Genomic DNA, 68,462 nt, shown 5'->3' with positions numbered 1-68,462 from the left:
GAAGCTTTGATTTACTGTGATAACAAAGAACCCAATTTATCATCAACTATACAAACAAATTTTGTTACTGCTTTCTAAATATGCTACTCCTCAACAACCTGTAATCAAATCAACTATTACACCCACCCATCTATCCATCTGGTTGTTTTGTAAGTATTTATTGAGCCTACTAAGACTATGTATAATGCAAAATTATGGAGTGGAATGGTCACATATGTAGAAACAGATAGGCACTGAAAGGTCTTAAGTTCTATGGGTGTGAAACCCGACAAACTAGCAGTAAAAATACAGTAGGCAAACATTATTATTATTTGTTTGGACCCCTAAAATATGCATATTTATTCATTTGATCCGGTCAAAAAGATTCTTTAACTTATCCTCATTTTTATAAACTCTTTTCTTGGGGTGCCTGGATGGCTTAGTTGGTTAAGCGTCTGCCCTCAGCTCAAGTCATGATCTCTGGGTCCTGAGATGAAGCTCAGTCAGGCTCCCTGCTCAGCTGGGAATCTGCTTCTCCCTCCCTCTCTGCCACTCTACCCCCCCCACCCCCGCCCCCGCCCCTGCTCGAACCAATAAATAAAATCTTTAAAAAACATTCTTTTATTTTTTGCTCTTCAACTTGGGTGCTATTATTACCCTGTCTTGCAGATCTCTATGTTTTTCTGCATCTCCTAATCTATTCTTGATTTCCTCTAGGATATTTTTATTTGTTATTATATTCTTCAACTGTGATTGGTTCTTTTTTTTAGATTTTCTATCTTCTTATTTTGAAATAGCAGCAAATTGAGTCATTCATGAAGCCAGCATTGTCAGAATCACCCTTTGAACATATTCCTATATGGAATGTTTAACATGCAGCACAAACTGTTAAATACAGTGTCTTACTAAAAAATTGATGGTGTGATTTCATTCACTCAGACACCACTTCTACCAACAACTGTGTGCATGCTTCTTTCAGGAGCGTGTAACACAGTGCACATGCTGCTGAGCAATGTGTACACTGAGATAAGAGCTCTATTGATTCTTAGAAGCATCTAGCACTCTGAGAAATATCTTTTGTCCATGTGCTCTTATGGAATGTTACTTATTTACTATTTAAGTATAGTTGACATACCTTGTTACATTTGTTTCAGGTGTACAACATAGGGACAAGTTTATACATTATACATTATGCTGTGACTACTGTAAGTGTCACTACCATCTGTCTCTATACATTGCTCTACAATATCATTGACGATATTTCCTATGCTGTACCTTTCATCCTCTTGACTTATCTACTCCAAACTGGAAGCCTATACCTCCCACTCCTCTTCACCCATTTTGCCCATCAAGTCATTCTTACCCACCGCCCGCCCTCCCAGTTGGTGAGGAGAATACAGTTTTTTTCTGTATTTATGAGTCTGATTCTTCTTTTTGTTTTATATATATATATATTTTTTTTTAAAGATTCCACTTATGAGTAAAGTCACATGGTATTTGTCTTTTTCAGTCTGACTTATTTCACTTAGCATAATACCCTCAAGGGCCATTCATGCTGTCTCAAATGGCATGATCTCATCCTTTTAGTAGCCAAACAGTATTATTAAAGCTCAGGATGCTGTGGGAGTGCATAAGAGGGATGCACAATCCGCTCTCGGACTTTGGAAAGGCAATCTCTGGCAAAGCAAAATTTTCATTAAGCTTTGAAGTATAACTAGTGTTTAGCCAGAGGAAAGAAGGCAATGAAAAATGCATTCTAAGCACATAAGAAATGACATATACAAAGGCTCAGGAGGTGAGAATAATCATGACACATTCAGTGAAACGGACAATACTTGGTATTGAGAAAGTGCCCATGCACTCAGAAACGTGGTGAAACAAACTGGCTTCAAATAAAAAAGGAGCTTGTTGATACTATTAAGGTGCGTGGGGACTTATCAGTGGCGTGACTTCTTCAGATTTGCTTCTTGGAAAGATCACTTTTATTGAAATTTGGAAGACTGACTGGGAGGAGGCAATCCAGGAGTCAGAGAGGCCAATTTGGGAATTGATATAAGGTGAGATGACGGTATTTTGCACTAGCGTGTTCATAATGACATTAGAAAAAGATGGATAGGTTTATATCATATTTAAGAGGTAAAATTACAGTACCCAGTGTATATATGAATGTGATGGCATGTGCTTTTAAATTTTCCTGGCTGATTATGGAGTGAATTGTGTTGCCTTTGACTGGCTGAATGAAATGGAGGAAATACAGAGTGGGAAAGAGGGACAGAAAAGCTGAGGGCTGGGGGGACAAAGAGTCTAGTTTTAGAAAATGCTTGTAGGGGCACCTGGGTGGCTCAGTCAGTTAAGCGTCGACTCCTGATTTCAATTCAGGTCACGATCTCAGGGTCCTTTGATTGAGACCCCAGTCAGTCCTCCCTGAAAGTGGAGTCTCTTCCTCTACCCCTTCCCCTGTTTTCCAATGGGTTCTCTCTCTCTAAAAAAATAAAAAGAAAGAAAAAAAAGGAAGTGCTTGTAGAATATTCAAGTATTAATATTCAAAGGGAGTTTAATGTTTGCATCTAGAATTTAGAGCGGTATGCCTTAATAGAAACATAATGTGAGCCTCCTATGTAATTTTACACTTTCTAGAGACCACATTAAAAAACAAAAATAGGAGATTAAATTAATTTTGATAATATATTTTACTTAAGGTATCCAAAATATTATCATTTCAACATTTAATTAATATAAAAATTGCTAAGATGCTTCATGTTCTTTTTTTGTACTAAGTGTGAAATCTGGTGTGCGATTCTACACTTACAACACATATCAATTTAGACTAGCTGCATTTTGAGTGCTCAATAGCCCATGTGGCTACTGGTTATGTTTGACGCAGTAGGCTTAGAGAAATGTTTTTCAGATTATGGTCATCATTTACAGTGAGCTATGATATGATCAGTGAGTTATGACCAAGATTTAAAAAAATGAGCTAGAATATAATAAAATAGAAATTATAGTATAGTGAACAGAATAAGTAAAAATATTGATTTCAGGAACATCTGTTTGATATCCATGCAGCAGAAACTGTTGGTTGTATCCTATTACTGCTTCTCCAATTCTATCTTTCTATCCTTAATCCTTAATAATAGAACTCCTGAGGGGCACGTGGGTGGCTCTCAGTTGGTTAAGCATCTGCCTTTGGCTCAGGTTATAGTCTTGGGATTGAGTCCTGCATCAGGCTCTCTGCTCTTTGGGGAATCTGCTACTCCCTCTCCCTTTGTTCCCTCCTACCCCAACTCATGCTCTCTCTCTCTCTGTCTCAAATAAATAGATAAATAAGTAAAATCTTAAAAAAAAAAATCCTGAGTTTTAGCTGGGCACAATTTGCCTAGCTAAAAACTTTCATTTTCTAGCCTTCTTCCTTGAAGTTAAGTGTGGCATATGACTATATTCTGGTGATTGGAGTATAAGTGGAGTAGCTTTTCATGACTTCAAAAGGAAGAGTTGTGTTTAGTGTTCCCCCTTCCTTCCTTACCATTGGCTGGAATGTGGGCATGGTGACTATACTCAGACCTTCTATTGTAGGCTCTAAGATAGAAGCCATGTGTCAAAGAAGGCAGAGCAACAAGCAAGATATAGTCTGAATTTCTGAATCATCCAAAGGCCACTCTAGCCTAGACTTTCATGTTATTGAAAAATACATTCTCTCATTGTGTTTTGATATCTCTTTGCTGGGGCAGCAAAGTTTATATCCTAACTAAATTATTTCTTTATCACTATGATTATTATCATGTCTATTCTTAACTGTGAGTGTCTTCATACATTGTGAAAATGTGATTATAGTGTTCCATTGTGAGCTGTCCTATGAAAACGTACAAATTTTGCTAGTGCAGGTTAAAGTTAAAGCAATTGGAACACCACCAGTTTACTGAAAGCTGGCCTACTTAAATAGATTAGAGATTTATCAGTTTGTTGGGAAAGCTGATGCTAGGGAAATGGATGATAATAGCCAAGTAGGATATGTTGGTGATAAGAGAAAAGAGCCTAGGACAGAGCCTCAAGGAACACCAGGGTCTAGATGAAGGGCAGGTGCACCTAATGGAACAAGAAAAGACAGACAGAAAGAGAAACATGGGATGGGATCTCTATCTCCCCATTCCCCCAAGCACATTTTTAAGAAAAGTACAGTCAGGAGAAGATTTTTACTAGTAAGGGTGATTGGTGCTTGATGCCAAGGCATCTATAAATGGCACACAGAATTAGAAAAAAAAATTCAAAAGTTTGCATGATTTTATTCATTTATTTTATTTATTTATTTTTAATTTGCATGATTTTATAATGCACTGATTCAAAATATAACAGAACTCAAGGTGTTTTTAAGAAACTAGAAATAACTAAAAACCTAGTCACAAGATTAGTTACTTAAAGTAGGAGGTATCAATAACATTAAGAGCATTAATTTGTTGTCTTATAACTTACAAAGATGGTCTGTAAACATTGTTATTGTTAAATCCCTGGCTATCCATGTCAAATACCACAGTGAAATCTAATAATATATTAAATTATCATTTTTTTTCCCTTCTCCTAGATTTAGGCAAAAGGAGAACAGGATCCAGCAGTTTCAGTGTCTGTGTTGAGCAGAAGCCCAATGGCAGCTCATGGAGTGAGAGGAAAACAAGCAGCTGGAGCCAATTTCATGGAGTTCATCTGAAGGGAAGGGGGTTGCTAGGGCAGTACTTGGCAGACATGTTGGGTGACGAGTTTCTTTTAGAGGAGAGAGAGAGACTTAAATGAAATGTTGCTTCTCTAAATGCTGAGTGGGAGGGCCAAATGAAAGGGCAGAGGTGGAGTATTGTGGAGAGAGAAGTGATAATTCCAAGAGAGAGGCTGAAGCTGTGTGAGGCAGATGTAACTGAGTAGGTGGAGGAGTTATCCTTAGGAGAAATGGCACCACTTCCATATAATCATAGACAAAGAGGTAAGTTTTATCAAAAAATGCTCCCTTCATCCAAGATAGAGCTTTCTCTTCTTGGGAAGAAGACAAGTGAGCTTAGGGAAAAAGTGACTACATCAGTTGTCAGGACACTGAGTCCTCTTTCTGACCCAGCGGTAAGTAACTCAGTTGACTTCCCTCAGTTGACTTCCCTTTCATTTTCTAGCCTTCAGCTTCCTCGCCAATAAATATGGGGATGGTGATGTATGCACTCTCAGCTTCCTGGGGGTGGTTTTACACATGATGCTGTGTGGAAAAAGAGATTTCAAAACTACAAACCTTAGTGAACCAGTGAAAATGGATATTTATATTTGAATATATTTTTTAAAATTTTATTTATTTATTCATGAGAGACACAGAGAGAGGGAGAGACATAGGCAGAGGGAGAAGCAGGGTCCCTGCAGGAGGCCCACTGTGGGACTCGATCCTAGGACCCCGGGGATCATGACCTGAGCGAAAGGCAGGCGCTCAACCAGTTAGCCACCCAGGCGTCCCTATCTTTTGAATCTTAATGATTGAAGAAGGGCTCTGGGCTTTGGTCTAGGATGGTATCCAAATAAAGAGAGTTAGGGGACCTGAGTAACACATCCTTGATAGAAAAGAGAACAAGTTTTCTAGAATTTTGAAGTAGTTCACAAATATTTAGTGTTAAAAAATTGAGGTAAAAGCATAAGATAGGAAAGAAAGTAGGGGAAAGAAGAAAGGCCGTTTCTCAAAAAGAAAGTAAGGGTGTAAAATGCGGGAAAACTCATGCCCTTAAGAACAAGGGAGGATTATTTGGGAATTGAGAAAAAATAGGATTAGGAGGTAGATGGGTTCCAAAATACAGAAATACATAGGAAAAAAAATGTTTCCATTGTATTGGTATAGTGCTTGCCGGGACTGAATATGGCTTCTCCAGTGGTAACAATTGTTAGACCTGGTTTACTTTGTCTAGGTGAAGAGAATGTTCAGGATAGTGTAGCCCCTGACAATGAAATCAAGAACATTTCAGCCAGTTACATGTTAACCACATTCAGGGTCAGGAAGCTTAATGAATGGCATACTATATTCACTCTATCAGAGGGTGTATTCAGCGCCAGTACCTTGAGGAGAACTTGGGAGTTCAGACCATATGTATCTCCAGAGATGGTCTTAAAGATTTGATTGTTTCTCATTTATGCTACTTCCTTAATTTTTAAAAAGATTTTATTTATTCATGAGAAACACACAGAGTGAGGCAGAGACATAGGCAGAGGGAGAAGCAGGCTCCTTGTGGGGAGCCTGATGTGGTACAGGATCCCTGGATTCTGGGATCGGGACCTGAGCCAAAGGCAGGAGCTCAACCGCTGAGCCACCCAGGTATCCCTCTCTCTTAATTTTTGATGAGAAAAATATTTGAATGTACAAAGATAAAAAGCAAAATGAACTCTCAGATTGTTTCTATTCAAACGATATGCTTGCCCTAGTTTCTCAAAATTATCAAAAAGCTTAATGTTTTATCTTTTAAAGTCCACTTGTTCCTTTCTGCTTCTAAAGAGTACTGACATCACATGTAATTTGTTTTACTAGATTCTACATTGCCATACAGAGGAGTGAGTGCCTGAACTAAAGTGACTTATTACAAACAATGCAACTCAGTGACTGTCTTTACAGTACTTTTGGGCACGTAGAAGTATTTTTTGTATGACGAATCTGTAGTGAATTTGCTAAGTCAATGAGCACATACCTTTAAAACTTTGTAGGGATACTGTCACATTCACCTTCTAAAAAGATTCTGCTAATTATCATCTACCAATAATGCCCAAAACTACCTTTCTACATCTTTGAAAAATTTCCCAATCTGGTAGGGAGTGGTGCATTATAGATTTCTTTTCTTTTATATGTATATGATTGCTAGTGATGTACTGCATCATTGTCCTTCCTAACTTATAGGAAGGCTGTAAGGGCTTGTCTAAGGGTTTTATTTTCTGATTAGGGAGTCTTTTTGCACCCCAAAATTGCAAAAAATCTGCTATATTGTTTTTCTAATTTAAGTATTTGTAGTTGATATTTTATCTTTAACTATATGCAGTTTATTATTATTTTTTTAATTTATTTATGATAGTCACAGAGAGAGAGAGAGAGAGGCAGAGACATAGGCAGAGGGAGAAGCAGGCTCCATGCACCTGGAGCCGGACGTGGGATTCGATCCCAGGTCTCCAGGATCGCGCCCTGGGCCAAAGGCAGGCGCTAAACCGCTGCGCCACCCAGGGATCCCCGCGGTTTATTTTTGAATATGAAGCAAGGTAGGGGATAGGTTGCAGGGTAAATTTTCCTTTGGTGATTGAAAAATTCTGTGCATATGTGAGGGCACCTGTGTACACTGACACACAGGATTATTTCATCGCTTCACCATATGAATCCACTTTGTTCTCTGAGGGTCTCATGTTCACTGTGGAGCTTTTAAGAGTCAGAAACTTCATTTTATTTATTTATTTATTTATTTATTTATTTATTTATTTATTTATTTATTTATTTATGAGAGGGCGGGGGAGGGGCTGAGGAGAGAGAAAATCTTAAGCAGGCTTGGCTCCCAGTGCAGACCCTACGCAGGGCTCAATCTCATGACCTTGAGCTAAAATCAAGAGTCAGATGCTTAACTGACTGAGCCACCCAGACACCCCAGAACTTTTATTTTATTTTATTTTATTTTATTTTATTTTATTTTATTTTATTTTATTTATTTTATTTTATTTTATTTATTTTTTTAAAATTTTTATTTATTCATGATAGTCACATACAGAGAGAGAGAGAGAGAGAGAGAGAGAGAGAGGCAGAGACATAGGCAGAGGGAGAAACAGGCTCCACGCACCGGGAGCCCGACATGGGATTCAATCCTGGGACTCCAGGATCGCACCCTGGGCCAAAGGCAGGCGCCAAACCGCTGCGCCACCCAGGGATCCCATTTTTAGAGAGTTATACCTAGTCTAGGAGAAAACACTGGAGTCAGATTTTAAGAATAGGAAAGGTGAAGTTATTTGTCAAGCTTTAATTACTTAGATGTTAATGACGATACTAACAACAATAGTGATGATAGCTAGAAATTACATAGTACATACTAGATGGATGAGCTGAGTAATGATCTAAGAGCTCTAGATATTCTAATTTATTTGGTTTTCTGTCATGCCAAAAGGTTATTTAACTATTAGTTGAATTGCGGGTTATTTATCCCACAATTTCTAGTAGTACTATAGCAATGTGTAAGAAATAAATAATGAAATATATTTTGTAAGATATTATTAAAAACTGTTAAGTTTTAAAAGTCATTGTTTTTATAATTCATGTGTTTTCATGGCAAGCTACATATATGTAGTTTCCTATTACTTAATTTGAAATAATGCAGTATAATTTGGAGGTAAAGTCATGTTATTTACAAAACAAAGGGCATGAAAAAGATAGTATTCCTTTAATAACTGTGTGTGTATAAAATTCTACTTTTCTAGTTTTCAGCTTTTGGTAAATGCAATATTATGATTTATAAGAGAAATATATATTTGTTCATGCAAATGACCAAATATGTATTTCACATTTATATTTGGTCCATGGCTCCTCCCCAAACCCTTGGAGTTTCCTAAGTGTTGAGAAGAGACAAATGTGTTTCTTATTATGTTTATGAGATTACTTTTAAACCCCAGCTAAGGATAGGGGGCTGGTTGCCAGGAGAACTAACCATGTGATTAGAGCACTGGAACTTTCAGTGCCCTACCCCCATCCCCTGACACTTGGTGAAGAGAGAGGGGCTGAAAGTTGAATCATTCACCAATGGCCAATGAATGGTTTAATCAACTGTGACTATGAAATGAAGCCTCCATAAAAAAGACAACAACCAGGAGGACTGGGTGGGAGAGCTTCTGATTTGTAAACATGTGGAGGTGCCAAGAGGACAGTGCACTCAGAGAGGGCATGGAAACTCCATGTCCCTTGCTACATACCTTGCTCCATGCATCTTTTCCATTTGGCTGTTCCTGAGTTATATCCTTTGATAGTAAACCAGTAATCTAGCAAGTAAAATGTTTTCCTGAATTCTGTGAGCTGCTCTAGTAAATTAATCTAACCCAATGAGGAAGCCATTGGAACCTTCAATGTAGTCAGAAGCTTAGGTAATGGCCTCGGCTTGCAACCAGGCTCTGAAAAGGTGATGATGGAGCAACCTTGCAGGACTGAGCCCTTAACCTGTGGAGCCTGATGCTCTATAATACTACTAGAAATTGTTGAATTGTAGGACACTCAGCTGGTACCTGGACACCTGCTTGTTGTATGTGCTGGACCATGCCCTCCCCATTAAAATTGGGTCCAGGATCCCAAAAAGAGCAGTAATTACAAATAACTCTATTAATTAATTAGATAAAATGATGTAATTTTTCCATGTAATTAAAAAGTATGGTGTAGATTGCTAATGTATTTTAATTTTTGGTAACTATTCTGCGGTCTTATATATATATATATATACACACACACACACACACACACACTCAAAAGTGAGATTGCTGGATCATATAGTAGTTTTTTTTTTTTAAGATTTTATTTATTTATTCATGAGAGACACAGAGAGAGAGGCAGAGACACAGGCAGAAGGAGGAGCAGGCTCCCTGCAAGGAGCCTGATGCGGGATTCGATCCCAAAACGCAGGATCAGGACCTGAGCCGAAGGCAGATGCTCAACCGCTGAGCCACCCAGGCATCCCCATGTAGTAGTTCTATGTTTAAGGAACACCATGCTATGTAGGCTCTTCTCTGTAGCAGTTGCACTTTTTTTTTTTTTTTTTTTTTTTTTTTTATTTGCAGTTGCACTTTTTAACAATGCCACCAATAGTGGACAGAGTTTCAGTTTCTCCACATCCTCATTTTTGTTTGTTTTTGATAGTAGCCATCCTAATGAGTATGAGATAATATATCATTATGGTTTTGATTTGCATTTCTCTGATGGTTAGTGATGCTGACATCTTTTGTGTGTTTATTGGCCATTTGTATATCATCTTTGGAGAAATGTCTATTCAAGCTTTTTTTGCTCATTTAACAAATCTGATTATTTGATTTTTTTAATGTTGAGTTGTAGGATTTCTTTATATATTAATGTAGATATTAACCCCTAATCAAATATATATGATTTAAGTATTTTTTTGCCATTCCACAGATTTTATTTCACTCTGTTGATCATGTCTTTGATGTACAAAAGTTTTTAAGTTTGATGTAGTCTCGATTGTCTATTTTTGCTTTTGTTGCCTGTGCTTTTGGTATCATAGCCAAAAAATCATTGCCATGTACAATGTCATAAAGCTTTTCCTCTCTGTTTTCTTCTTCTGGGAGTTTTATAGTTTTAGGTCCTACATTTATTTTTTTTAACCCAATTTGTGTTAATTTTTGTATATTGTAAAAGGTAAGCATCCGACCTCATTCTTTTGCATTTAGATATTCAGTTTTTAAAACATCAATTGTTGAGGAGATTGTCTTTTTCTTCTTGAGTGGTCTTGGTACTGTTGTTGAAGACCATTTGATCATATATATGAGGATTTGTTTTTGGGTTCTCTATTCTCTTCCATTGATCTATTTGTCTGTCTTTATTCCAGGACCACACTGTTTTGATTACTGTAGTTTTGTAATATTTTTTAAATCAAGAAGTGTGGATCCTCCAAATTTATTCTTTTTTTCAAAACCATTTTAGCTATTCAGGGTCCCTTGAGATTCCACATGAATTTTATTATGGATTTTCTTTCAAAAGTGTGGCTTTACTATTGTATACATTTTACTTTACATTTTTTCCATTAAAATATATATTGAAGATAACTATCCATGTCAGCATAAATGTCTATATTGAGAGAGATATATTGATTTGATATATTTGATTTATTACACTTACATTGTAATTAATCAATGCCATATTGATATTCAATGTTTCTTTCTTGTTACTCTAGTTATTGCATTAATGGGCATCTGCGTTTTTGAAGAGTAGTCTGTAAGGTAAATTACCAGAAGTAGACATACTGGATCAAAAGGTCAATATTAGAAGAGGTTTCACAAGGGGAAGGTTTTTATTCATTGCTATATTGTCAGAGCCTAGAATGCAACAGTACCTGGTATGTACTAGGTGTTTAATAAATATTCATTTAATGATGAATATATATATCTCCTAAATTCCTAAGATATAATTCTTGAGCTCAGTCTCAAAAATTGAGAAGATATTTGCCAAGCAGACTATTGCAGGCACTGCTCATTGGCTATTTATTCATGTAATATCCTTCTCCTTAGCCAGCTTCAAGCTATGAGTCTAGCTTGATCTAGTCTGACCAATGACATATAAGTGGAAAACTTCTGGGGAGTGGGCTATGGAAGACTTTTGCTTTCCTAATAAAAAGAGAAAGTTTCAGTAGTCCCACAGTGAAGGCTTTTCCTCATTCTTCCTGTGTGGAAAATGGATGTGATGCTTGAAGATTCAGTGACCATCTTGAGATGATGAAGCAGCAGGAGGAGGATGAGGAAGGTCTGCTTACTAAGGAAGAACAAAAGATAGAAAGGGCCTTGTTCTCTGCCAGAATTATTGGGCAATTGTATCAACCTTGAAATGTCAACCTATGGACTTTCCTATTTGTTTAAGCAACTACTAGTTGCTTTTCTGTTATTTATTGCCAGAGGGATTCCCAGCTGATACAGACACGTGCAGAATATATTCTAAGTAGATAGTTCAGTGTGGTGAGAAATGGGTTTTGAAACAACATGGGATGTTAGGTAATCTGTAAGTACAAAAAAGGAGTTTAGCTTGGCAGGGGTTTAGGGATAAAACCAGAGAGTGAAGTTAGAGCTTCTAGTGCCATAAGAAAGAATTTGGATTTCATTCCATAGGCAGCTGTGTAGAAATGAGTTAGGCATGGGAGGCACATGAGCACTCTGGTAGGAAGCTGGCACACATACTGGAGGAGAGCAATGTAGACAATGAGAAGACCAATCTGGAGGCTGTTTCAGTGTTGCAGTGAGAGAAAATGAGGGCCTCAAGTAAGGTGGCAACGGTGGGGGGAGGGGTGAAATACGAATTTGAAGTATACAGAGCATGACAATTACTATGTTAATGTCAACAAGCAGAGTGACATTAAATAAAATGCAGTATTACTGCATTTTATCACCTCTGAGACATCATTGATAGGACACCATTCTCTAAGGTACTATTTCAAGAAAAAAAAAACCCTCATCTAATTAAATTCTAATATACTACTGATTGTAAAACACATCTCTGATTTCACAGATGTGAGAAGATGTGTATTTGAGAATCACTGAAAGGTGGTGATAGCAAATATTTGCAAAGTGCTTTGTGCCAGGCATTGTGCTGAGCACTTTGCTTTAATTATTTTACTTAAGATGCTCAAAAAACTTGTGAATTGTTTCTGAGTACAGAAAAACAAGAAACTCAAACTTCCTTTTATGAACTGAGTATAACACTGATACCCAGATCTGGCAAAGATAGCGTAGTGAGGAATCTCATGCAGGAATATTGATAACATGTCTTAAGTGAAAAGTTAGTAAACGTGATCCAACAGCACATCAAACAAGTACTGATTTTATATCATGATCAAGTTGATTTCATTTCCACAGATGTAGGAAGAGAGAGAAAGATATCCATTCTTTGTAAAAACTCAGTAAAAGAGTAATGAATGGTTAATTCCACAACTATATATATATATATATATATATATGTCTTTTCCTGAAAGCAGATATCATGCTTAATAAGAAAACATTAATGTATTTGCAATAAGGAAGAAAGAAGACAAAAAAGCTATCTCTACTACTCTGTTCTACACATTTCAGCAAATACAACAGAGATATTAATTATTAAAGGAAAAGGTGAAATGATTATTTGCATATGAGATAATTTATACCTCAAATATATAAGAGAACCAATTAAGAAACTACATCAAACAATAGAAGAATCAATAAATTATCTGGACATAAAATTAGTATGTGGCAATATTTGTCAATATAGAAAGCATCTATCTATCAAAACTAAATCACAAAAAACCCTATAACTGCACAATTCATTTGAATCAGCAATTCTATTTCTAGGAATTCAGTCTGCTATTTTATTAACACTCTTGCACAATGTTGTATGTTCAATATTATTCATTGCAATACTGTTTGTAGTAGTAAAAGACTGGAAACAGCCCAAATTTACATCAATAAGCAGCAGGTTAATAAGATATGGGACATGCATACAATATAATGCTGTGAAGCTGTGACAAAAATCTCCATTGATATGGAAACATGTTTAAGATATATTGTGTGAAAACAAAAAGTGAGTTTATGCTACCTTTTTATGTTAACAAGGTGGAAAGAAGAATGAATAAGCATATTGGTTTGTGTATTGACCATTTTTTAATGAAGTTGTTTGTTTTCTTGTGAGTTTTAAGAGATTTTTAAGAGAGGAGGCGGGGCAAGATGGCAGAAGAGTAGGGTCCCCAAGTCACCTGTCCCCACCAAATTACCTAGATAACCTTCAAGTCATCCTGAAAATCTACGAATTCGGCCTGAGAATTAAAGAGAGAACAGCTGGAACGCTACAGTGAGAAGAGTTCGCGCTTCTATCAAGGTAGGAAGACGGGGAAAAAGAAGTAAAGAAACAAAGGCCTCCAAGGGGGAGGGGCCCCGGGAGGAGCAGGGCTGAGGCCGGGGCGAGTGTCCCCAGGACAGGAGAGCCCCGTCCCGGAGGAGCAGGAGCTGCACCGACCTTCCCGGGCTGAAAGGGGCTCGCAGGGAGGTGGAGCAGGACCCAGGGGGGCGGGGATGCCCTCGGGCTCCCGGGGACACTAACAGACACCTGCGCCCCGGGAGAGTGCGCCGAGCTCCCTAAGGGCTGCAGCGCGCATGGGGGACCGGAGCAGCTCGGGGGGCTCGGGGGCGGCTCCGCAGAGGGGGCTGCGGGGCGGGAGCGCGAATCCAACAGCTCAGACCCCGGAGCACAGGGCGCCGGGACACAGCCCAGGATCCGGCCTCCCCCGGGACAGGCAGAGGCCGGGAGGGCGCAGGATCGCGAGGACGCTCCTGCCCCGAGCTGAGCAGATCAGCGGCCCCGCCCGGAGCCTCCAGGCCCTGCAGACAGGGTAGTTCCTGTGGGAACTGAATCTAGGTTTCCAGATCTGCAGCAACCACTGGGGTTGTTCCTCCTGCGGCCTCACGGGGTAAACAACCCCCACTGAGCCCTGCACCAGGAGGGGGCAGAGCAGCTCCCCCAAGTGCTAACACCTGAAAATCAGCACAACAGGCCCCTCCCCCAGAAGACCAGCTAGACGGACAAGTGTCAGGGGAAGCCAAGGGACTTAAAGTACACAGAAGCAGAAGATACTCCCCCGTGCCCCCGTGGTTTTTTTTTTTTCTTTTTTTTTTTGGCTTTTTGATTTCTGTTTGCTTCCCCCACCCTTTCTTCCCTTTCTTTCTTTTTCTTTCTCTTTTTTTCTTTTTTTCTTTCTTCCTTTTTTCTTTTTTTCTTTTTCTCTTTTCTTTCCTTCTTTCTCTTCTCTCTTTTTCTCCTTTTCCCAATATAACTTGTTTTTGGCCACTCTGCACTGAGCAAAATGACTAGAAGGAAAACCTCACCTCAAAAGAGAGAATCAGAAACAGTCTTCTCTCCCACAGAGTTACAGAATCTGGATTACAATTCAATGTCAGAAAGCCAATTCAGAAGCACTATTATACAGCTACTGGTGGCTCTAGAAAAAAGCATAAAGGACTCAAGAGACTTCATGACTGCAGAATTTAGATCTAATCAGGCAGAAATTAAAAACCAATTGAATGAGATGCAATCCAAACTACAAGTCCTAACGACGAGGGTTAACGAGGTGGAAGAACGAGTGAGTGACATAGAAGACAAGTTGATGGCAAAGAGGGAAACTGAGGAAAAAAGAGACAAACAATTAAAAGACCATGAGGATAGATTAAGGGAAATAAACGACAGCCTGAGGAAGAAAAACCTACGTTTAATTGGGGTTTCGAGGGTGCCGAAAGGGCCAGAGGGCCAGAATATGTATTTGAACAAATCATAGGTGAAAACTGTCCTAATCTGGGAAGGGAAACAGGCATTCAGATCCAGGAAATAGAGAGATCCCCCCCTAAAATCAATAAAAACTGCTCAACACCTCCCATTTAATAGTGAAGCTTGCAAATTCCAAAGATAAAGAGAAGATCCTTAAAGCAGCAAGAGACAAGAAATCCCTGACTTTTATGGGGAGGAGTATTAGGGTAACAGCAGACCTCTCCACAGAGACCTGGCAGGCCACAAAGGGCTGGCAGGATATATTCAGGGTCCTAAATGAGATAAACATGCAACCAAGAATCCTTTATCCAGCAAGGCTCTCATTCAGAATGGAAGGAGAGATAAAGAGCTTCCAAGACAGGCAGGAACTGAAAGAATATGTGACCTCCAAACCAGCTCTGCAAGAAACTTTAAGGGGGACTCTTAAAATTCCCCTTTAAGAAGAAGTCCAGTGGAACAATCCACAAAAACAAGGACAGAATAGACATCATGATGACACTAAACTCATATCTGTCAATAGTAACTCTGAACTCTGAACGGGCTTAATGACCCCATCAAAAGGCGCAGGGTGTCAGACTGGATAAAAAAGCAGGACCCATGTATTTGCTGTCTACAAGAGACTCATTTTAGACAGAAGGACGCCTACTGCCTGAAAATAAAAGGTTGGAGAACCATTTACCATTCGAATGGCCCTCAAAAGAAAGTAGGGGTAGCCATCCTTATATCAGATAAACTAAAATTTACCCCGAAGACTGTAGTGAGAGATGAAGAGGGACACTATATCATACTTAAAGGATCTATCCAACAAGAGGACTTAACAATCCTCAATATATATGCCCCAAATGTGGGAGCTGCCAAATATATCAATCAATTAATAACCCAAGTTAAGACATACTTAAATAATAATACACTTATACTTGGTGACTTCAATCTAGCTCTTTCTACACTCGATAGATCTTCTAAACACAACATCTCCAAAGAAACGAGAGCTTTAAATGATACACTGGACCAGATAGATTTCACAGATATCTACAGAACTTTACATCCAAACTCAACTGAATACACATTCTTCTCATGTGCACATGGAACTTTCTCCAGAATAGACCCACATACTGGGTCACAAATTGGGTCTGAACCAATACCAAAAGATTGGGATCGTCCCCTGAGTATTCTCGACCATAATGCCTTGAAATTAGAACTAAATCACAACAAGAAGTTTGGAAAGACTTCAAACATGTGGAGGTTAAGGACCATCCTGCTAAAAGATAAAAGGGTCAACCAGGAAATTAAGGAAGAATTTAAAGATTCACGGAAACTAATGAGAATGAAGATACAACCGTTCAAAATCTTTGGGATGCAGCAAAAGCAGTCCTGAGGGGGAAATACATCACAATAGAAGCATCCATCCAAAAACTGGAAAGAACTCAAATACAAAAGCTAACCTTACACCTAAAGGAGCTAGAGAAAAAACTGCAAATAGATCCTACACCCAGCAGAAGAAGAGAGTTAATAAAGATTCGAGCAGAACTCAACGAAATCGAGACCAGAAGAACTGTGGAACAGATCAAGAAAACCAGGAGTTGGTTCTTTGAAAGAATTAATAAGATAGATAAACCGTTAGCCAGCCTTATTAAAAAGAAGAGAGAGAAGACTCAAATTAATAAAATCATGAATGAGAAAGGAGAGATCACTACCAACACCAAGGAAATACAAACGATTTTAAAAACATATTATGAACAGCTATACGCCAGTAAATTAGGCAATCTAGAAGAAATGGATGCATTCCTGGAAAGCCACAAACTACCAAAACTGGAACAGGAAGAAATAGAAATCCTGAACAGGCCAATAACCAGGGAGGAAATTGAAGCAGTCATCAAAAACCTCCCAAGACACAAAAGTCCAGGGCCAGATGGCTTCCCTGGGGAATTCTATCAAATGTTTAAAGAAGAAACCATACCTATTCTACTAAAGCTGTTTGGAAATATAGAAAGAGATGGAGTACTTCCAAATTTGTTCTATGAAGCCAGCATCATCTTAAATCCAAAACCAGACAAAGACCCCACCAACAAGGAGAATTATAGACCAATATCCCTGATGAACATGGATGCAAAAATTCTCAACAAGATACTAGCCAATAGGATACAACAGTACATTAAGAAAATTATTCACCATGACCAAGTAGGATTTATCCCCGGGACACAAGGCTGGTTCAACACTCGTAAGATAATCAATGTGATTCATCATATCAGCAAGAGAAAAACCAAGAAACATGTGATGCTCTCATTAGATGCAGAGAAAGCAATTGACAAAATACAGCATCCATTCCTGATCAAAACTCTTCAGAGTGTAGGGATAGAGGGAACATTCCTCGACATCTTAAAAGCCATCTCCGAAAAGCCCACAGCAAATATCATTCTCAATGGGGAAGTACTGGGAGCCTTTCCCCTAAGAACAGGAACAAGACAGGGATGTCCACTCTCACCACTGCTATTCAACATAGTACTGGAAGTCCTAGCCTCAGCAATCAGACAACAAAAAGACATTAAAGGCATTCGAATTGGCAAAGAAGAAGTCACACTCTCCCTCTTCACCGATGACATGATACTCTACCTAGAAAACCCAAAAGCCTCCACCCCAAGATTGCTAGAACTCATACAGCAATTCGGTAGCGTGGCAGGATACAAAATCAATGCCCAGAAGTCAGTGGCATTTCTATACACTAACAATGAGACTGAAGAAAGAGAAATTAAGGAGTCAATCCCATTTACAATTGCACCCAAAAGCATAAGATACCTAGGAATAAACCTCACCAAAGATGTAAAGGATCTATACCCTCAAAACTATAGAACACTTCTGAAAGAAATTGAGGAAGACACAAAGAGATGGAAAAATATTCCATGCTCATGGATTGGCAGAATTAATATTGTGAAAATGTCAATGTTACCCAGGGCAATATACACGTTTAATGCAATCCCTATCAAAATACCATGGACTTTCTTCAGAGAGTTAGAACAAATTATTTTAAGATTTGTGTGGAATCAGAAAAGACCCCGAATAGCCAGGGGAATTTTAAAAAAGAAAACCATATCTGGGGGCATCACAATGCCAGATTTCAGGTTGTACTACAAAGCTGTGGTCATCAAGACAGTGTGGTACTGGCACAAAAACAGACACATAGATCAGTGGAACAGAATAGAGAATCCAGAAGTGGACCCTGAACTTTATGGGCAACTAATATTCGATAAAGGAGGAAAGACTATCCATTGGAAGAAAGACAGTCTCTTCAATAAATGGTGCTGGGAAAATTGGACATCCACATGCAGAAGAATGAAACTAGACCACTCTCTTTCACCATACACAAAGATAAACTCAAAATGGATGAAAGATCTAAATGTGAGACAAGATTCCATCAAAATCCTAGAGAAGAACACAGGCAACAGCCTTTTTGAACTCGGCCATAGTAACTTCTTGCAAGATACATCCACGAAGGCAAAAGAAACAAAACAAAAATGAACTATTGGGACTTCATCAAGATAAGAAGCTTTTGTACAGCAAAGGATATAGTCAACAAAACTAAAAGACAACCTACAGAGTGGGAGAAGGTATTTGCAAATGACGTATCAGATAAAGGGCTAGTTTCCAAGATTTATAAAGAACTTATTAAACTGAACACAAAGAAACAAACAATCCAATCATGAAATGGGCAAAAGACATGAAGAGAAATCTCACAGAGGAAGACATAGACATGGCCAACAAGCACATGAGAAAATGCTCTGCATCACTTGCCATCAGGGAAATACAAATCAAAACCACAATGAGATACCACCTCACACCAGTGAGAATGGGGAAAATTAACAAGGCAGGAAACCACATATGTTGGAGAGGATGCGGAGAAAAGGGAACCCTCTTGCATTGTTGGTGGGAATGTGAACTGGTGCAGCCACTCTGGAAAACTGTGTGGAGGTTCCTCAAAGAGTTAAAAATAGACCTGCCCTACGACCCAGCAATTGCACTGTTGGGGATTTACCCCAAAGATACAGATGCAATGAAATGCTGGGACACCTGCACCCCGATGCAGCAGCAATGTCCACAATAGCCAAACTGTGGAAGGAACCTCAGTGTCCATCGAAAGATGAGTGGATAAAGAAGATGTGGTCTATGTATACAATGGAATATTACTCAGCCATTAGAAATGACAAATACCTACCATTTGCTTCCACGTGGATGGAGCTGGAGGGTATTATGCTGAGTGAAATGAGTCAATCGGGGAAGGACAAACATTAGATGTTCTCATTCATTAGGGGAATATATAAATAATAGTGAAAGGGAATAGAAGGGAAGGGAGAAGAAATGGTAGGAAATATCAGGAAGGGAGACAGAACATAGACTCCTAACTCTGGGAAACGAACTAGGGGTGGTGGAAGGCGAGGAGGGCGGGGGTGGTGGTGAATGGGTGACGGGCACTGAGGGGGGTACTTGATGGGATGAGCACTGGGTGTTATTCTGTATGTTGGCAAATTGAACACCAAAAAAAAAATAAATTTATTATTTAAAAAAAGAGATTTTTAAGAAAATATTTTGGATAAGTCCTTTTTCAGATACGTCTTTTACACATACTTTCTCCCAGTCTGTAGCTTGTCTTCTCATTCTGTTGACAACATCTTTTACAGAGCAGATTTTTAATTTTAATGAAGTCCAGCTTTTCAATTATTTCTTTCATATATTGTGACTTTGCTGTTGTGTCTTAAGTCACCACCATATGCAAGGTCACCCAGATTTTCTACTGTGTTATCTTCTAGGTTTTTATAGTTTTGTATTTTACATTTAGGTCTATGATACACTTTCAGTTAATTTTCGTGAAGAGTATAAGACCTGTGTCTACATCCTTTCCTTTCTACTCTCCTCCTTTTTCCCTCCCTCTCCTTCCCTCAGATCCATTCTTCTTTCTTTCCTCCCTCCCTCCCTCCCTTCCTTCCTTCTTCCCTCCCTCCTTCCTTCCCTCCTAGCCTTCCTCTTTCTTTCTTTCGTTCGTTCATTCATTCATTCTTTCGTTCGTTCTTTCGATTTTGGATTAATTTTTAGATGTCAGTTATATCCAGTTAACTGATGGTGCTGTTGAGTTGAACTACATCCTAACCAATTTTCTGTCTGCTGTAACTGTCCATTTCTGATAAATGGTTGTTAATGTCTTCAACTATTGTAAAGCCTGAACAGACAGAGCAATCTTAAGCAAGAAGAATAAAGCAGGAGGCATCACCCTTTCTGATTTCAAACTATATTACAGAGCTACAGAGTTTTAGTAGCTCAAAACAGTATAGTACTGGCATAAAAAGAGACACATACGCCAATAGAATGAAATATAGAGGGCCCAGAAATAAACCCACACATTTTATAGTAAATTGATCTTTGACAAGGGGAATAAGAATCACAAGGGGAAAGAATAGTCTCTTCAATACATGTTTTCAGGAAAACTGAATATCTACAGGCAAAAGAAATTTTGCCCTTATCTTACACCATACACAAAAATCAACTCAAAATGGATTAAGACGTAAGCATAATGTTGTAAAACTCCTAGAAGAAAACAGAGAGTATAAATGACTTGGCAATTTTTTTTCTTCAATATGACACTAAAAGCATAGGCAACAAAAGCAAAAATAGACAAATGGACTATACAAACTAAAATGTCTCTGCACAGCAAAGGAAATCACTAGCAAAATGAAAAGGCAACCTGCAGAGTGGGAGAAAATAATTTGAAAATCATGCATCTGATAAAGGGTTAATATCCAAGATGTATAAGGAACCCACATGACTCAATAGCAAAAAAGCAAAAACCCAACTCCTCCCCCACCAAAACAAAACAACAACAACAACAACACACACACACAGATTAAAAATGGGCAAAAGACCATTTCTACAAGTAGATATTTCTCCAAAAAAGACATACAATGGTCTATCAGTTATATGAAAAGGTGTTCAACATCAGTAATCATCAGAGAAATGCAAATCAAAGCCATAATGAGTTAGTACCTCACAAGCGTTAGGATAGCCATTATCAAAACCAAAAGATAGCAAGTGTTTAGAAGGATGTGGAGAAGAGGGACTCCTTGTACACTGTCAGTGGAAATGGAAATTGGTAAAGGCACTATGGAAAACAGTATGGAGGTTCCTCAAACAATTAATAATAGAACTACAGTATAATCCAGCAGTCCCACTTCTGGATGTTTACCCAAAAGAATTGGAATTAGGATCTCAAAGAGATGTGTATGTTTCCATGTTTATTGCAGGGTTATTTATAATAACAGAGACATGGAAACAACCTAAATGTCTATGGACAATAGAATAAAGAAAATGTGGTATATACATGTAGTGGAATATATTCAGCTTTAAAAAAGAAGGAAATTCTGCCATTTGCTACTTCATAGATGGACTTTAAAGACATTATGCTAGGGGCACCTGGGTTCCTCAGTGGTTAAGTGTCTGCCTTTGGCTCAGGTCATGATCTTGGGGTCCTGGGAATCGAGTCCTGCTTCAGGTTCCCCACAGGGAATCTACTCCCTCAGCCTATGTTTCTTCCTCTTTCTGTGTCTCTCTTGAATAAATAAATAAAATCTTTAAAAAAAGACATTCTGCTAAAGGAAATAAGCCAGACACAGAAGAACAAATAATCTATTGTCTTATCAGAAATCAGAAACAGTGAAACTCATAGAGGTAGAGGGTAGAATAGTGCTTACCAAGGGTTAGGGGCACAAAGAATCAGAAAGATGTTGGTTAAAGAGTTTATAGTTTAGGGATGCCTGGGTGGCTCAGTGGTTGAGCATCTGTCTTCGGCTCAGGTCATGATCCTGAGGTCCTGGCATCGAGTCCTGTATCCGGCTCCTTACAGGGAGCCTGCTTCTCCCTCTGCCTATGTCTCTGATTCTCTCTCTGTGTCTCTCATGAATAAATAAATATAATCTTTTAAAAAAGAGTATATAGTTTTACTTACCCAAGGTGAATAAACTTTAGAAATCTGTATAGTATAACACATACAGTTAACAATATTGTATTGTATGTTTAAAGTTTCTTTTTATTTTATTTTAATTCAATCAATTAACTTACAGTGTATTATTAGTTTCAGAGGTAGAGTTCAGTGACTCATCAGTTGCATATAATACCCAGTGCTCACTATATCACATGCCTCCTTAATGCCCATTACCCAGTTACCCCATCCCCCACCCATCTCCACTGCAGCAACCCTGTTCGTTTCCTGTAGTTAAGTGTCTCTTATAGTTTATCTCCCTCTCTGATTTCATCTTATTTTACTTTTTCCTCCCTTCTCCTATGATCCTCTGTTTTATTTCTTAAATTTCACATATGAGTGAAATGATATGATAATTTTCCTTCTCTCATTGACTTATTTTGCTTAGCACAATACACTCTAGTTCCATCCACATCACTGCAAATGGTAAGACTTCATTTTTTGATGGCTGAGTAATATTTCATTGTATGTGTATATACCACACCTTCTTTATATATTCATCTGTTGATGGACATCTGGGCTTTTTCCATAGTTTGGCTATTGTGGACGTTGCCACTGTAAACACTGGGGTGCAGGTGTCCCTTTGGATCACTACATTTGTATCTTTTGGGTAAATACCTAGTAGTGCAATTGCTGGGTTGTAAGGTAGCTCTATTTTTAATTTTTTGAGGAACCTCCATACTGTTGTCATGTCTGCACCAGCTTACATTCCCACCAATAGTGTAAGAGAGTTTCCCTTTCTCCACATCCTTGCTAACATCTGTCATTTCCTGGCTTGTTAATTTTAGCCATTCTGATTGGTGTGAGGTGGTATCTCACTGTGGTTTTGATTTGTAATTTTTAAAAAGATTTTATTTATTTATTCATGAGAGACACACAGAGTGAGAGAGAGAGAGAGAGGCAGAGACACAGGCAGAGGGAAAAGCAGGCTCCCCGCAGGGAGCCCGATGTGGGACTCCATCCCGGGTCCCCAGGATCATGCCCTGGGCTGAAGGCAGCGCTAAACCGCTGAGCCACTGGGGCTGCCCTTGATTTGTATTTCCCTGATGCCCAATGATATTGAGCATTTTTTCGTGTGTCTGTTGGCCATTTGTATATCTTCTATGGAGAAATGTCTATTTATATCTTCTGCTCATTTCTTGTTTGGATTATTTGTTCTTTGGGCATTAAGTTTGAGAAGTTCTTTATAGATTTTGAATACTAGCCCTTTATCAGATATGTCATTTGCAAATATCTTCTCTCATTCTGTCAGTTGTCTTTTGGTTTTGTCGACTGTTTCCTTTGCTGTGCAGAAGCTTTTTATCTTGATGAAGTTCTAATAGTTCATTTTTGTCTTTGTTTCCCTTGCCTTTGGAGAAGTGTCTAGGAAAAAGTTGCTGTGGCTGAGACCACAGAGATTGCTACCTGTGTTCTCCTCTAGGATTTTGATGGATTCCTGTCTCAGATTTAGGTCTTTCATCCATATTGAATTTATCTTTGTGTATGGTGTAAGAAAATGGTCCAGTTTCATTCTTCTACATGTGGCTGTCTGTAAAAAGTTTCTTAAAAGAGTAAATCTTATGTTAAATGTTCTTATCAAAAAAGAGGGAAGGAAGAAACTGATGACAGTTACATTTATAGCATTTATAGCATTGTATATGGCAACTCTTTCCTTCTTGCAAGAGACTTCTTTCTCTTCTTCAGGAGCACCTAGAGTAAGTAATTTGCTCAGTAGTCAGGGCTTTCACAAAGTTATCTTTAAGTAACCTCTGCTTCTGACCCTGACAATTCTTAAGGCAAAGGAACACAAGAGTCTGGCTATACTTTTGAAATAGGGGAGGGGAAAAACAAGGGATTATAATCAGCATAGATCACATTTTTCCTAAATCTTTTTTAGGAGTGAAAACAAAACACCAGTTGATATTTCAGTAAGTTATCTTTCCATGTTATTCAGGGAAGAAAGCAGGGAAACTGAGAAATATTTCACATATTTTGGGAAAAGAGAAATGAGCACGTATAGTTTCAGTTCAGGTATGTGTATATATATATAGTTTTTTTTGGAAAATGATAAAGGAAAAGATAAAGGAAGGGGAGAACAGTCTAGTTATCATTTTGGTAATTTCTATTTTAATATATATACCTCCATAACCTCACATTGTTGGGTAAAAACATGCAAAGACTTCTGGTGCTAAACTCCCATGTATGATTTTCTTATACAGGAGTGGATAATTTTCCCCCCCTCCAATTTCTTCTTTGGCCTATATTTGATAATGCCATTACTGCCCACTCATATATTCTTCTTGCTTGTGTAAGCAGAAATATGATCCTAGAAATATGGAATTTTAATCCCAGGATTTAATAAAGAGCACTAGCATTAAAAGACTTACCTCTTTTTCTGGGAATAGTGAAATGTTGGGAAAATGTGTTAATCTCTTTTTATTACCTCTCCCATTCATTATGTATAAATGGATCAGCAATACTTGGCTTCATAAGAAAGGGATCAAAATTCATAGTGACAAATAGCACTGCCTACATCATTTGAAAGAAGGGACTAATGCAGTATATTCTCTTCTCTTTGGAAAACCTACGGTGAAATAAAAAAGTGGTCTGGATTAAGGAGAGGATTTTTTAGACTCCTAGCTGACCTGCCTTCCTGTCTTCCGTCTTGTTTTCCCTTCTAATCCCTGTGATTGAGAAACCTCCTGTTTCTGACAAAATTCCCACATTCATTTGGGATCAGATCTTTTGGGTCATCTTTAAAGATTTCTTCTAAATTTTCCATTTTGAAATCTGTTTTTGATTCTGAAGAAGACCAAGGAGAATGATTTTCATAGAGCTTCTTAGCTTTTACTCAGGAATAGAGAATTAGATTTGATTTTTTGGGAGTGCTACTTCCTAGGAAATATTATATGCATCCCTCAATATGCACCTAATATCTAATTATTTCTCTCTTTGTGATGTTAGCAATTGTTGGTGTTCAAGACCTAGATAGGTTATTTTATTATGAGTTGCAAACTGGTTTAGATAATATGAGATATATAGAAAAGTCTCTGAGATGTTTAAAATGCTATGCAAATATAGAATTACATCATATTAGATTTTCTTGAGAAAAAGGAGGAGGCAGAAGATGAGTGGAAGAAGAGGGGTAGAAGGGGAGAAGGAGGAGCAGGGGGAGGTGGAGACCCTGGAGAAGGAGGAGCAAGAGGGGAAGAATGCAGGGCAGGGGAGAAAGAGGGGAGAGGTGGGGAAGGGAAGGAGGAAGAGAAGACTCCTATAAGTTAAAAATAAAAAGTAAATAAATTTCCTCCACAAAAATGTTTGTAGATTGAGAATTCTTTCACCAATGGGACAGGAACTGCAAGATAATTTGGCTTCTTTTTTTTTTTTTTTTTTTTTTTTTATAATTTGGCTTCTGAATAAAATGTAGGTCCATTTACCTCCTTTCCTTTTCCCAGTCACCCATTTAAAGGATGTTGAAGACAGCAAGAAACCTGCAGTAGGGCTGAAAATGAGAGGGGACATCATCAGGTAAGAATTCTGCACCATCACCCTCCACAAAAATTGATTTTAGCAGTTATGGATGAGAGTACCCTGGGGAAGTTGGGGAGTCTAGTGGGAAAGTCACAACACACTTGGGGGGATAATTCAAGAATAGATGCATCGAAGAGTGTAAGAGAAATATCTTTACTTTGCTTTCATCACCTTCCCCCAAGGTGGCACAGTTTGATGCCAGGACAGACCCTCATGGCCTGTGATTTTTTTCCCTGAGGGAAAGTGAGAATATACTGAGTGAGTGCCCCGTTAAAGTTTGACTTGGTCATATGACTTGCTTTAACCAGTAGAATGCAAATGGAAGTTATATACTTCTCATTTTAGTCGAAACTAAAAGTCACTCTGTTATTCCCATTTCTTTGTGAGGAATCTGAAGCAGAGAGGTTAACTGTCCTCCTTATTCAGTTGGTGAGACATGGATGGAACTGAATTTGTCTCCAGGCAATCTGGCTTCCGTGTCTAGACTTTAACCATTGCACAATATTACCTTTCTCCAGCACATTTTAGTCTCTTATGAAGGCTGTTTTTGATGTCTTAGCTTAGGGACAAAGAAATGTTTTCAATATTTCAAATAATCAGTACTACTTACTTATCTGTCTCTAAGCAAAGGCTTCCGAGACTAATGGATGAGTTTTTTCCTGAGGCTTCTCAGAATATAAACTATAATCGTTTAATCCCTGTTTGACTTTATATGTAACATCCACAGCTGAGCTATAAGCAGATTTGTTACACATTTGTTCTTCACATTATTTAAAATAATACAACTCTTTATGTGAACATGTAATTAACATTTTATAAGTGAACGACTGGACAAATGATAGCTTGACCAGAAACATATATTTATTCAACAAGCTTCTGTGATGTTTGTTTCACAGAGACAAACAACTCCATTTCTTTTATTTTTTTTTTAAAGATTTTATTTATTTATTCATGAGAGACACACAGAGAGAGGCAGAGACATAGGCAGAGGGAGAAGCAGGCTCCTGTGGGGAGCCTGATGTGGGACTCAATCCCAGAACCCTGGGATTGTGACCTAAGCCAAAGGCAGATAGAAGCTCAACCACTGAGCCACCCAGGTGCCCCCAAGATGGGTTTTAAATACAACCCAAAGTGTTTGGAAACACTTTACCATGAACAAAATTCCCCAGATTTTCTCCTAAACAACTGAGACAATGCATATTCTCTTGTAGTCTTCTGTATGAGATTAACTCTCTGGGTCCATGTGAATATTTTCTAAGATGCAGAGACTTGTCTTTGTACCTTTTGTAATTATCAAACTATTCTTTTTGTGTGCCTCTGTAAAACATTCTCTTTGCTTTCTAGTCAGATATGAAGATATTTATGAGTTCTATATTTTATTTTATCTTATATAGTGATATATTAGAATATTTACACTATCATTAACTAACCACTGTGGTATATTGATTCTTTTGGGGAAGGTCTTTAAAATTAACAGATACAATCAACTTTTTGTTCTATTGTTTTCTACTTGAAATTTATGGAAATACATTCCAATTTCAACATAATTAAAGAGAGCAGAACACTCCATGGATCTAAAATGCAATTTTTATTCTCTTAGAATAAAGGAACTTTCTGGAAGGATGCTATTAGTTACAGCTTTTCTCATATTACTCATTTTCTAGTGAAGAGACCCCATTAAGAGACCACCAATATGTATAGTGTCAGCCAAAATGTCAGAGCTCTTACCTGTTCCACATAAATGAGGACATGGTTGTTGCTTACCTCTGTCCTGCTCATATGGCTAGATCTTTCAAGCTGAGGAAAATCAGAAAATTTGAAAGTTAGAAAATGAGAGCAGATTGTAGTAAGGGTTACAATGATGTCAGAGGTAAGACTCCTATAAATTATTTTCATGATTAAATAACTAGGGTACATTAAAGATATAAAAGATGAGAGAGAGGGAGGAATCATATTTGGATACAGTCTTCAGAATTGTCATGTTTTGACTGTGAAAAAAAATCACCTGACTTTCTATGGAGAGAAGGAAGCCAGGTATTTTCAGATCAGGATTTCTAGCATGCTTCGATATCAGGTAACACACTGCACCCTATGGCATCTGTGATGATTCTAGTTCATATTGACTTTATCATTGTCAAATTTTTTAGGATATATCAGCCAATTTGGTACTTAATCATAGTCTGTCTTTCTAGTATTTTTTAAAAAAGATTTTATTTATTTATTCATGAGAGACACACCGAGAGAGGTAGAGACAGAGAGGCAGAGGGCTCCGCAGGGACCCCAGGATCATGACTCAAGCTGAAGGCAGATGCTCAACCACAGAGCCACGCAGGTGTCCCAGTCTTTCTAGTATTGTTATAGTAAACTAAAGTTACATGCCTATGTGCTTTAAGTCCCCAGCTAGACTGTGAATGTCTCAAGGACAGGGACTCCTCTTGTGTTTCTCTGGTATCACACAAGTCTCTCAGCTTAGAGACAAATAAACAATTATTGAATTTAATTTTCTGGGTTTGGGAAAAATATTTTTTGAGGCAGGCTGATATTGATAAGGCTTTGATATTGGTATGGTCTTAGTTGGAAGACACAGAGCATCCTTTTATATGAGATCTGTTAGGCTTAAAATACACCTACCATTTTTACTGTTGGTTTCAAGGGGATAAAACCAGACAGCATCAACAATCACCATATTGGAAGTGGGACAGCTCCCCGTGTAACTGTAGTGTCAAAGGAAAAGGGAGTAAGGGCTTTGTATGTGAAACTAAGCCAGACCCCTCCTCAAGACCGACCATAAATCTGCCTATCTTCATGAAGTTTTCTGTAACATTATAACTCCTAGAAATCTGTGTTACCTGGACATGTAGGACATTGATGTTTGGAACCCTGAATATATATCAGATCTATGATTTACTACAATCACAGATATTTAAGTCCCAAAAATCAGAATCTTTGGGAATGGAGCTTGGTAATCTGCATTCATTAACACACTCCCAGTTTTGGGACACTCCATTTATACTATACATTTGTTATTTTGTAGGTATTACTTTTCTATTTTGAGTTAACTTGAATGTAGCATGTCTCCAGAGAGTCTCCAAAGTGTTGTGAGATCAGATAGGCTCTTAACGCTTTATACTTTGAATACATTGATGTTTACTAATTTGGTTGGTTGTCTGAAATACCATTTGTTTTACAATATCAATATCATTAGTAGTAGATACATAGTATCATATGCTGCTATGTTTTCTTAGGATTCCTATAAGTGTTTTTTTTAAAAGATTTTTATTTATTTATTTGAGAGACAGAGAGTGCACAAGCAAGGGGGAGGGGTAGAGGGAGAAGCAGACTCCCAGCTGAGCAGGGAGTCACATTTGGGACTCAATCCCAGGACTCTGGAATCATGACCTGAGCTGAAGGCAGACGCTTAACTGACTGAGCCACCCAAGTGCCCTGTGTTTTGTTTTGTTTTGTTTTTATTAAAGATTTTATTTATGTATTTATTTATTTATTATTTATTTTAGAGAGAGAGAGAGCACATGTGTGAGCAGGGGGAGGGGCAGAGGGAGAGAGAATTTGAAATGGTCTCTGTGCTGAGTGCAGAGCCTGACGCAGGGCTGGATCTCACAACTGCAAGATCATGACCTGAACCAAGAGTCTAACGCTCATCTGATTGAGCCACCCAGATGCCCAAAAATCCTATAAGTTTTTGATGGGTTATTATAAGGCAATTTCTATATTTTATATTTAATTTATACTTCTATTTAATATTAACATTTGCTATTTATGTATTTGATTAGAAAAATAATAAAAGAGAATTCTATTATTCAGAAAAGGTAAGGAAGACTTACTTCAACCTAAAGTATAAATCTCTGTGGAAAGTAATTTATTCTTCAGCAGTGAGTTGAACAAAAAGTAGTGTAAAAGTAGGAATTTATTAGAACATTTGAATAGTGTACATTTTTTTTGAATAGTATACATTTTTATTTGACAGTTTGAGACCAGACTTTGCTTTTAAATGCTTCAAAAGTATTACTGAGGGGCACCTGGGTGGCTCAGTGGTTGAGCGTCTGCCTTTGGCTCAGGTCATGATCCCAGGGTCCTGGGATTGAGACCCCACGGGGAGCTTGCTTCTCCCTCTGCCTATGTCTCTGATTTTCTCTGTGTTTCTCATGAATAAATAAACAAAATCTTAAAAAAAAGTATTACTGAAACTTTAAAACAAAAAAAAATTGCTAGAGAAAAGGATCACTTTGTAATGATACAAGGGCCAACTTCATTAGTAGATATATCAATTTTAAATTATATTCGCCAAATAGCATATCTTCCAAATATATTATTAATTACTGAAGGTTCCAGGTAACATTTAAACTGAGGATTAGATGATTCAATCAGAAGTCTTACCTGACATTCAGTGAGATCTGGAAGCTGGTGTGAACTTTGGGTCCATCACAAGTATGGGGTACAGTCTGCATCTTCAAGGCAAATGGGTAGTCCTCCTCTGGAAAAATATTGTATTTCATAGTGTCTGTGGAACACCAAGCACATCATCAGTTTCTCTCTTTACCTGGGACTCTTCACTGTTCCATCATTCAACTTCTCTTGATTTGCCCTTCACTTGTCCAGGAAGGAGAGATCAGAGCTCCCCTTTCATTTGGTGAGGTTAAAATTTCCAACATAACTGGAGTCTCACCTGAAGATACACACATCTGTCTCCAGCCACTGTTGCAACATATTCCCCAGGCAGCTCTGGCAATGAGACCTGATGCAATAACAAGGGGTTGTTGTCATCCACTTGGAAATTTGTAACAAATGCCAGGAATTCTGAATGGTTACCTGTGCAGCTTTCCCAGTCCTGGTGAATGTGGGTGTTCCATATCGGGACAAGGCCTGGAAAGCCACTACTGTGGCTCAGGAAGAGATGAGTGGAGGGCCCACCCACCCCCACAGAGTAAGTTTTGGAAGCAGGGATTTTCCCCCAAAGTCTGTGTTGGTTACCACAAGGGGACACTGGCTTTTTTTCCCCCTGAATTATACCCCTTTCATAGTTTTTCCTTTTTCTCTGCCTTTCAGGCATCATCAAAGTTATGCTATAGTTTCTGAAAATGAAATACAAAATTATTGATGCCAATTAGCCTCACCATTTATTTTCCCTTATATTGGTTTTGTCCTAAGGGACATTTCTACCTATTGAGAAGTTGCAGCTTGATCTTTCTCATCAACAGTCCTCTTCGTTATATCTTTCACAGATTGGGTTGAAAATTAGCAAGTTGGGAAAAAGAGTACTGTTGTTAATGTATACAGAAGAGTGAGATAAACTGGCTATGAGTGGTGATACATCTTAAAGGTCCAGGACAGCCCCACAAGAACAGTAATTATCTGGCTCAAAATGTCAAGAGCACTGATATTCAAAGACCCTAGAGTGTGGCCAATGACCTATGTGTATAAGCTTTATAGAGGAATGATGCTTATGGTAAGTAGCCAAATGTATAGGATGTTAACATAGTGCTTAGGGAAAAATTTTGGGGAATGTCTTAGATCTTTTCATATTCCCATGGTCCTCAAATATCCCTAAATAATTCTCCCAAGATTTAAGGTCTTTTCTCCTTTCCTTGTTAACTATTGTATTTTCAAGATTCCTGTGTGCTAAGTGAATCTGGAGGAGACCTGGGTGAAGGAGAAGCCCTCCTGAGAATTCTGTTGTTTGGTGATCCACTTCATGCTGCGTGAGGCAGAAGTCAGCTCCTCTGAGGTCAGGGCAGGCTGGGCCATGAGGTAAGCCAGGAGCACATAGGACATCATCTCCACCTCAGCTGAGGGAGCCTGGGGTTGGTAAAAATGCTCCACTGGTGCCCTGGGTTTCTGAGGTCACTCCCAGTGGACTGAATTATCTTAAGGGTGAGAAAAATGAGAGAATCCTAATTATAAGTAGATGATACTGAATACACATTTGTATCATATAGAGTTGAATATAATACAGAGATGAAGTAATGTCCTCTCTGTCATAAGCCCTGCAAATTCAGTAACATTTCCATGCTAATGTTGGTTTACTCCAACATGGGGATAAGTTGAAGAATGTTCAATGCTTGGAGGCGGAAGCCTAGAGCATCCTTATCAGTCTCTCAAATTTTATTTTAATTGAATCAGGAAGAGAAAGCAACAGAGAGAGTTCCCTTATTGCTTGAGATATTTCCTGGAAACTGAAGGATAAATTGGAATATAAAATCCATCTATTGATCTCAGAGGACTTTTATGATAATCTCTGGCAAATAGAGATAAAAACACTTTGAGAATGTTATTACACTTCCTTTAGTATGATTTTTGATTGTGCCTCTTTTTATCCAAGTAGGGAGACAGATATGTGAAATATATATATGTAGTAGTTAGGAATATAATTCCATAATTGCAGCATTGTCAATTATGTTACACTCTGTATAACATATGAAATCACACAGAAGATATTTATAAAAAAAGATTTTATTTATTTATTTGAGAGAGTGAGAGCATTGTGGGGGAAGGGGAAAAGGGAGAAGGAGAATCTCAAGCTGACTCGCTGCTGAGTAAAGTATCCAATATGGGGCTTCATTCCACAAACCTGAACTGAAATCAAGAGTTGGAGGCTTAAATGACTAAGCTACCCAGGCACTCAAGGAGACGTTTTTATAAGAGGTGCTCTGATTTCACAATATATGAGCTGGCTAAGGAATTCCGGATGAAGCTTGTTACTTTCAGTAGGAATATAGCTCCTCTCGTTTTGTAGTATCAGTGTAAGTGAAAGGGGAAATTTTTTGACCATTTTCTCTCACCTTCTTTCACAGCTTCCTCATCAAGAGACTTCAGTATTTCTCTTTTCTTACCTTGGTTTCCTACTAGGGCAAAAGCATAGGCCAACAGCGTCTTGGTATAGCTATGGCTTCCATGTGTCCCCTCTTTTGCTGTGTTCTAGGTGGTCTCTAGGCAGAACAGGGCATTGTGGATAACAGTGTGCTGCAAAGACAAAGAGGAAACGATGTCAAACTAGGGTAAGTAGAGGATGGAGCAAACCTTGCGTTGGATATTGCTCGGCAGATGTTATTCATGGTTGCCAACCAGCCAGGGAGACAGCCAGATATCCACAATATTGAAATCGAAAAAATATTTTACAACTCTTAGTTTTATAGTTAAGCCTTAAAAGAATAAGGCTAGTGAGCCTGTGTTTTTAGATTAGTTTTGGTACCTAGTCCAAGGGCATGGCCAGGCAAGTATAAGTTCCCCTTAGTCAATTAACCAAAGAGCTCATCTAGCTGAGAAATGCCTCAGCATTGAGCAAAAGGAAAGTTGAGACTTGACTTTTAGTAGGGTGTGTTCCAGACATCAGGCCTGTGGTTTCCATGGTAGGAAATGGGGCTGAGATGAACCTTACACTGACAGCGAACCTTACAGCGTCCGGAAGAGGAATCTTCGGAAAAGCAATAGGCAGAGAGGACGACTTCGTCTTCTACTTTTCCTTGTGGAGAGAGAGAGAGAAGAAATTTTTATTCACTCTACTCTCAGATTTTAATATATTCTCTTCTGTTGTTTCATGGAGACCCTCCTCAGTATCTGTCCCTATCAAGCAAAATAACATCCTCATGCAAAGCACCATTTCTTTCTCCTCTATAAAAAAATTATAGGTTATGGGTTTAATATTATAGTCTTTCCCTGATGCCCTCTCACACTGCTGGACTTCATCTTTGCAATTTCTCTGTGCCTTCTTTCTCTCCTCACTTTTGGAGGAACGTTAGAATCGGTGTATCATGAGGTCCAGGATAAGTACTCAGAACACCTAAACTTAATGGCATTGTTGAGCAGACACCCAGAACTCCTGAAACAGCCATTGTCCTTCAGCCTTTGGGAGAGCCAGGCAAGGGCTTGGGCGATGTGTGCTTCATTGATAAAGATGCAGGCTCAAGCCTGGGCAAAAGTTTTCAGTACAAAGGCCGTGAGCCTGAAGGGTGAGGAAGCATGGCGTGCTGTTTTCCATGCAGCACTCTAACACTCTGTTTTGCACACGTAGATTCCTTCTCCCCCCAGTGTACCCTCATGAGAGTCAGTGAGCTATTACTAAGAGTTTGGAGACTTTTTCTGTTAACCTGGCAGCTTCCATATCCTTTTTGTTTAGCTACAACATGTTGTTAAATGCATTACCTATGGTAATGCATTCTAAAGCATTTCTGTGTCACTTTAGAGATTCACGTGTCTCCCAGTGTTCTAGGTGGTTATGATATTTGCTCTCACATCCTGCGCCTCCTGTCTTTCTTCTTTTCACAGGTTTCTTATCTTCTCTTTTGCAGCTAATGCTCTAATGAACTAACTCCTTTTAATGTCTTGCTTCAGTAAATATTTACCTCCACATCACCTAGCTCCTCCACCACTTCCTGGGTCACTGATTTCCTCTTTTTTAAAAAGTTTTTAAAAAGATTTTATTTATTTATTCATGACACACACACACACACACACACACACACACACACACACACAGGCAGAGACACAGGCAGAGGGAGAGGCAGGCTCCATGCAGGGAGCCCGATGTGGGACTTGATCCCGGGACTCCAGGATCATGCCCTGAGCTGGAAGGCAGATGCTTAACTGCTGAGCCACCCAGGTGTCCCACTGATTTCCTCTTGTTTTCCTGTGTGGTCGACTTATTCAGACAGATAGATAAACAGAGAGGTAGATGAGCAGATGGGTGGTCAGGCAGATAGATGGGATAGATGGGTGGACAAACAGAAACCAGACGGGTGGACAAACAGAAACCAGGCAGATGGACAGACGGATGGATAAACAGAGAGAGACAGACACACACATTGTCATTTAGTAGAAGGTAATAAAGTACACTCAGTTTTTCTAGCCTGTTTTTAGCACTTTCAAGTGCTTGAGAGGGAAAATCACAAACTTACAATGGTCTCTTAGCAACATGAGAAAGAAAAGATGCTTGGTGTATTAGATATAAAATGAATCAACTTCCAAGTTGATTATTAGTTGTTTATACCAGAGACGTAAATATTAATCCATGCTGAATGTGATTTTCTCCTTTGTAAAATGAAGTGAATAGCTCTCACTTCACAGGATTGTTTAAAGAAGTAAAAAGACTAATATATGTACATGCTGTGAACTCATGGTCAAATCTCAGGATAGATTTTCTTTTCTCACCAAGTGTTACCCTGATTCCTGCCGTATTGCTCCCCAAAGGTGCTATAGGAACTATCTCGGTGTTTGTAGTTCAGCTGTCTCTGGTAACCTGGAATGAAAGATTCAACTAGTCAAGAAATGTTATATAGAAAGGCAGGCCACCCATAGGTGCAGGCTGATGCATCCAGAAGCCACAGACATTGTATGGTCTTCTGTGCATAGGATCTGACATAGTTTGAGGAATATTACAGATATGTCACAATATAACATCTATTAAATGGTTGGAAAATTGTCATTTCCACAAAAATCGCCATTATTAGCTTAATATCTGGTAATACAATTCAAGTTAAACCGGGAAAAGTCTCATTAGAGTAACAAAGTAAACATTTGTCTCACCACTGATAAGATAACCAAGGGCCTTGGACTTGATCTCTGGAGTCAACTGTTGGGTTTCATTCAGATAGTTCAAGACATAGGAGAAAACAGGACCATGTTTTGTTCTCCACAGCCAAAGGGCACCTGGAGGAGATTCTGTATATTTTGCATAGCAGACATATTATGTCACCTGGGAAATATGAAAGATTAGATGTCAGAGTAATTAGATGTCAGGTCCTAAGTAGCCAACATTATTAAAGACAAATTATTTTCACATTTAGAGTCAAAGGCACTATCATTTAGGCAAGAGGAAATTTACATTTAGACAGTGAGACTTCCAGAATCCTGAAAGAAATAGATGCTATTGATAAGTGGAGATTTAAAACACAAGTATTGGGGTGCTTGGGTGGCTCAGTCAGTTGTACGTCTGACTTTTGGTGTCAGCTCAGGTCATAATCTCAGGGTCGTGAAGTGGAGCCCAGAGTCAGGCTCCATGCTCAGTGAGGAGTCTGCTTGAAGATTGTCTCTCTCTGCCCCTCCCCCTACTTGCACACACACACACACAATCTCTCTCTCTCTCTCTCTCTGTCAAATAAATAAATAAATCTTAACCCCCTCAGATATGTAGATATATGTATATAGATATAGATGTATGATGACTGCTCTTTTGTCCCAAGTTTCCTGGTGCAAGATGACTCACCCAAAACTGAGAAAGAGGCTCTGGCAGATTCTTTGACCACATTTGGTGGGAGCTTCAGGGATAATTGGTCAGATATTTCAGTACCTTTGAAAACAGACAACCCATATCAAAGTGCAACATCTCTTATAGCAACGTACTGTAGTGAGCCCTCCTGCCTGGGTCCAGCCCTGCCACTTACTAGCTATGTACTTTGGACACGTTACTTAACTTCCTCATAGTCTAACTTGCTCATGTGATGATTCAGTGGAAGAATGCATGTAAAATACATGTGCATTAGAACAGCCTCTGCAACATCTTAAATCTCAATACATGTGAGCAGTTATTATTGTTGTTATGATTATATTTAGCAATATTATTATGTCCGCTAAATATGAAGGAGTTCAGGAATGCAGGGTCTGAGGAATAAGGACTTTGGCTTATGATGAGATTACTTTTAACTGTCCAGCTCTTCTTGGTACTGTACGGCTTCTAAAGTCCTTTCTCCCCTCTCACTTTATTATGTTCTGTGAAGCTGTACATGGTGGCTTTCTAAAAGAGGCCTGGGAACTGGTGGGGGGCATATAGGTCTTCAATTTGTTTATATAATTCTCCAGTTATTTGTTCTCTGATTTTATACTCTAAATTGGTCCTTCTCAAATGACAAAAACAGTGTCATATACACTATGGAGGTAGAACTAATACTAATGTGGTAATGTAATTTAGAAGCAACAGCTATTTCTTTCTTTCTTTCTTTCTTTTTTTTTTTTTGCAAGAGCTATTTCTTAATGATATGATAAAATCCTAATGTAAAGTGGTAAGTTTTTTTTTTTTTTTGCCATGAAACATTTTTGCAGGAAGATGAGTACAAAATGCCCCATGTTTTATCATTCTTTTAGAGAATATTACGGTCATTCAAACTTATCAATGATTCTGCTCTCTTTCTACCTAAACTATGACACTCTAAGCTACTATGTCCTGACTGATTCATGAGCAGCCACTGGGCTGTGGAGATAAAAGCTAAATGTGAACTGAGCAAGCCCCAGCACTAGTCTTGTCTGCACCCCTAAGCCACATTAATCCACTCTCTTGTGCTCAGTGTCCTCTTCTGTAAAATGCATATAAAGAAATACTTATTTCGATGCCAAATTTAAGGGAACATTCTAAAAATAAGGGAGGCACAATGTATGGACATGTATTGTAACTTGACATATATATCCCTGTGGGGCATTATTCTCACTATGATTATGAAGATGAACTCTTACCTGAAGTGCAGGTCATAGAGTTGAAAGTCTTTTCTTGCTCAATACCTTCAGGCACTGGTGAAAAAAGAAAAAGGAGAAAAGGGATAAATGTCCAGGTTTCTGAAGGACAATCACAGATTCATTTGAAGGGTGGGGTTTACACTAAACGACCTTAACACCCTACTTATTATCAAATTATTATAAATCCATAAAACTCTGAAGAACCATGGAGATCAGCAGAGGAGAAAATGAGGGGTAATAAAGAAAGAGAATCAAAGGTAAACGGTGTAAGTAGTAAATGGATCTTAGAAGAGATGGAGAGGTCAGGAAAAGGGAATAGCTCTGAAATAATTTGTGAGAAAAAGTATTTATGATAAGCTAAAAAGGTTAGCTAAAAACGTTTACTATAATACTTTTAGGACAAGAAATTCCACCTGTCTTATCAGGTGGATTGTGGGAGTATGGTATTAATTATTCTTTTTTTTAATCTCAGGAATATGGCCATACTGCTTTTCATTGTTACTATTCTTAGAGTCTCAGAAAAATAGTGAAGTGGTCTCGACCGACTTACCTCCACCAACAGGGTTTTGATGACCATGTCTTTTCTCCCAATCTCAGGGACCTCAGCAACCTCATTTCTACACAGTGCTAGGAACTGCACTGCCTCTGCACTTACTGAGAAGTTCACATTCCCTAAAACAGAGAACGTAGAAAAAAATGAGCATCCATGTTGATAGCAATCTAAGCCATCCCTAATAGTTGAAAATGGCTTTGTGCTCTGTAATCATCCGAAGGGCTGCACTTTAACCTTGTTGCTGGATAGAATAGGAAATAAAGCTGAAAAAGACCCTCAAGGCTAATGTACACTGAGTAATCAGTGTCCAAGCACAGTGATTGTGGGGCCCAGGTGCAGTGGGAGTAGTGGGAGGAGACCATTGTGCATAGGAATCAAAAGAAGAAAAAAACCTCTCACTTTATGAACTATATTTGTGGGAAGCAAAAAAGTGAATATGATGTAAGTAGTGTTCAGATATCCACCACCCCTGTTGATCTGAGAACCTTTTGCAGGGGATGTCACTCACCCAGAGCTTTAGGAGTTATCGTCCAAGACAGGGTTTCCTGCTCATTTGCACAGATGCAAAAGGACTCTCTTCTTTTTTCATTTTGGGATTGTGGGAAGGCTAAAGAAGCTTTCAGTTCCACTGACCTATCATTCGCAAGTGAGGCATGGGGAGAGAGATTATCAGGATAGGGAGAGACAATGCATGCGCAGAATTGGGGCCACATATGAGATGCTACACTAAATTGGAATTTGGAAAATGATGTCACCTTAAGTTCATGCATGCTTTGGGGAAGTATGAGTATGGCGATTATACAAATCAAAGATGATTAACTTACTGGGAGGATCTGGTCTTTTCTTCAGGATAAATTGGAGAAACCTGCACATGAGGCAGCAGTGGGTAGGAGAGAAAAGCAGCAATGGTATATTGCCCTTGGGGGCACTAGCTACTGGTTTCTGCTTGTTGGCTCCTACCTTTCTTGTGGATTTTCTTCCTTCTTACCTTTTCCCACTTCCTGCAACATTTATCACATGTCTACTATGTACAAGGCATAGCAAATTATGAAGAGTATGTGAGAATTTCCTGACCTCGAGGATATTGTGTTACAAAGGGGATAATCTATATACAAAACTCTGGGGCACCTGGGTAGCTCAGCGGTTGAGCGTCTGCCTTTGCCTCAGGTTGTGATCCTGGGATCCCGAGATCAAGTCCCATATCGGGCTCCCTGCAGGGAGCCTGCTTCTCCCTCCGTCTATGTCTCTGTCTCTCTCTCTCTCTGTGTCTCTCATGAATAAATAAAATCTTTAAAAAAAAAAAACCCAAAATCCCTCTGCCACTATTTACAAAAAAATAGAGAAGTTATAAGCATATTGTGGGAGTTTAAAGATGGGAGAACTTTAAGAATGGCACTCATGGAATTAAGAAAACTTAGTTTGAGTCGGCATCCTGGTAAAAAGCCTATCCCTTGCTAGAGGATTCAGGAAATTTTTTTTAAAAAAGCATGTGATTTGGAGATCCATGATTTCAGTACCTGCGGCTTAAATGTCATTGTGTGATCTTTCTGATCCTGTCCTGCCTTGCTTAGCACAAACAGGGCTAACGCAGAATTCCCAGAATTATCCACAGTCTTGAAAACAATCAGGAGCTGCCTGAGCAAAGAAGTCTTGATTCTATCCACTCTTTCAAACCTCCCTTGTTTTCTTTACCCAGATGCATTTGGAAAGGTAGTGGAAGATGGTGGCCTTAAGTGTGAAGGCTTCTCTGAGGATCGCAGAGTAGGGCATTGTGAGCTCCAAAAGAAGGGCTGGAAGACTCGGAGGGAGGCAGGGAGAGAGAGACCAGTCCAGTGTCATTGGACAGGCAGAGGGCGGCCGCCTTCCACTCCGTGATGGTATCAGGGACTGTCACTTCCACTTCAGCCACCCCTGATGAGCTGGGGAGGATAGAGATGTGAACAGAGAGGAAGCAAATGAAGCATCTTTTCTCCGTCTTTTTTTTTTTTTTTTAAGATTTTATTTATTTATTCATGAGAGGCAGAGAAAGAGAGAGAGAGAGAGAGAGAGAGAGAGAGGCAGAGACACAGGCAGAGGGAGAAGCAGGCTCCATGCAGGGAGCCTGATGTGGGACTCGATCCCGGGTCTCCAGGATCACACCCTGGGTTGAAGGCGGCGCTAAACCGCTGAGCCACCAGGGCTGCCTTTTGTGCACATTCTAATCTTGTTTATGGAAGGTTTCCCCAATGGCGTTAGGCAGTCTATCATTTGGATTTATTTATTTATTTATTTATTTATTTATTTATTTATTTATGTATGTATGTATGTATTTATTTATTTATTTTTTAATTTAGTATATTTTTTTATTGGAGTTCGATTTGCCAACATATAGCGTAACACCCAGTGCTCATCCCGTCAAGTGCCCCCCTCAGTGCCCATCACCCAGTCACCCCCCGCCCACCTCCCCTTCCACCACCCCTTGTTCGTTTCCCAGATTTAGGAGTCTCTCATGTTCTGTCACCCTCTCTGATTTTTCCCACTCATTTTCTCTCCTTTCCCCTTTATTCCCTTTCACTATTTTTTCTATTCCTCATTTGGATAATTTTAGCACCCATATCTGTTTTCTGGCAGTCTCATGAATAATTCTTTTAGAATTGCTCATCTCTGAGACAATTTTACTAATAAGCCTATATAATAAAGGCATTTTCTTAGGCCCATTCTGAAAGGCTGAGAGGTTGAGCTTCTCAGAAAGATTATCTTGGAGTTGAAAATGCTGGAGGATCCGCATTCCCTCACCCAAGGCAAATGGAGGAGAGTGAAGGTACTTACTTCACCACCAACTCCTAGATCCAGGTCTCAGTGTTTCAGAGATTGGCTCTGGACTTTGCATATTATTTTTGGACATTATATTAGATGAGTGAAATTGAGTCCAAAATATGGACTTGCTGCCATTCCTGCTATTAAAATAAGGTAAAATTACAATTTAGTTAAAGAAAAAGCATCCATTCATTTCATGGTGCATGTGCAAGGCTTAGAAGAGCAAATTTTCAGTTTTCCTGCTCAGATAGTCTCTTAAGAGTTGCAGAATTTTGGAAATAACTTGTTAAGCCCTTATTCTTTGAGCAGACAGGAGTCTTTGTTAGAGGTAGAAATTTCATATATCCTAGAGGTAGCATAGTTCTCTGTTGAGTGCGGCTTGTAGGACAAGATAACTTGGGGATGCATTTATGGTTTGTGGGAGAAATAGTGGGTTTTCTAGGTCACAGAGTATTGTTTCCTCCATAAGAAGGATTGAACAGAAAATGTAAAACTCTCTTTAGGCAACATGTGTTCAGTTGTTTGAATTACCAATGTGGTGAACAGAAGTTAATAATATCAACTCTTTGCAGTGTATTGAAGCCTTTAAACTCATTGTTCTCTTGATTACAAGGCTAGAGCATTAGATCTTATTCTCTTTATATCTTGGGAAGGAGGAATGAAAAATTCAAGATGCCAAAGAGAGACATTTCCATTTGGTATAGCTCTATGATGGAGATAGAAATTATTTACAAAAGTGAGGGGGGTAGAGATCTAAACACGAAGCCTTTTTGGTTATATGTTGTGCCTGAAATCATGCTTATAAATTAAGTTTGACTGAGGCTTTCCATCCAAGTACCCCATCTGATATTTCAGAATTGCCTTTGTGACAGTATATTTATAAGGAAAAACATTGCCAGACATTTTCCCTCAATACCTTGCTCAACTGTGAAAAGCATCAGTACTAATCTTTTTAAATAAATATCATACAACTTCTTTCCCTTTTGTCCTTCCAAGTGGTAGCCATCTCTATCTCTGACTTTGGTTTTACAGTGATATTACTCTATTGTCTCTGTCTTTACTCTTGTGTTGAATATGTAAGTGGATTATTACTACTCAAGTTTATCTAATTGATGCATCTAAATAAACCATTTTCTCTTTCCTGCTCCAGATGTCAAAGACCCTTCAACTTCTCTAGCTATTGCAGTTAATTATGGCTTAATGTGTTATTTTTAACTCCATTTATTGGATGATAACTATATTTTCCTTATCATCTCAGTGTCAAGGTCAACTTGACTTTCTACTGATCCTTTCACAATGTTGACATTAAAATTCTATTCTTCCTTATGTCACAACTCATAAACTCTACTGTAAATGCCTTTAGAATAATTTTCCAAGACAAAATGTTACTATAATTTTGCTTCTTTTTCCCATCTGACTTCATCAAAATTGTGTTGATCACTGGACACTCCCATTAATATTTTATTTCCTTGCTGATCACAAAATACTTTCTACTGGACATTCTGTTCATGGCTGTTAAACGGCCACTCAACCCAGCTTTGTAATACTTGTATACATTTTTTTTGGCCATTGCTACTTTCAAGCAAAAAAGTATAAAAACTCAAAGTTTAATTTTCTTCTAAATGCAGTATTTAGTGTGATCCTTATAAGATCCTTAGAGATCACCTCACCACCCCTTCTGAAAGTCTTCCCATCTCACATAGAGTAAAAGTTCAAATTCTTACAATGACCTAGAAAGCCCTCCACAATTTGGCCTCAATTATTCCATTGATCTCTCTCTCCAATTGCTCTCCCTTTATTCACTGTTCCAACCACACTGGTTTCCTTATTCTTAGAACATTCCAGACAAGCTCTCATGTAGAGCCTTTGAGAGACAGAATAGCATAGAGGTTAGAAAACATGGATCTGGAATCAAACAGCCAGGATTGAGTCCATCTCCATTCCATATCTTACTGGCTATGGCATCTTAATGGCCTGAGTTACTTAGCCTTTTTGAGTTCAGTTTTTCCATTTGAAAAGTGGTGATAACCATAAAAAAGAAATGGATTGACTTATTTTGCTTAGCACTTATTCTCTAGCTCCATCCATGTTGTTGCAAATGGCAAGATTTCATTTTTTAATGGATGAATAATATTGCTAAGGCAGTCAGACAAAGATGAATACCATATGATTTCACTCATATGTGGAATTTAAGAAACAGAACAAAAAAGCAAAAGAAAAAAAAGAGAGAGAGAGAGACAAACTAAGAAACAGACTTAACTGTAGGGAACAAACTGATGGTTGCCAGAGGGGAGGTGGTTGGGGGGATGGGTGAAATAAATAATGGGGAGTAAGGAGGGCACTTGTGATGAGTGCAGAGTGATGTATGGAAGTGATGAAATCACTGAATTCTACACCTGAAACTAATATAACTGTATGTTGTATTAGTTAACTGTATGTTAACTAACTGGAATTAAAATAAAAACTTAAATGGAAATTTTGAGGTGATGGAAATTTTAGTTAATGCTGCGGTGATAATCATTTTGCAATATACAAGTGCATCAAGGTGCACCTAGGTGGCTCAGTGGTTAAGTGTCCAACTCTTGGTTTTGGCTCAGATCATTATCTCAGGGTGGGGAGACTGAGCTCTGCATTGGGCTCTGTGCTCAGTGGGGAGTCTGCTTGAAATCCTCTCCCTCTCCCTCTGCCCCGCCTAAAAAATAAGTGTATCAGATAAGCACCTTGTACACCTTAAACTTATATATAAAATGTTATATGTCAGTTACATCTCAATAAGGCCATCTATCATCTATCTACATCTCATTGGTCTCCAAGACAGAGTAAGCACTCCACAGGCATTTTCTGTTATTGGTGTTGCTGTCTAAGACTGAAATACTCTTCTTCCAGAGGAGTCTCTTAGTTCTCTCCCTTAGCTCAAATTTCACTCTCTTCGTGGGATAGTCACTGAGCACTTTATTGAAACTTACAACTACTTTAATCTCAATATTCTATTTTCTCTTTTAACTTTTCCCATAGCCTTTATCATCTTCTACTAGACTATATAATATACTTGCTTATTTTGTTTATATTCCTTCTGTGCCCATTAGGACATAACCTTCAAAAAGGTGAAGATTTTTGTTCTCAATATTTTTTATATGTCCAGAAAGTAGGTCAGTAAGTGTTCAGTGAATATTCATGGAACACATGAATGAATAATAACTCAAATTTTTATAATTTCTTAATTTTTGCAGTTTCAGGCTCAATCATTTCTATCATTGTCTAACATGATTTTAGTGTCTTTTTTAGATGAACCATGCTCTCCCTCTCTCTCTCTCTCTCATGCTAGGGACATTATTAAAGTTTTATTCTCCATGTATATTGTTCTGTGTCATCAAACCCTTTGAGGTTGTATGATGGCTTTCCAAATAGACATGGGAATAGGTTTTGTGTTCTTCAAATTATTTTCAAGAACTTTTACAAAATAGTCTAGTTTTTGTACCTCTTCCATTGCACCATATACTTGATTCATTTATATCTATCCATTTATCATTCACTATATCTACCTGTTTCAATTCTCAGTTATTTATTTATTTTATTTTTATTTTATTTATTTATTTATTTTTAAATTTTCAGTTATTTATATCTATACTTTTTATAAGTTTCTTTTTGAGTTCTATCATATGCCTACAATTCCATCCTTATCAATTTCCAAAAAATCTGCTTCCCCCTCAAACTTTCATGGTTTAAACTTGAACTTATTTTTTTGTAACATTCATGGTTATTTTCCTTTTTCATATTCTCTATCATTTATATAACATAAGTTACCTGACAAAATCATATTTACCATCACTGGAAAACTGTTTGGAATTTACTTGTGTTATTGAGAAAAATAGTCTATGGTCTTTTAAAAGTAAGCCAATAGCTTTGTTTTCTTCATGATAGGGTTGGTTTATGGAGGTGTAATTAGCCTTACACGTAGGCTCAATTTCTCAGAACAGAGGGAACAATTTTTAAGCAGTCTAAATCCTGAAATTGTTTTGGTACTTTACATTTTGTTATTTTATTGGGTATTTTGAAAGGCCTTGAAGAGCCTTCAGGCAAATTCCTTCAAGTTGTTGATGAAGGACTTGACAAGTGTAGAGAAGAGGCATTACATGCCCATTGACACGTAAAACCTGTTTATAGTCCAAAACTCAAATGATGTTAATCTTCAAAAAAATAGACAAGAATATCTTGGAAAAATGGATAGTCAGAATCATGGGAGAAAGGAAGAAAAAAGTATTGGTTAATGGCTGCAAGTATAAATTGACCTTGGGATTGGGACATATGTTTAAATGGGGAATTTAAGGGTGTAGGAAGAAGCTGCATAATTTGATGTTTTATTTTTTTTATTTTTTTTATTTTTTGGCATTGGATTAGGAGGTTTTGCTGCCATTAGTGTGAAGATGGCGCTTTTTTTTTTTTTTTTTTTTAAACCGGGAGGCCTTTTCTCCTCCATTCTACTCTTTAAGATACACCAGCCTTATAAATGTTTCTTGATTCTATAGTTAGAATTATTCTCTCCCTACATTGTAAACTTTTTTCCTTTCATATCATACAGTAGAATCTTGTGTTTCATCTGATTTTGTGCCCTAATGTATCTGACTCATTTTAAAACATTCTGGGCAGTTCTGGCTATGCCATTTACCAGCTAAATAATCACAGCAAAAAAACATTTTATCTGAATATTGGTTTCTCTATGTATAAAATGGAGATAAGGCTACACTACCTCATTTTTTTCTTCAAAGTAATATTGTTGGTTGTAATACAAAATTGAAAGCAATTTGCCATTTTACCTGTGAGCAATGGTGCCTTTCTGTTCCTACAGGTGGATGGATCGTGAATATGACTTTGGTTTTCAGATTTTAGAATTGGTGAACACATTTAACCCCATACTCTGTAAAAGTGATAACTCAATAGGTTTGTAAACTTGATTAGAATATATGAAATATATTTTCCTTAGAGATGTCCCTATGTACATGGCCAACAAGCACATGAGAAAATGCTCCGCATCACTTGCCATCAGGGAAATACAAATCAAAACCACAATGAGATACCACCTCACACCAGTGAGAATGGGGAAAATTAACAAGACAGTAAACAACAAGTGTTGGAGAGGATGTGGAGGAAGGGGAACCCTCTTGCACTGTTGGTGGGAATGTGAACTGGTACAGCCACTCTGGAAAACTGTGTGGAGGTTCCTCAAAGAGTTAAAAATAGACCTGCCCTACGACCCAGCATTTGCACTGCTGGGCATTTACCCCAAAGACACAGATGCAGTGAAACACCAGGACACCTGCACCCCAATGTTTATAGCAGCAATGTCCACAATAGGTAAACTGTGGAAGGAACCTCAGTGTCCATCAAAAGATGAATGGATAAAGAAGATGTGGTCTATATATGTACAATGGAATATTACTCAGCCATTAGAAAGGGTGAATATCCACCATTTGCTTCGACATGGATGGAACTGGAGGGTATTATGCTGAGTGAAGTAAGTCAATCGGAGAAGGACAAACATTATATGATTTCACTCATATGGGGAATATAAAAAATAGTGAAAGGGATTAAAGGGGAAAGGAGAGAAAATGAGTGGGAAAAATCAGAGAGGGTGACAGAACATGAGAGACTCCTAACTCTGGGAAACAAACAAGGGGTAGTGGAAGGGGAGGTGGGCAGGCGGTTGGGGTGACCGGGTGACGGGCACTGAAGGGGGTACTTGACAGGATGAGCACTGGGTGTTACACTATATGTTGGCAAATCGAACTCCAATAAAAAATATACAAAAAAATGTTCTTTAGTAGATAATTCCATTTATTTCCCCTGCAGTGGTTGCTCCTCCCCTGTTTTATGGGTACATTTATTTTCTTTTTCTGAATTTACTAGATGTATTTTGTGGGCCTTTCTTTTTGCTTTCATGATAAAGTTCCTGTTTTTTTTTTTTTTAATTATTGCTCTTAAATATATCATACTAATTTACAGTCCTGTTAACTCTATCATTATAGAGTTTCAAATATAGGGACACTCATCTTTGCAATGCTAGTGAAGAGGAGGTATCTATCACAAAGAAAACATTAAGCATCATTCCATATTTTATTTATTTATTTTTAATTCCATATTTTAAATGGAACTAACATTTAGACTTTGGGAAATGGAAATAATTTAAATGCTATTTATCTAGGCTGGAATCAATAAATCATTGTGTTTTACCACTACTTTGCTTGTGATTAAAAGCATAAAATCTTTTTGGTTGTAGAAATCTTTTGATCATCTTCATTAGGCAATATATTTTAAGTATGTATGTGGGTTCTTAATCACTTTTAAAATTATCTGAGTGCATATAGAGAAAAAACATAAATTTAAAACATAATTCAAATTACATGAATTACTTATCTATTGAAGAACTGATATGGTTTAGGACAAAATCCAATAAGATTTTTTTTGCATAATACATAAAAATTTAAAGATAATGCTAATGAAATGATCAGACACTGACGGTATCTTCTAATGCTTTTGTGTTTTTTAATGAAAATTTTAATCTCCAAGTTTATCTCTAAATTGGGCAGCTTCTTATTTCTCTCTCTTAAGTACAATATGTGTGCTTCTTTACTTCTGAATCAATGATTGGTATACTAAGGTTTCTCTTTGTCCTCAGGTGTTTTTTTTTTCTCTCATACTTACCATGACAGAAATTTTGTTAGCCATGATATTAGTAGTATTGACTGAAAACTGAACAAGACCCTGTTCATTGGTAGTTGTGTTGTAAAGATAATTTGCTTCACTTGTAGAGATAAAGATACGTTTATTGGGGATAGGCACATCTTTCCCATCTATCAGAAGCACCTAAAGAAGAAAAGAATTTGATAAGTTATGTGGATAATACTCAGAGAAGACAGAACTCATGGGAACAAATTCCTTTGCTTCCATAATTGAAGGCAAAAGCAAAAGCAAATGCAAATCCTGAAAACAACACTTCCATGTTTACTACAAAATCGATTTTTTTCCTATTTGTATCCTCATGTCTTTCACCTTTTTTTTTTTTACCTTCTCTTTGGATCCTCAAGTCTTTTTCATCTCCTGAAACAAACCACGTAAGCAACCCCTTAAAAAATGTTTCTTTTTGAGAAAAATTATAAGTAGTTTTAAAGAAATACTTATAAAATGGATAATTAATGATAAGTACTTGTAAAAGGGGTAAAATTATTAGTTAAAATTAAAGTGTATACTGTAAATATGAAAATAATTTAATAATAGCCACAAAGTGTACACTATTATAGTTCTTATGTCTAAGAATAAAACTACACATATCTAGTCTAAACATACGGGAAGGCAAAAAAAAAAGAGAGAGAGAGAAGCAAGCCATAACATAGTCTTAATGACAGAGAACAAACTGAGGGTTGATGGAGGGTGATGGGTAGGGCATGTGCTAGATAGGTGATGGGTTTAAGGACTTGTGATGAGCACTGGGTATTATATTTAAGTGATGAACCACTAAATTCTACTCCTGAAACCAATATTACACTATATGTTAATTAAGTAGAATTTAAATAAAAATTTGAAAAAGAAAAAATTAAAAATAAAACCGCTTATTTATTCATTTCTAAATAGAACAGCAAGTATACAGGAGAATACTGATAGCCATAAATTTAGAATAATTTTTGAGAAATTCTCTTAAAATTCTGAAGCTGGCTGGAGATTGGCAGAAATATCTTTATTGTTAGATACGTGGTAGAAGAGATTTGACACAATAACTAACTCATATCACATTAAGCATTTTCATTAGCTACATGTTCTAAAAAGAAATAATACCTCTGTAATATCAGTGATATTTACAAAGGAAAGTAGTTTTACTGGTTTCATGGTTTGGGTCATAGTAATTAATTGATATCACTAACTAGATGTAGGTTATATCATTGTGCCCTGAAGGTAGGTACAACTGGATACTTCCTTTTTTGTGAATTGCAATATACTCTACCTGTCCAAAGAAGGGAATTCCTCGTCTAAAGTTCGAATCCACTTTCACGAATCTGAGTCTGGTTACAATGTTTGTGATTTCACAGGTCTCATAACCAGTAAATACTGGTTCTAAAAATATGTAGAGAAGAGTAAGTATTCTTGGAAGTTACTTTAGTCTTAAAATTAATTTCCTTCCACCTTCCTATGACCCTTATTTTGTTATGGAAAACAAACAAATGTTTATTGTTTCACTCCCTATATTAATTTAGAGTTCAAACCTGTTCTCTCTTCTCTGGTCTTGGCTTCCACTGTAAGTTGCATTTCATAACCCATATTTTTAATCTGGAGTAAGTTTGATTTTACTTGTTGGATGATGCAGCCATTGCTGTTAAGCTGAGAGAAATTAAAAAAAATTGATAAATACCATACTGATTAAGACAATAGTCACCAAATCTATTATTTTCTTTCCGATGCCGAGATGACTTCTTTGGGTTAAACATGTTAATTTATCTTCAGAAGTTTAATATTCACATCTGTTTTATAATCTCTAAGGGTTAGTCAGCAAAATGAGAATTTTATTGACAAAAAATAGAAATTCTTTTTCTTTTTTGGTGGGAAATATTTTGGGACAAGCTTACTCCAATGTCTTCTTTCCATTTAATAAAATGGGGTAGCTCAATTGTTGTCAACAATGATAGTGCCTAGAGAGAACACTAAACTAACCTGTTGACTGAATTTCTCGCAGAATTCTTGTTTTTGACAGTAAGCAGAATGAAATAATTTTCTGCACATGCTTACAGTCTCAAGTCCTGGGACAGGTTTCCCATAGGTGTATCTGTCACATAAGAAATAAATCAGGAACTGAGGAAAGGTATCTACATTTTCCACCACAGCCCAAACAATTTTTTTCTGCAGTTCCTTGCACTTCTTTATTATTTTGGGTTCATATCAGTTGAAATATATCTGGAAAATATATTTATCAAGAGGTACTACTCATTAAGGCATTTTTGCTTCAATGTACAATCAAATTTCCTTCATGATTAAAAAAATTCTTCCTTTTAAACTATTTATTTTTTATCAGTCTTTTTATTCTGTCATTATAAAACAAAAACTTGTTGTTTATACCAGGTGAGAAAACTTAGGTAATAAATTGAACATAGATAAATAAATAATAGAAATAATAAACCCAACATAATAACATGCACACACAGAAAGAGAGAGAGAGAGAGAGAGAGAGAGTCCTGATAAAACCTAACAACCATAAGGCATATAAAAAATTGTGTGTGTGTATACTCCATATTTCTCTTAGTTCTTTCTCTTAACAGAACAATTAATAATTGGTTTGCTTTGGGCATTACTTTTCTATTTGTAAATGCATCCAATATAACTTCTAATAAAAAACATAATCAGAGCAACTTATTCTGAAACCCTTTTCTAAGATACAGATATCAGTACTCAGATGCCATTAAATTAGACAAATAATTCCTTGGTCATTACTTCAAGACAGAATTGAGGCAAAGGTCCAGATGCTTTGATGCTTTCAGTATATAATATTTAGATGGGCATATTTTTTTGTTTTGTTTTGCTTTGTTTTCTGTTTTTTTATTTTTCCCTGCATGCTCCCTCTGCTACTGATGATTTGTAGGAAATGAGTTTTAATTCTCAAAGCTGAAATGAACATATAAGAGTTATTTGCAATTGCAAAAGGTTAAAGAAGGGAATGCTACAAGACAGAAAACATTTTCAAAACTAGCATTAGTAAGTCTTTCACTATCAATAATTACTTTAAATGTAGCAGATTAAATTATCCAGTAAAAAAATAGGGAAAATGGATAAAAATGTAAGATCCAACAATATGCTACATACAAGAGAAACACTTTAGATTTAAGGACACGCAGAAGATGAAAGTGAAGGGATAGAAAAAGATGTTCCATAAAAATGATAACCAAAAAAGATCAGGGGTGGTTATACTAACATCACACAAAATTGACTTTAAGTTGAGAACTATCACAAGAGACAGAGAAGAGGGATCCCTGGGTGGCGCAGCGGTTTGGCGCCTGCCTTTGGCCCAGGGCGATCCTGGAGACCCAGGATCGAATCCCACGTCGGGCTCCCGGTGCATGGAGCCTGCTTCTCCCTCTGCCTGTGTCTCTGCCTCTCTCTCTCTCTCTGTGTGTGACTATCATAAATAAATAAAAATTAAAAAAAAAGAAAACATTATAAAAAAAAGAGACAGAGAAGAAATTATACAATGATAAAAGGGTCAATTCGCCAAAAAGATATAGCAATTATAAATATATATGCACCCAGCATCAAAGCACTTAAATATATGAAGCAAACACTGCTGAAACATAAAGGAGAAACAGACAACAATACAATAATACTGCAGTATTTCAATAATAGACAAGACTATCCAGATAGGAATTCAATAAGGAAGCAGTGAGACTGAACAACCTTAGAGACTGTATGGTCTTAAGAGACATATTTAGAATATTATACCCCAGTGTTGGCAGAGATTTGCAGAAAAGGAATACTTGTGCACTCTTGGTGGAAATGTAAATTGGTACAACCACTGTGGAAAACTAAGGAGGTTTTCAAAAAAATTAAAAATGGAATTACCATGTGGCCCAAAATTCCACTACTGGATATTTATCCAAAGAAAATAAAAATACTAATTTGAAAAGGTATGTGCATCACCATATTTATTGCAGCATTTTCTTAAATAACCAAGGTATGGAAGCAACCCAAGTGTCCATCGAGAGATGAATGGATAAAGAAGATGTATGTATATACACAGTAGAATATGACTCAGCCATAAAAAAGATGAAGTCTTTTCGTTTGCAATAGCGTGTTTGAACCTGGAGGGTATTATGCTAAATGAAATACGTCAGACAGAGAAAGAGAGATTCTGTATAATTTCATTTATAAATGGAATCTAAAAAACAAAACAAATGAATAAATAAACAAAAGGCAGAATCAGACTTACAAAACGCAGAGAACAAATTAATTATTGCCAGACGGGTTGGACAAAATAGGTGAAAGGAAATGCAGAATGCAGTCTTCCAGTTATGGAATGAATAAGTCATGGGAATAAAAGGCACAGCACAGGGAATATAGTCAATGGTATTGTAATAGTGTTGAATGGTGACGAATGGTAGCTGCACTTGGAGTGAGCACAGCATAACATATAAATGTTGAATCCCTGTGTTGTACACTTGAAACTAATGTTACATTATGTGTCCACTCAACTCAACTCAAATAAAAAAAGGAACACATACCAAAAAACAAGTCATCCAAATCAGAAAAGAAGTAAAACTTATCACTCTTTGCAGAGGACATATTATATACTGAAACCCCTCTAATGACTTCATTAAAAAAACTATTAGAACTAATAAACAAATCCCATAAAATTTCAGCATACAAAATCAACATACAAATCCAAATATGTTTTTGTACACTAACAATGAGCTACATGAAAAAGAATGAAGAAAACAATCCTATTTATAATAGCAACAAAAAGAAGACTTAGTAACATACTTAACCAAGGAGGTGGAAGACTTGTTCACTGAAAACTACAAAACATCAATGAAAGTAATCACAAATAAATGAAAAGACATCCTATGCTCACAGATTGGAAGACAATATTAAAATATCCATATTACCCAAAGCACTCTCTAGATTCAATACAATCTCTATCAAAATCCTAATAGCATTCTTTACAGGAATTGAAGACATCACACTTCCTGGTTTAATACAGTATGGTCCTGGCATGAAGATGGATATGTAGATCAATGGAACAAAGCCAAGAAATAAATTCATTTCTATAAATTAAATTCTTTTTTTTTAAAATTGGTTTTGGATAAGGATGCCAAGAATACACAGTAAGGAGGAAAGGATAGTATCTTCAACAAAAGTATTGGGAAGACTGGATATCCACATGCAAAAGAATGAAATTAAAAAAAAAAAAGAATGAAATTAAACCCTTATGTTACATCATACACAAAAGTTGGTTCAAAATAAAGACTTAAATGTAAGATCTAAATGATAACATTTCTATCAAAGCTATGGGGGGAAAGCTTTATGGGGTACATATGAGTCATAGTAATCAAAAGCTAAATGAGTAAACACTATTCTTAGAAATATTGAGGGAACTTGAGTGTAAAATAAGGATTAGTATTGGAAAATTACTTTTAATTTTGTAAGGTGTGATAATGGCATCATGACTATGTAGGAAAATGTTAGCAATTTTTAGAGGTACATAGTACTGCATCTAGGGCACACAATTCATGATCTTTGTAGTTTATCCTGAAATGTTAAAGCAAAAAAAAAAAAATGCAGCAAATATAGACAGATGTTAATTGTTAAATCATGATTAGGATGCCTCTATTCTTTTGTGTATTTGAAATTTTTAATAATAGGCGGTCAAGATAAGTCATTGAAATAATTTTTAAAATTCTGTGGAAAATTGATTTGTATTATGTACCTGGCCAAGTAATCTCTCAAAATTGAGGCAAAATATGAAATTTCAGACAAAAGCAATTTAATTCACATCCCATGTACTGATACATTCACTTTTTCATCCAGGATATTGATTATCTTTGGCATCTGAACTTGGACCTCAAACTTGGGAAGTACTGTTGATAGAGATAATGGAAATAGGGAAGCTGGTAAACATTTAATGGAAATACAAATATCTCATGTCTATAACATTTCCCAAAATAATACCCTGAAATGCTGGATGCTTTTTTCAAGTGCCAACTTTAAGATGGTAAATTTTAACAATTCATGCAAAATGATCTGACTTTGTGGTCACAGCAGATCTTGATGACACTAACAAAAGATGCTGGCTCCACTGAAATAAGAATTTTGATACTTGGCAAAGTGTAACTTGCTACTGAAAATCAAGCTCTTGTGAGCTTCTGGTTACGAATTACGATGGCTTTACAAACAGCTCAAGCTGATTCTAAGGTACACCTAGGTGTCTCAATGGTTAAGCGGCTGCCTTCAGCTCAGGGTGTGATCCTAGAGTCCTGGGATCAAGTCCCACATCAGGCTCCCTGCCTGGAGCCTGCTTCTCTCTCTGCCTCTCTCTTTGTGTTACTCATGAATAAATAAATACAATCTTTACATAAAAATAAACCACGTTTAACATACCTATGGGAGATAGAGAAAGTCTAAGTGAGTGCATGGTATGAACCAAAAAGTTATGGCCTTTTCATTTTTCAGTATCCATACCAAATTCTACAGTAAAGGGGTGCTCTGTCCTTTCGTCTGATTCCTTTTGTACCACCACCTTGTAAAAGCCCTGAATGGGCTCACATGAGAGGGTAAAGACCAGCTGTTGGAGGCCACTCTCCAACCTGAGACTCTGCAGTTGTCCAACTCAATTTCTTTTTTGGGTCCTGGAGGTAAATAGTTACGCAGTCATAATAATCCTTAAAGCAAACAAATGACTTTGGGGTTGGTAACTGGCATTGTCTTCAGAAGAGATAAACACAGAAAAAAGATAAAACAGAATAAACCTGACACCTGGGAGTTGGAAATTTTAGATCTGAAAGATTTTTTTAATAGTGATTCATCTGTAAGGAATGTCAGAACTTGTAACCTTATATGTGCTGATTTCCATTACAAGACTCTCTCCGTTGCTTACCTCAAGGTATATCAATGGAATCTATCTGAAAAAAGGAAAGAAGAGATGTGATTAGAATTTCACCAAAGGCTATGATTTCAGACTTATGATCCAATAGCTTACTCAGGAAAAATAGTATCTGTAGTAAGATATAACAAAATTTAGCCTGCAATATTGAAGAAATAAAATTGCTTAGGGAAACCAGTAAATAGTTCTAAGAAAAGCATAAATAATGTATTTCCACAGCAATCATTGTGTTCCTATTTCTCTGGAAAATATTATTGGTGAATAACTTGTATTAATTTATTAATATTTATTAGCTTATTAATATTATTTACCAGTAATATATAGTAAAGAACATGACTATATTGTTTACTTATATACATTAGGAAATGGATGTTAATAGATATTAATAGAGTGATATGTCATTATAATTTAGACCAAATAGGAATAGAATTCCAGAATGACTTGGTTAACTGTTAACTAAGCATATTTTTTCTAACTTAAAAATTGCTTTTTAATTTAATTTAATTTTTAAAAAGATTTTATTAATTAGGGAGAGAGAGAGAGAGAGAGAAAGAGCAAAGAGCACAAGCAGGGGGAATGGCAGGGGGACAGGAAGAAGCAGACTCTTCACTAAGCAGGGAGCCCAATGTGGGGCTTGATTCCAGGATCCTGGGATTATGACCTGAGCCAAAGGCAGATGCTTAACCAATTGAGCCACCCAGGTGGCCCCTAAAATTGCATTTTTAAAGAAGCTTTGTTTCCTTGCTTTGTTGAAAGCTAATTAGAAGAAGGGACACTTGATCAGCAAAACCAAAATATTTATACATAATATATATTCTATACTATATCTATGTTACATTATATATTAATATACTTTATACAATATGTTATGATATTGTCTATTGTATGTGTATATCTATATATCTATATATATTCAGAATCAGTGAAACTCTTTGTGCTTTAGTCATAAACTTCTTGAGAGTATGGGTATGGATAACCTAACTTTTTATTGTGTCTCTTCATTATGTTTAATGTATTGTGCTCATGGCAATAAATGTAGCTATTGTTGAATGATTAGTTGCTATTATAAGAGAAACAGCTTCTGCATCTCTCACCCTTCAATTATGCCTTACACAAGAATCTAAATCTGTGGTGCGGCTGGAGCCCAGGTTCCTAAAGGAATGTCTTTTGTCTTCTTGCTTTTCCTGGACCTTCCTGCACCCTTTTGGAGGAGTACTCCCATCCTACCCCCCACCAAAACCATAACTCTTGAGATACTTACCAGTTAATTTAGGGGATGAAAGTTCTCATCCACAGAGACAATACGGTATTTTGCTGAAAAACAAATTCCCTAGTCAGACTCATACATGATAAAGCAGGTAATGTGAGTAATAAGGCAGGAGGCTCAGAGATAGGGATTTTGATGACTGGTTGCAAAACCTGCTGAGAGGTGGCCTTTCTTCTTCAGTGTTGCCCCAAATAGTGGAATTTTCCTACATACCTTTCTGTCCTAGTTCATAGATGGGTTTGTCTGTCTGGACAAAGATCAGATTTTGAGTATTCTTTACCAACACTGTGCTCCTCTTCCTAAAATATTGTGTTGGTCCCTTTATCTGGACAGTGAGGAATGCCACCTCTGAAGAGGACAAGATCTTTGGGAGCTAACAAACGAAGAATATTGCTGAGGAATTACACAGTCTTCTCCCTCCAAATCTTTTATTCATTACTGTTTTCAAACTCTCTTTCAGCTTCACAAAGGGCTAGATTAGTAAAAATGTTTCTACAATATGACTGAAGATAATAATATAAGATATAGGGGAGATATATCAGTGAGAACAGCCATAAGTGGGACCCATATCTTCAGATAGTTTACCTGGAACTCTAGTTTTAAATCATAGTTATATATATATATATAGTTATTAAATCATATTTATATATATTGTGAAGGAATGGAAAGAAGCCTCTGTAAAAACGTGGGAGAATATGATAGCTGAATATCTCGGCTGGGCAAACTTCAAGAGGTACTGGATGTTTGCCTTGAGCATCTTGCACCATTTATACATTCAGAGGACAAAGACACCTAATGTCTCACTACAGGAGAAAAGTTCTGCTACATACTGTCCTACCATGAGACTTTTGTATAATCTTTTTCTAGGTATTGGCCTACTCTGGCCTTAATGACATATCAAAGCTAGAAAATCTCTCTAAGTCATAATATTTTCTACAGCTGATAGGATTTTGTTGAACTTTTTTTTAAAATTTATTTATTTATGATAGAGAGAGAGAGAGAGAGAAGCAGAGACACAGGCAGAGGGAGAGGCAGGCTCCATGCACCAGGACCCCGACGTGGGATTCGAAACCGGGTCTCCAGGATCGCGCCCTGGGCCAAAGGCAGGCACCAAACCGCTGCACCACCCAGGGATCCCCGATTTTGTTGAACTTAAATTGAATTTTAGCATTAGAAAAATATTTGTCTCCTATGCTGGTGGAAAATCCATGCTTTGTTCCTTTGTAGCTGAAAACTCACTCTTTTTAGAAGTCCTCCCTAACGTTCTTAAAGTCATTCTTTGGGATTCAACATCAGCTCCCCATGATTCAATATAATGTATCAAACAAGGACAGGCAGATAGGATCACAGTGAAGGAGACCCAGTAGAATAAGTTCTTTTCCACCACCAGGTCAGTGAAGAGACTCTGGTTCCCCTGAGGGACTCCAAGGAAGCCCTTATAGACACTGTCTCATTCAGGTACCTCAGAAGGAGGCAGCCCTTCTCAGGGCTCCCAGTGTACATTCAACAGGGAGGGGACCACCACCACATACTACCTGGGAAAAGAAGAAGGCTATATATCAGAGAAAAATGGAGGACAGCAAGCATTTTCAACCATAAATGTGTTTTCCATAACATTATGTATTTCTTGCTACAATTGGTTCTATACCAAATGTCAATGGTAAGATGGAAGTTCTATCATTGCCTGGTGTAAGAATTTATATTTTTTCCTCCTGAGTAGTGCCTCACCCACATAGTTAATCTGCCAGAAGTTGGCTTCAAGGATGTTACAGTTTTATGGGTATCCTCTGTGTTAAAGAGCATTAATATCTGAATTCCTCAGTATATATATATATATCCATAAAAGCATACATATATATATATATATATATCCATAAAAGTGTACATATATAATAAATTGCTGGCGATTATTCACTTTCTAAAAAGATTTTCATTAAAATCTGTCCAAATAAACATCATTTGTGCATGAACACCATGAGTGAATTTATATAAATTCAACTGAAAAAATTTCAGTGAACATATATCCATTATATAAAATAACTCATATCTATATTATAAAATAATTTTCTTTATAACATATAACACTGAAAACATATTTGTTGTTTCTCTAAGTTTCCTCAGATATGCCTTAGCCAAAATAAATAATTTTTTTATCAACAAGTTTTTATTTTTGTCAATAATTTGAATGTATTTAATTATTCAGAGGTATGGGCAATCTTTTGTGTGAGGTTACTTTCATTTTTGTTTAAGATTTTATCTTTAAGTAATCTCTACACCCAGTGTGGGGCTTGAATTTACAAACCCAAGATCAAGAGTCATATGCAGCCAGTCAGGCATCCCTGTGAGTTTACTTTCTTGACTTTATTGATAAATTTCCTTTATCTATTATATTCTCACATATCCTACTCTATCCCCCACCCCCCACATATTTCTAGTCACAATTCTACCCATTCTTTGGGGACCACCCCAAGTGACACTTTTGACACAACAGGTGAAGCAGTCATCTTAGTATAATCTCTCCATATTCCGAATTCCTATGAGCTAAAAGAGTCTGTATTTCCTACGTATCTTCTACTTGCAAGGAATTGTGTTAAGCAGCCTCTATATTAATCCTCCTAGCAATCCTAAATGATACTATACATCACATTCTTCATGTTCATGACAGCTAAAACATGGGGTCCTCACCAGACCCCAAATTCTAATATACAAGAGTAAGACAAAATCCCTGCTTAATTATTAAATCAGCATAAAATGTGACTCCTCAAAATTTTAATGATTTAATAGCTGCAGGCTTAAGTCATTTATTTATAGAGTTAATTTACAACTAAAAAAAAAAAGAGAGCTATTGTTTTCTTATATTATTTTACAATCCTTTCCCTTCTACTTCCCACATGGACACTTAAAGATAACCAGGCAATTTGACACATGAAAAACTATCTTATTATTTTTCAAAGTTAATAGGTATGAGACTAGTAAAAGAGAGTAACAGAGACTGTTTAGTTGTGGAATCTGGAAGTCAAGTTTGGTTCTCACATTCTCCAAGTGGTCTGCTCCAGCCCATTAGTCATGCTGTATGTGTTTTGAGTTGTGCCTTGGCAAAACTATATGCCATGAAATTAAAATCTCAGATTTTTTTTATTGCAAAAATGCTAAGGTTTTGTTCTAAAGCAGAGAAGCTCAGAGTAGTTAAATACCATACCCATAATCATTCATATAGTACTTCTCATTTAATCCCTTTCTGGCATCTAGATATTTTTTATCTGAATCATCTACTCTTTCAAAAATGGTAAGTGATAAAAATGATCATTTTTTTTTACTTCCTCATCCATATGTTTTTCCCTCCAGTTCTTTGATCTTCATAGGAAAGAAGGCATCAGGGTATTATAATTTTATTCAATATACTATTATTATTATTAATTATAAACCTAGTTGATATCATAATTCAAAAATTAATTCCATGTATAGTAGATATTTCAAACAACTATTTCATGAAGATTTGGTTAGTATTCATTCAATAGATATTGAAATTGGAATTCATTAAGGTTAAGTAATTTGCCCAAGATTTCATCTGTGAGCAATTAAACTATTAAAATATTATTTAATAATGGATGTTTGCATTTTAAATATTTGCCTTTGCAGGAGTGACTAAATTTTGCAAATATTAAACAGATAACTTTTAATTTTCTCTTTTTCTTCATGTTCCCTGCCACCTCTGTCTCTCTGAAGGCAAAAGGAGAACACTTACTGGATCTTTTGGGTAATATCTCACATCAAGGGATAATAATGCTGGAGGGATATGGGATATTTTCTGCATAATGAGAAGATATCTCTTCTGTTCATGACAACCAGGCCATGAAGTTTGTTGTTCTTTATCAAATGGTGGACGTGATGTAAAGATATAATTTTCAGTGGGCAGAATGATCATATGTTGTGTTGGACTGAACACAGTCCACTTAATATTTCCAACTCCAATAAATGTCACTTGCTTCATCCATTTAGCCTTTATTCAGAAATCTGAACAGCCCCCATGTATTTCCAGATGCTCTCTGGGTGGAATGCAGTGGAAGGTGGTACCATCCACAGTTGTACATGAGGTAGGGGAATGATGGCAGAAAAATGTACCTCTACCGGTTACTGGGAAATTGTGCCTGGAAGAAATGTGAAGAAGAAAGGAAAGCAGATTGGTTCTGATTTCTGCTTCCTGTACTTTGGCCTGGAGAGGGCCAAATGGATTAAGTGGATTAAGCTAACACAGAGAGAAGGATCCTTTGATCCCTCTGCACATTTAGAACTCTGGAGTCTCCTGTATTAGTCTGGAATGTAGCTACATTAAAGTCAGGAATACAGAGTGGGTAGGGTTCTGAACTCCAAAGGGGACTCTCCCGTACAGGTTGTATTGGAATAGCCACAGGATTGGAGGCAGGCTGCTGTCACAAACTGGGGATTCTATAGGATAAAAAACAGCTGACATGAATGAGGGTCAGCCTGAGAGGACTTCTGGGACTTCTTGGTCAAGGGACCAAGCTGAGACAAATGGCTGAAGATTCAAATGATGAATTTTGGCAGGTAAGGAGAAGCCAGATTAACTGTGGCCAAAGAAGACCAAGGACTCTCAGACCAAAGACTCTGAGTCTTTTTCTCCACCAGGAAGGAATGGAGGTCACAACCTTCTAGCTCCTACTTTGAGGAGGAACTGGGGAGAGGTGGAAGAAAAGTCTTAGATTATTGGATTTCATGAACTTTACAACTCAATAGTTTTCAATTATTCCCTTTCCCCCTCCCTGGTTGGCTAGTTACTGGGGTCTCTGCTGAAGGCTCAGTCATTATCAAAAAACAAAGGAGCCATACTTCCTCTACCCGTGTGATCTACAATAGGAATTAAACTGCACCCCACTATACACTATAACTATTTTTATAGCCAATGCTTTCCATCCCAAAGAACGATTCTGTGAAGGTGGGATTTGAGATTTCAGTGTCTAATCAAATCATGCCTTCTAGTGACCGCTTATTCTATTTCTGATTATGATGACCCAATGAAAAAAAATTGAAGTGTAGAAAAAAATGAAAGAAATAATCCCATTTATGATTCATCTCTTATGATTGGAAGGTATTTTAAGAAATGGAAGGGTAGCATTTAATGGGAAAGTCAAAGCAAAGATATAAAGAAGAGGGAGATAAAGCACAGACTCTTAAGGAAGAGACTTTATTTTTATTTAAAAAAATTTTTTATTGGAGTTCAAGTTGCCAACATTTAGCATAACACCCAGCGCTCATCTCAAGTGCCCCCCTCAGTGCCTCTCACCCAGTCACCCCCACCCCCCGCCCACCTCCCTTTCCACTACCCCTTGTTCATTTCCCAGAGTTAGGTGTCTCTCATGTTTTGTCACCCTCACTGATATTTTCACTCATTTTCTCTCCTTTCCCTTTATTCCCTTTCACTAATTTTTATATTCCTCAAATGAATGAGACCATATAATGTTTGTCCTTTTCCGATTGTCTTACTTCACTCAGCATAATACCCTCCAGTTCCATTCACGTCGAAGCAAATGGTGGGTATTTGTCGTTTCTAACGGCTAATATTCCATTGTATACATAAACCACATCTACTTTATCCATTCATCTTTCAATGGACACCGAGGCTCCTTCCACAGTTTGGCTATTGTGGACATTGCTGCTAGAAACATCGGGGTGTAGGTGTCCCAGCGTTTCACTGCATCTGTATCTTTGGGGTAAATCCCCAGCAGTGCAATTGCTGGGTCGTAGGGCAGGTCTATTTTTAAATCTTTGAGGAACCTCCACACAGTTTTCCAGAGTAGCTGCACCCGTTCACATTCAAGGAGGGGACTTTTAATTTAATTTAATTTAATTTAATTTAATTTAATTTAATTTATTTATTAATTTTTTTTAAGGAGGGGACTTTAAAAGAGACTTAGGGTTCTGCAGGGTCTGAAGCATTGGTAGAGAGCAGGACAAGAAGTAGCATGAAACATGAATAAGGAAGTCTGCCTTTCTCCATAGCGAGGGACAAATCTCAGCAACTATATTGAGCCCAACTCCCTGCCCTCAGCCTGCTGCCCGAGACATCTTAAATTTACCAAGCTTTATGTGGCTGCTATTTGCAAACAAGCTCCACCCCAAGGCCTTCAAATGGAGCTCAGAATTGGGCAAAGCTTCTCCCAAAAGGCCATTGCTCTCCGTGATTGCCTCATTACCCTCAAGGCTCTGACAGGCTCTGAGGTGTTTCCAGAGGATAAAATTCATATTTTAATTAGAATGAACTTTTTATTACTTTGACAGCAAAGCTCCTGGTGAGCAGCTCCTTAGAAGAGATTCATGCATGTTATTATGTATATATTAAACCAGTTGTATTTTGTTAGAGTAGAACAATTCTTGGTTATCATCAACCAGATGTTATGTTTCCACTCTCCCAGTGATAGAATCAAGATTGTCTCCATCTCTCTGACATCACAAATAACTCTTTGATAAATATCTTTTTAGCATGTTTTCTTAGACACTTAGGCAAAACTTTTTGGAGGACACATACACACATGTGGGACTGCTGGATCCAAGGCATGTTCTCAACTGACTAAACACTGCCAGATTACTCTCCAGAATGGTTGTATTACACTATAATTCCACCAGTGAGTGCATGAGATTTTCATAGCCTCAAATTTCTGCTGACAGCTGATCTTTACATTTTGCTAAATAAATGGGTGTGAAGTGGTGTTGTATCACTGTTTTAATTTGTATTTGCCTCACTATCAATGACTTCAGATTTTTTTTAAATATGCCTTTAGTTTGTAAATTGCTTGTTCATTTCCTTTCCTAATTTTTAAAAATTATAGTTGCTATCCCAGTCTAGTTGATTTCCTGAAATTTCTTTTTCTTTTGGGGATTTTATTCATTTATTTATGAGAGACACAGAGAGAGAAGCAGAGACATAGGCAGAGGGAGAAGCAGACTCCTTGCAGGGAGTTCATGCAGTACTTGATCCTAAGACCTGAGGATCAAGGCCACTGCTGAGCCACCCAGGTGCACATTTCCTGAAATTTCTTGTATAAACCTAGATAGCAATTCCTTGCTATTTTAGACCTTCTGAACATTTCTTTCATTTTTTCATCTATAATTCTGTCCATAGTATCCTTTATTTCTTAATGTTGACTGATCAACTTCTTTTCCTTATGATTTATGCTTTCATATCTTGGTTTAAGATATTTTTTCCTGGCCCAAATTTGACTGACCCTTCATTAAGTGTATCAGCAAACTATCTGTATTCTAACTTTACATGTAGTTTTCTTTACAGATCCAAGTTGTGTGTGTTTTTTTAACCTTTAATTTTCCTAGCCCCTGTATTAACGATCTTTTTAAATGCCATAGATTTGTGGTGCCACTTGTATGTCTGTTATAGTCTCATATATACATCAATCTATCTCTGAACTCTTTATTTCCTACCCGTTCATTCTTGCATCAGTATCCTTCTTCCCCACCTACGTGTAACTTGAGCTTATTCATTTCATTATCTAAGTATTTGCTTTCTTGCTTTGTTTTGTTTTATTTTCCTCTGCAGCATCTGTCAGTTGCTGAGAGGGACAGTTAATATTTATTTTGAATTTAAATTTATTTTCACTTTTGTTTGCATAATTTTAATGACTATGCATTGACAATGGGCATAGCTTCCTGCTTTGTATTTCTTTTAAAGTATATAATGTTCCTCATAGTCTCTTCTGATTTTATTTTTCCTTAAATTTAATTTTGATAGATATAAGATAAGATTGCTACCTGGGGTAGCTTTTCTTTGGTTCATATTTATTGCTTTATCTCATTGCACATTTTCTTTTTTCAAACTTTTTTCTTTTTTTAAGAATAGACAATACATTGCTAAATTCTCCCCCCTTTTATCAGCTAGTTTAATAGTTCCTCTCATTTAGTTGTTAGGCTTAATATATTTACAGTTATTGTAATTTCTGGAAGTTTTATTCATCTGATTTAAAATATAAGCATTCTGTTTTGTCTTAGGATTGTTGCTATTAACAAAGATGTATACTCATGTTTATTTATTCCTGTGGTAGCTTAGGCTTTCCATGTCTTCCATCTAATAAGGCAGGTATTTTAGAAATTTCCTATGTACATTTAGTCTCTTATACATCTATCCCACTTCCCATATACTTTTAAAAATATATTTTATTTATTTATTTATTTATTTATTTATTTGAGAGAGAGAGAGATTGTGAGCATGAGCAGGGGGGAGGGGTATGGGGAGAGGAAGAAGCAGATTCTCTGCTGAGCTGGGAACGTGATGCAGAATGCAATCCCAAGATTCTGGGATCATAACCTGAGCCAAAGGCAGACGCTTAACCAACTGAGTCACCCAGGTGCTCTCCTATATACTTTTATTTTTTATTTTTATTTTTTATTTTTTTATTGGTGTTCAATTTACCAACATACAGAATAACCCCCAGTGCCCGTCACCCAATCACTCCCACCCCCCGCCCTCCTCCCCTTCTACCACCCCTAGTTCGTTTCCCAGGGTTAAAGTAATGAGTTATTGAGGTTTGTGCCAGTTACCAATTCAAAACCTTCCAAATCCATCCTTCATTGGCTACTTTGCTTTGTGGAGCTGGTATCTGTGAATTTTTATCCTTTGGCAGGATGTTAAACTTTTCTAATAAAGAGTTCTAGAGGAACATTGACAAAGGAAGAAATTTCTCTTCTTGGTTCTAAGGTACTCCTTCTGCAGGTGTGGTTTCTGCAGTCCCGGCCCGGCTCCTCTGGTGTGGGATTCCTGCAGTTTGCATGATCTGTCGGGCACCCATTTTCAGCAGTGTGTGTGGCTTCTGCACTGCTAGGCTTCTACGGTGCTCCATAGCCAGCAGCACGTGGCAACTTCCTGTGGGTGACTTTCTCCAACACCAACCGAGGTGTTTCATAGCAAGACTGCCACCTGCCCAGTACCTTCCCTTGTCATCTGGTTTCAAAGCCTTGGTGAACTTCTCTATCATCCAGTGAGCCAGGGTTGCTCCCTCTCCAACAAAGTTCAGTACTTAGCATTGAGCAGTTCCTTTGGATGCACTTCAGTTCTGTCTTTTCCTTGGTGCACTATTTCAGCCCAGGAATAGTGTCTGCTCCAAATAATCTCTCATTAACCTGATCTGTTTTTGTTTATAACACTTTATACTAAACTCCCTCTCTTCAAATTACAATGCGGTTCTGATCCCCTGACTGTGCCTTGCCTGATACAAAATTATACTATCTCAAGTTTCTTTCTTACCCATTTTATTTAAAGAAATCCATAAATAGCATTAATACTTTAAATCATTATTGCTTTCATATCTTTTATAGCACACCTTGATTTATTTCTCTTTTTTGTCTGCAGACTATCTCTTGAATGCTTTTCATTGGAGGGCTCTTGTCTAGCAAAACTTCTGAGGCTGGGTATACATGAAAATATTTTTATGTTCTCACATTTAAGTCATGATTTTCTTGGACATAAAGTTCTTCATTATTTAATTTATTTTATTCTTTTATTATTTATTTTTTGGATATAAAATTCTTGATGTGAAGTTTTTCCTTAGTGCCTTTTTCTCTGGAATTATTTAGAATTTATCTTATAAAGATAAGTTTTTCTTAATCTTATAAATTTTAAAAGTTTAGTATATGTTCAGTTTTGTGTTTGTGTTTTTTTTCATCTCTTTTATGTTGTTATTCATATTTTTTTTGATTCTAGGAAACTTATTTCCATTATGTCTTTATATTTTTTCCTTTTAACTTCTACTTTCATTTCACCTCAGAAGTCTAAGATGTAGATGTTCATGCTTTTACTTCAATCTTTCATATAATTTAGCTTTCCATGAGCATTTTCTTTTTTTTTTTTTTTTTTTTTTTTTTTATGATAGTCACAGAGAGAGAGAGAGAGGCAGACACACAGGCAGAGGGAGAAGCAGGCTCCATGCACCGGGAGCCCGACGTGGGATTCGATCCCGGGTCTCCAGGATCGCGCCCTGGGCCAAAGGCAGGCGCTAAACCGCTGTGCCACCCAGGGATCCCCATGAGCATTTTCTATGTATTTATTTAAACTTTTCTGCTGCTTTCTTGCAAAGTTCCTCAACTGCATCTTCAAGCTCATTATTTTGTTCTTGTTATACACATCAGAATATTAATCTCATAAATATTGAACATTATGTATTTATATCTAATGTTCTCATTTTTTTGTACTATGATTTCTTGTTTTTAATTTATATTTTGTATACCTTTTATTATCTACTTTAAATATTAGGATTATTTTATGTTATGTTTATTCTGGTAATTCTTCTTTAGATAATATATGTTGGCCAGTTTGCTGTGTTTCTTTTATAGGACTTGAACAGCCAACATTTGTTTAGTTATTTTGGTCTGTGTGCCCATTATTAATGGGTTACTTTGTCCAATAATATATGTAGGGAAAGAGCCAAAGATAAGATCCTTGTCTGTGATCATGCTAGTGACTTTAAAGTATAGGGAAGGAGAGTCCAGGGAGGAAATCCTCAGTCACCAAGTGATCACTTTTACTTGCTATGTTTTTATATTTGTAGGAGACAACAGTGAAAAGAGATCATCTCTGGAGTTTGGAGGGCTGAATAGGGGACAGAATGGAAAAGTGAACGCCTGATGTACCTGGTTATTCCACATCTGATTTCATTTTCATACTTGCAGAGCTTTTTGTCTAATGAGATTTTACTCTAGGCTTTCACTGCTGATTTCTGTGGTGAAGAGATAATGATTGTCCCAAACCAGTTTGAAAGAAAGTCAACAGCAGAATTTAAATAACTTTCTTTTAATGTACCAAGTCAGCTATTTCCCAAATTCCTTTCTATTTGACTACCTCCTCCCCTGCCACTTTCTTATCAGCTCTAGATTGCTTTCATATCCTACAGTTCTTTTATAATATTTTGTTGGTTCCTAAAACTTATGTTTCTCTCTTGCTTATGTTGTTTCTCGAGGGTTATCTGGAAGAAGGAAGAAACAGTCTGTACTAGTTTTTTGTGTTGGAATTAAGTGTTAACTCTATTCTCTGCTTTTTGTATTTTTTTTTACTTGTTTTTGATATTTCATTTAATTTTCTTATTCTCTTCTGCATTATGAGTAATTTCCTCAGATCTTACTACTAATTTATTAATTTACATTTTTTCCTCTGTCAGATCTACTGCTTAAACCATTAGTTGATTTCTCTCTTTTTTTTTTAACTTTTTTAAAAAAATAGGCTCCACTCTCAGCCCAGAGCCCAATGGGGGGTCTGAACTCACAACCCTGAGATCAGGACCCGAATTGAAATCAAGAGTCGGACTTTTAACCAGCTGAGCCACCCAGGCACCCCTGATTTCTTTTTTATTTCAATGAATTATTTTTTTGTCTCCTGAATTATTTGCAGTTGGTGTTTTTTCAAATTAGCCATGTTTTCCTTGTCTTATGTGTTCTGTTGCTTGTTTTTATAACTCCAAACTTTGAAAAGTTGTGAAAGGGATTAGTGTGGCTGCAGAAAATTGGATTATATGTTTTCTTCAGAGCTTTATTAGCCTGCTAAAGTAAAGTATGGAGATACTTCTCAATGATCTCTCTTCCAGTTGTCTTTCTGTATGTACAGCTAAAAGCTTTAATTATGAATAAGGAGAGATTATAGTGGGAACAGAAAAACACAGTTTTGCAAAGTAATAGGCTGTTTCCCAAGGTTAAAATGAGAGTATTTTTATTTTAAAATGCCTGGTTCTTTCATAATATGAAACGGAACAGTGAAAGAGAAAACCGGAATGAATGTAGAACAAGGTCTGCAGGAAATGCTTTTTTTTCCCTCTTTCATTTCCCCCCCTTCAATGTTTATTTATAACATTGAATCTGGAAAGAAGCAATACATCTTTTTCCATAGCTGGCACATTTTGGGGGTAATTTTTCATTTAGATGTAACTCATATAACACAGAAGTCGTTTTCCAGTGTAAATTAAGTGACTTTAGTATATTCATAGTGTTAGGCAATCATTACCACTGTCTAATTATTAAATATTCCATTACTCCCAAAAGAAATGTATTTGCTCCTAATTTTTTCCTCCTCAGTTTTGGACAATCTTTAATCTATTTTCTGTCTCTATGGATTTGTCTAGTTGGACGTTTTAAACAAATAAATGGAATAATACCTTATGTGGCTACTTGTGTCTGGCTTTTTCACTTAGTATGGTATTTTCAAGGTTCATCACACTTGCTGCCTGTATTAGTATTTTACTTTTTAAAAAAATATTTTATTTATTTGTTTGAGAGAGAGAGAGAGGGTGCAAGAGAGAGTGAGCATGAGTGGGGTGGGGGGCAGAGGGAGAAGGAGAAGCAGGCTCCCTGCTGAGCAGGAAGCCAATGCAGGGCTTGATCCCAAGACTCCAGGATCATCACCTGAGCTGAAGGCAGACCCTTAGCCAACTAGCCACCCAGGCACCCCAGTACTTTACTTTGTTATATGAATGAAAGGTACTCTTTTGTATGGACATATCATATTTTATCTATTATTCAGTTGATAAGACATTGGAGCTATTTCCATTTTTTGGCACTATGAATAATGCTGCCATGAACAGCTGTGGTAAAGTTTTTGTGTGAATATATGTTTTCAATTCTCTTTGGTGTGTAAGTAGGAGTAAAATTGTTGGATCACACTGGAACTCTGTTTAACATTTTGGGGAACTGCCAAACTGTTTTCCAAACAGCTGCAGCTTTTTACAATGCTGCATTCCATAAATGAGGCTTCTCTTTTCTCCACACTTGTCGTTTTGTTGTTGTTTGTTTATTTTATTATCCCCATCCTCCTAGGTGTGAAGAGGTGTCTCATTGTGGTTTTGATTTGCATTTCCCTAATAACTGACAATGTTGAAAATATTGTTATGAGCATGTCTTCTTTAGAGATGTTTCTACTGAATTCCTTTACCATATTTTAATTTGATTGTTTGTTTTCTTATGGTTGAATTGTGAGAGGTTTTTATGTGTTCTGGATCCTAGATCCAGTTTTGGAAATAGTTTTGAAATAGAGAAATAATGAGTCTGTCTTCTTCTTTTTCAATATGGCTTTGGCTAATTTAGGTTCCTTGCATCTCCAAATGAATTTCAGGATCAACCTGTCCATTTTTGAAAGAAAAGCCCTTGTAATTTTGGTTGAGCTTGCACCGAATTTATTGCACTGATCACTTTGAGGGATATTGCCATCTTAAGAATATCAATATATGAGTATGCTAA

At 37.2% G+C, this 68,462-nt stretch overlaps 1 pseudogene; it reads right to left on the bottom strand.

Annotated features, from left to right (window-relative positions):
* Positions 1 to 27,197: 27,197 nt before the first annotated feature.
* On the bottom strand, positions 27,198 to 61,239 carry LOC112665488 (pregnancy zone protein-like; annotated as a pseudogene).
* Between the last annotated feature and the right edge of the window lie 7,223 nt (positions 61,240 to 68,462).

Source organism: Canis lupus, chromosome 27 (genome assembly GCF_003254725.2).
Source record: "Canis lupus dingo isolate Sandy chromosome 27, ASM325472v2, whole genome shotgun sequence".
NCBI lineage: Eukaryota > Metazoa > Chordata > Mammalia > Carnivora > Canidae > Canis > Canis lupus.
The sequence above is the reverse complement of the archived record's forward strand: the minus strand, read 5'-3'. Positions and strand labels throughout refer to the sequence as shown.